This window comes from Nerophis lumbriciformis, linkage group LG24, assembly GCF_033978685.3.
Source record: "Nerophis lumbriciformis linkage group LG24, RoL_Nlum_v2.1, whole genome shotgun sequence".
Taxonomy (NCBI): domain Eukaryota; kingdom Metazoa; phylum Chordata; class Actinopteri; order Syngnathiformes; family Syngnathidae; genus Nerophis; species Nerophis lumbriciformis.
The window spans coordinates 23,666,699-23,738,787 of record NC_084571.2 but is presented as its reverse complement, the minus strand read 5'-3'; the positions used below and the strand labels follow the sequence as shown (position 1 = coordinate 23,738,787).

Genomic DNA, 72,089 nt, shown 5'->3' with positions numbered 1-72,089 from the left:
TTTGGATTTTCATTTGTTGCCACTTCAAATCATCAAAATTAAATGAAATAAACTTTTGAATGCATCAGTCTGTGTGCAATGAATAAATATAATGTACAAGTTACACCTTTTGAATGCAATTACTGAAATAAATCAAGTTTTTCAAAATATTCTAATTTACTGGCTTTTACCTGTATATATATATAATAAATACTTGAATTTCAGTGTTCATTTATTTACACATATACACACACATAACACTCATCTACTCATTGTTGAGTTAAGGGTTGAATTGTCCATCCTTGTTCTATTCTCTGTCACTATTTTTCTAACCATGCTGAACACCCTCTCTGATGATGCATTGCTGTGTGGCACGCACAAAAGTGCTTTCATCAAATGCACTAGATGGCAGTATTGTCCTGTTTAAGAGTGTCACAACATTGCTGTTTACGGCAGACAACTGCTTTACGGTAGACAAAAACGTGACTGCTGTTGTTGTGTGTTGTTACCGCACTGGGAGGACGTTAATGAAACTGTCTAACAATAAACCCACATAAGAAACCAAGAACTCGCCCTCGATCATTCTACAGTTATAACGTGATTGGGCAGGTACACTGTTTATATTGTGGGTTAGCGTACTCAGGTCCGCATGGACCTGAGTCCGCCTGAATTTCGGGAGATTTTTGGGAGAAAATTTGTCCCGGGAGGTTTTCGGGAGAGCCGCTGAATTTCGGGAGTCTCCCGGAAAATCCGGGAGGGTTGGCAAGTATGCGGTACAAATATATACTACCAGCAAAATACAGTCATCCCACAAGAGTATATACATCGAATTATTTACATTATGTACAATATTTACAATACTGGGGGTGGGATGAGGAGGGTTTAGTTGATATCAGCACTTCAGTCATCAACAATTGCATCATCAGAGAAGTGGACATTGAAACAGTGTAGGTCTGACTTGGTAGGATATGTACAGCGAGCAGAGAACATAGTGAGTTCAGAAAGCATAAGAACAAGTATATACATTTGATTATTTACATTTGGTTATTTACAATCCGGGGTGGTGGGATGTGGAAGGGGGAGGGTGTTAGTCAAGGGTTGAGGTTGACTGGAGGTATTGTTTTAGTGCAGTTTTGAAGGAGGATAGAGATGCCCTTTCTTTTACACCTGTTGGGATTGCATTCCACATTGATGTGGCATAGAAGGAGAATGAGTTAAGACCTTTGTTAGATCGGAATCTGGGTTTAACGTGGTTAGTGGAGCTCCCTCTGATGTTATGGTTATGGTGGTCATTTACGTTAAGGAAGTAGTTTGACATGTACTTCGGTATCAGGGAGGTGTAGCGGATTTTATAGACTAGGCTCAGTGCAAGTTGTTTTACTTTGTCCTCCACCCTGAGTCAGCCCACTTTGGAGAAGTGGGTTGGAGTGAGGTGTGATCTGGGGTGGAGGTCTAGAAGCATACTTGCCAACCTTGAGACCTCCGATTCCGGGAGGTGGGGGGTGGGTGGGGGTGTGGTTGGGGTGGAGGCGTGGTTGGGGGCGTGGTTAAGAAGGGAGGAGTATATTTACAGCTAGAATTCACCAAGTCAAGTGTTTCATATATATATATATACAGTATATATATATATATATATATATATATATATATATATATATATATATATATATATATATATATATATATAAATAAAATAAATACTTGAATTTCAGTGTTCATTTATTTACACATATACACACACATAACACTACTCATTGTTGAGTTAAGGGTTGAATTGTCCATCCTTGTTCTATTCTCTGTCACTATTTTTCTAACCATGCTGAACACCCTCTCTGATGATGCATTGCTGTGTGGCACGCACACAAGTGCTTTCATCAAATGCACTAGAGTCTGGAATCTTCCATCTCTCCCTAGCATGGCCCAAAACCGGTCAATCTATGCTTCCTTAGGAAGATCTTCACTTCCAAGCACTTGGTAGTCCACTACTTCTTCCCGAGGCTATCCAGGTGCAATCGCAGCTGCAGCTTGGAACTTACAAGCGTATTTCTTCATCTTACTCGTCGTCGGCGTCGCCACGGCTGTATCTTCCTCGTTCTTCTGCTTCGTCTCCTTGTTGTGTGCGCAGTTGTGCACTGCACTCTCTAAAAGCCGTAGATGTTATTGTCACATATGCATGTACAGTAGATGGCAGTATTGTCCTGTTTAAGAGTGTCACAACATTGCTGTTTACGGCAGACAAACTGCTTTACGGTAGACGAAAACGTGACTGCTGTTGTTGTGTGTTGTTACCGCGCTGGGAGGACGTTAATGAAACTGCCTAACAATCTATGGTTGATTGGGTGGAATCACACACCCTTGTGGGTAGTGTTATTAGCTGGGAGAGGCCGTGCAGATTACAAAGCTTGCTGAAGACAGGCGCATCTCTGCGTTGAATATCTGTGCTCAGATCTCCAGTTATAATTTTCTCCACGTTGTCTACACCAGCTAAGCACTCCTCGAGAGCACCATAGAAATCACTCTGATTAGGGGGTCTGTATACAGTCCCTATTAGTACCGGCTTCGCGTTTGTGAATTTGATTTCTGCCCACACAGATTCAAGGTTACTGTGGTTAAGATCGGTGCGAGTTATGTATTTAATATCCTGGTAAATATAAATACAAACACCACCACCATGTTTATTCCTGTCCTTTCTGATAACCGAGAAGTTTTCTATCTCTATCTCTGAGTCAGAAACACTTTGATCTAATTTAGTTTCAGAGAAACACAAAATGTTTACCTTATTGTTGTGGAACATTTCTCTGATTTGGTCGAGTTTAGTTCACATTAAGGTGGATGATGTGTAGCCCACTGTAACCAAATATAACATCAGAGTCCGCTGGGGAGAGGTACTGTCCAGAAGATGGAGTTGAATTGCAGTCCAATTCACTGTTTGTGTGGAGAGACTTGGAGGAGGGGGAGAGAGGCACATTGTTCATCGGCCAGGTGATGAGGGAGGGGCGTAGTTGACGAAGTTTTGCAGGTTTTGGTGAGGTTGAGAACAAAGACCAGATTTGTACAAAGTATCCCCTGAATCCTGTGTAGGCCTCGGGGGGTCCAGGTGACGCGGTGAAGACCCCCCAAGGCCTCGGGAGAGGCCAGGAGGACATCCGCACTGCCGACTCTGATGGCGGCTGGGGTGTCGTCGAAAGCCACAACGCCGTCCGCCGCGCTATTGTCCTCACCGGTGTCTGAGTCGCGCCGCCGACCGCTGGAATGCAGGTGAGCTCAAGTTGTGATTAACAGATGAGGGCTGGCGTAGGTGGGGAGCTAATGTTTTTAGCATAGCTCCGACAAGGTCCCGTAGCTAAGCTAGCTTCCTTGGCGTCGTTAGCAACAACATTGCTAGGCTTCGCCAGGCGAGACAACATTAACCGAGTGGCTACTGGTCCGGGGTTTAGTTCAGTATCTCCTGAGAGTAGAAGTAATAGTACAATTGTTGATCTTCGGTCTATCCTTCCAGTCAGGGGCTTGTTTCTTCTGTTCCGATCCGCTGTGAGACGCGTGTGGATCACATTACCCCCGAAACCCAGGTGCTTAGCAGATAAATTACCGAGGAGGTAGAAATAACTGTGTTCTTCCTTTTCGCGTTCACGACTAATAATCCGAGCAGTTGTTTGAATTCCCGAGCGGGAGCGAAAGACAATGCGACTGCTCATCTCGGCGTCCGGATTCGTTGCTACTGGAACTACTGGATGTAGTTCCAAATAGGGATTTGTCTACTTTGGCAAAGGCCAATTCTACTTGTTTTCAAACACTCACCAAAAATGGTCCAAAAAAAAGCTTCCTGGCACTTAATCACCTTTACCCTTTCGCCTTCTTTGTCACATGCACACACACAGTGAGATCAGGTTGAGTGCAGATTTAAAGACAAGCCGGCAGACTTACCAAATAAATTATGTTTTTTGTTTTTTTTATATATGAACGCAGGATACAAGTCCACACTTTTTTTGGCCTACAGGCCATTCCGCGGTATTGTTTTTAAAAAACAACTTCCGGTTCCGGTGTTTGGCATAACATTTCTTGTTTTAGTCAGATTTCTGTGTTTTTGTTGACTGGTGATGTTAATTTTTGTTGTAGAAAATATAAAAAAAATAAAAATAAATGTATATCTAGGTATTGACATGAAAATGACACGAAAATAGAAGAATGCTTCGAGGGTTTTTTTGTATTTCAAAATAAAACTAGAATAAACCAATCGTGTTTTGTTGTTCATAAAACGAAAATTAAATGACGAAAATATACACTGACCTATACACTACACCACCACAATAATATAAATGACTAAATGACAGACGCTTTTTATATTCTGACACCGGACGTTATTTAAAGACAAGCCTGCAGACTTGTCATAAATTGATTTACGTGGACCCCGACTTAGACTAGTTGAAAAACTTATTTGGGTGTTACCATTTAGTGGTAAATTGTACAGAATATGTACTGTACTGTGCAATCTACTAATACAAGTTTAAATCAATCAATCAATACCAAATAAATTATGTTTTTTTATATATGAACGTAGCATACAAGATCACACTTTTTTGGCTTACAGGCCAGTCCGCGGTATTGTTTAAAAAACAAAAACTTCCGGTTCCGGGCATAACAATTCTTGTTTTAGTCAGATTTTTTAGTTTTTGTTGACTGTTGATTTTCATTTTTGTTGTATAAAATATATTTTAAAAAAACCCCCAAGCAACCCATTTTATATTTAAGTATTGACATGAAAATGACACGAAAATAGAAGAATGATTGGGGGGGTTGTATTTCAAAATAAGACTCGAATAAACCAATCGTATTTTGTTGTTCATAAAACGAAAATTAAATGACGAAAAGATACACTGATATTAAAAATACACCACCACAATAATACAAATGACTAAGAGACAGATGTTTTTTTTAATTTCTGACACCGGAAGTTATTGAAAGACAAGCCTGCAGACTTACCAAATAAATTATGTTTTTTCTAAAATAAATGAACGCACTTTTTTTGGCCTACAGGCCAGTCCGCGGTATTATTTTTAAAAACCAATTTCCAGTTCCGGTGTTTGGCATAACATTTCTTGTTTTAGTCAGATTTCTGTGTTTTTGTTGACTGGTGATGTTATATATGTCCCCATTATTTGTAGGTTTGTCTACGACCCATAAAGTAGGCAGGCACGGAGCTATTTCTCAGCGTGTCTTTATTTCAGCCGGCACATCAATACAATGACACAACATCCGGATTCCCATCATGCATTGCTTCACAACTACGGCAAGTTGCGCTGTCCAAAAACATAACATCTCCTCCTCCCTTAGAAAGAATCCCCCCCCGCCCCCCAACAAAATCCTTATAGCAAAACACAATAACTCAACTGTATCATGGGGCACTTCACTTTTTTTATTTTTTTTTTTTACATTGTTTGCTAACAGTTACCCGACATAACTCTGAGATGAGGTTAAACGGCCTCACCCCGTGATCACACCCATGGGGATTATTCTGCCCCAGTTGGTTTGGGTTGGTCGCTCAACATAGAGTCTATAAATTCAGGCATTCTGGAGGACGGCGTTCTCTTACCGGATAACGGGGCTCAACAGAATGTTCAGTCTTACGGTCTCCGCTGGGTGACTCTGGAACAGCCGTGCGTGTTGGAACATCCATCACAGGATCTCGTAGTGAAGAGTCGGAAACAGAAGTCTTACCAATATATTCCATTGTTCTTTGGGGTGGTGGCAGCAGGAGATGGGGTGCGCTGAACTCTGACTCGTTCGGAGTATCCACCGACGGTTGGTTGGGGGTCGATGCTGTCGCCTGAAGAAGTTGATCGACGTGTCTTTTCCATACCAGTCCAGCAGCAGTACTGATGGTGTAAGAGACAGGACCAGATCGCTTGACTATGGTTGCAGGGACCCATCGGGGGCCAGTACTGTAGTTCCTTGCTAACACTGGCTCATTCGGAGACAAGACTCTTCTTTAGCTTTCTGCATTATTTGTTGAATCTGTTTCTCCTGTTGATGCTGAACAATATCCTTTACCGTTGTCGGCTTCAGAAAGTCAAAGTTTGTTCGGAGGTCTCTTTTGAACATCAGAGAAGCGGGAGAAACTTTAGTAGTGGCATGGAGAGTATTCCTATAGCTCAACAGGAATCTATGCAATCTCTGATGAAATAATCCCTGCTCTTGAGATGTCTTCAAAGCTTTCTTCATGGTCTGCACAAACCTTTCAGCCAGACCGTTGGTCGCAGGGCGAAACGGTGCGGATCGAATGTGTTATACGCCATTTGCTTCAAGGAAGGTAGTCATTTCTTGTGACACCAGTTGTGGCCCATTATTTTAGACCAACTGAAGAGGAGAACCGAACCGGCTGAAAATCTCCCCCAGCTTCTCAATCGTCTTTGCAGTGGTAGTGGTTTTCATTATGGCCACTTCCGGCCACTTACTGTGGGCGTCCACACACACAAGGAGCATACAACCCTCTACAGGTCCTGCAAAATCAATGTGCATCCGTTGCCATGGTTCTTCGGGAAACTCCCAAGATGTAGAGGAGCTAGTTGTGGTGCCTTCCTAACTTCTTGGCATGAAGAACATGTTTTGGCGGTAGTCTCTATCTCTCTGTCAACTCCTGGCCACCAGAAGTAACTCCTTGCTATCTCCCTCATTCGAACTATTCCACTGTGACCTGCATGGAGCTGTTGCAGAACGGATTTACGTAATGATGGTGGGATAATCACCCTCCTCCCCCACAGTAAGCAACCAGATTGCACAGACAGTTCTGCTCTCCTGGAGAGATAAGGTTGAATACTGGGGGCATCGCTACCTGATCTACCCCCCATCACCATGTCCATCACCGCAGACAGGACAGGGTCAGTACGAGAGGTCCTCCTCACATGAGCAGCAGAAACTGGTGCACCATCCACCTGACTGAAGTAAAAGATTTCTGCTGCCCGCGGCTCAGGCCTGGTGATAGGAAGAGGCAACCTGGACAGGGCATCGGTGTTGCCGTGCAGGTCAGTCTTGCGATACTTGATGTCATACGAGTGTGCCGACAAGAGCAATGCCCACCGCTGCATGCAACTCGCAGCAAGTGAAGGTAACCCATTGTGTGACCCCAGGATGGTCGTCAGGGGTCGGTGATCTGTCAGCAGTGTAAATTGTCTCCCATACAGGTACTGATGGAACTTGTGAACCCCATAGACGATGCTCAACGCCTCCCGCTCTATCTGAGCATAGTTAGTCTCTGCTTTGTTCAAGGTCCGTGATGCAAATGCTATAGGCCTCTCTACCCCGTTCGGCATTAAATGTGAAATGACCGCCCCCACTCCATACGGGGATGCATCACAGGCCAACTGAATGGGGAGTGATGGATCGAAATGGGTCAGTACCCCTGACGTCACTAATGTCTCCTTTGTTTTCTAAAAAACCTCTTGACAGGTATCACTCCAATTCCACTTCTTTCCTTGACAACGTAGGTCATGCAGAGGCTTGAGCCTGGATGACAATTTCGGTACAAAATGGCCATAATAATTCAGTAAGCCCAAGAATGAACAACACATACACTATGGCAATTAGCCACTGGTGCGTTTATGGCCGCACAAAAAGTTGGACAACTCCAACACTACACGTAAAGTGTAAATTTCAGGTCGTTTTACTATGACTCCTCAATCAGTGTGCTTATTCTACTGTCATTTATTAAGAATGTTATTTTTGGATATTAATCATGAAATGATGTTACAGGACTACATAATCCATCCATCCATTTTCTACCACTCATTCCCTTCGGGGTCGCGGGGGGCGCTGGAGCCTTGCTAATAAAAAATATTTATTTTACGGACAGAAAGTTAATAAACACTTCATCTCATGCAACATGTGAATGTTTTAAGGGGAACTAAATGTGATCTCTGAAAGGGGTACACAATCTTTCCAAAGCAGGACCCCCACCCAGGCATAAAATACTATAGTGCATAGCTGATTTTAAAAAAAACAATATCTAAGTGGGCCAAATCACATCTATTAGAAAATAATCTCTTGAAATTGACTAGTCACTTGATTATAATAATAAGACTTTTAAATTGTTATGTCAGGTTTGAGACAAATGTGCTGCTGGTATGGCCACAGTGTGCACGTCTGTATTCCACTGAATGTTCAGGGTGTTTGTGTGTTTGCTCACACACATGAAAAATTAGAGGGAACATTGCTCTTAACTAAGGCGTCCAACTCATCCCCCACTTTCGATCGAATTGCATATGGTACAGACCTGGCCTTCATAAACTTTGGTGTTGTTTCCGGTTGAATGTTTAGCTTGACAATAATGTCCTTCATACTGCCCAACTCCTTCCGGAAAACCTCATCATGTTTCCTCAAAATTGCAGCTAGATTAGTAGCCGTTGGTGATACCATTTTACAGTGTGCCAGCTAAGCTTCCTTTTCTCTAGCCACACACGTCCCAGAATAGCCGGGTAATCACCTTTAACAATATAGATGGGGAGCTTCCTCACCTGATTGTTACTCTGGACCACGACATCAGTCATTCCTGCCATGCGTACAGGTTACCCTAGATAGGTTTTGAACCTAATGTCAGACGGTCGCAGCGGAAGGTGTCCCAAAACTTTTTGGTAAACCCCATCTGAGATGATGGATGGTTTTGAACCAGTGTCTATTTGCATACTCACTGGGTGCCCCTCTGAATCTTCATCCATCTTCATTATAGTCAGTGTGTGTACTCATCTCCTGTTCTCCTTCTGAAGAATCGCTGGACACAGTCTCCCTTTGTCTCACACTGTGCACCTGTGTTTTCCTCCTGTTCTTCACAGAGTCATATCTGTTGGCAGACTTTGATGTTTTCTCCTTGTTCTTTTTGCTTAAGCAGGCCCGCTCGATATGGCCTCTTCTTCCACAACTGTGACAGTCCATATCCTTACACCAGCATGAAGTGGATAGGTGTCCTGATTTTCCACAACGGAAACATGTCCCTTGTCCACTTGGTCTGGTTTGAACAGTATGCACTCCGCCTGTAGCGTTCATTTGGTGAGCCTCCTTTGAGGCCATTTCCATGGTGACACTGATTTCGATGACTTTCTGCAACGTCGGGTTACTTTCGGTTAGCAGTTTCTTCTGAGCGGCTTCATTTCTCAGTCCGAGGACCAATCTGTCTCTTAATGCATCATTTAAACCTTGCCCAAATTCACAATGTTCAGCTAATTTCCTCAGCGCTGCAACAAACATGGTAACAGATTCCCCTTCCTCTCGATTGCGTCTGTGGAATCTAAACCTTTCTGCGAGCATTAATGGTTTGGGTGAAAAATGTTGGGTCAGAACTTCCACTGTTTCTGCATAGGTTTTGGTCCCAGGTTTGGTGGGCTGCAGCAGGTCACGCAACAAATTAAATGTCTTTGGACCCATCACTGACAAAAATGTGGGTACTACTTTATCATTAGCAATGTCATTTGCAGTGTTGGGACTAACGCGTTACAAGGTAACGCGTTACTGTAACGCCGTTAGTTTCGGCGGTAACTAGTAATCTAACGCGTTATTTTTTATATTCAGTAACTCAGTTACTGTTACTACATGATGCGTTACTGCGTTATTTTACGTTACTTTTGATGTAGTATCGGCTAGAAACAGAAGTGCTGCGGTGTCGTTCTTCAATCAATCAATCAATCAATGTTTATTTATATAGCCCTAAATCACAAGTGTCTCAAAGGGCTGCACAAGCCACGACATCCTCGGTACAAAGCCCACATAAGGGCAAGGAAAAACTCACTCCAGTGGGACGTCGATGTGAATGACTATGAGAAACCTTGGAGAGGACCGCATATGTGGGTAACCCCCCCCCCCCTCTAGGGGAGACCGAATGCAATGGATGTTGAGTGGGTCTGACATAATATTGTGAGAGTCCAGTCCATAGTGGATCCAACATAATAGTAAGAGTCCAGTCCATAGTGGGGCCAGCAGGAAACCATCCCGAGCGGAGACGGGTCAGCAGCGCAGAGATGTTCCCAAGGTCATGGCGAGCGGAGTAACGGAGGAGCTTGAACGCCCCGCGCCATTGAATCGGTGTGTTTATAGGTGCAGACTCGGTTGTGCAAAACGAGGGTTTTAAACACATGCTGAATGTGCTTGAGCCACGTCACGACATCCCGTCGCGCACCCACTTCAGCGATGAGGTTGTGCCAGATCTTTATGAGCAGGAGAAGAAAAACGTTGTGGATGAACTATCCCGAGCATCATCTGTTGCGCTCATGACAGACGGGTGGACGTCCAGGGAAACCATAAGCGCTCACTTCATCACAGCAGACTGGGAGATGAGAAGACACGCCCCCTCTACGAGAGTCAGCTTGCGCAGGTACTGACACAAGCAGTGGAGGAATGGAAGATAAAGATATCCCAGTCACACGTGATAATGCCAAAAATCAAATAATTACAGTGAATGAGGCAGGACTGGGACCACAGATAGGTGCTTTGCACATGTAGTGAATTTGGCATCACAGAAGGGAATCTCAGTCAATAGGATGGAGCGCCTCCTTGGGAGGATCAGTTAGGAGGTTTCCTACTTCCACCCAAGCACAACAGCTGCTCATGTGCTTAAGACAAAGCAAGAAATGCTAAAGCTGCCTACTCATAAGCTCATACATGATGTCCCAACGAGGTGGAACTCCACTTATGATATGTTGGAGCAGCAGGCAGCTATATACTCTGCATTGACCCACAACACCCTGAAGACAAATGTCACCCTGTCTGATGATGATGTGAGAGTGGCAGATGAGGTCCTCCAGGTGCTTAAACCCCTCAAAAGTGTTACATCTCTACCGAGCACTGAAACTTCACCATCTGTGTCAATGATCCTGCCACTGAAAACAAGGATTCTACAATCCATGGCTCCAAGTGTGGAAGACAGCAGTATCACTCCAGATGTCAGGCTTTATTTCACTACCTATGTTTCAAGGAAGAGGATGTGCCTTCTTATGTTGCACTTTAACTTGTTTTTTTATTAATGGTCATTGGTCCAAGTTTAAAGAAAGGAGGAATGCCTTTTTATGTTGCACTGTTTTTCATTAATTATGTTAAAAGGAAAATAAAAATGCATGTCAAGTTGATCAACAGATTGTATTATTCTCCAGTGCAATAACAGTACTGAAATGAAGGCTAAAAGGGCATTAATGGGAGCTTTAAAAAAAAAGAAGAAAGAAAGAAGTAACTAAATAGTTACTTTTCACAGTAACGCATTACTTTTTGGTGTAAGTAACTGAGTTAGTAACTGAGTTACTTTTGAAATAAAGTAACTAGTAACTGTAACTAGTTACTGGTTTTCAGTAACTAACACACTGGTCATTTGCCAATACAAAATAATCAAAACGTTCTGCATATGCACTCCACTGTTCCACGTGCTCATCAAAAGGGCCAATATTACCAACAACTCCTGCCATTTTCCTTTCAGGCTCCTGGTTATTAGCAATATCCTCTGACAATTCCTCCTCCTCAGACGGGTCCTCCCTCCGGTGCTGTCACACGTCACCTCTTCTCCCTTTTTTTTGTAATTCCTCTTCACGCTAATCACAACAGACGCAGGCTGTGACGCCAACTAGCCGCTTTAGCTTCTCCTCAATAAAACACTGCCACTCATAAAACTTGTCTACATGCACACAATCCAGACGTACCGCGCCCGTGGGATCTCAAACCACCTCGTCGCCACATGTTATATATGTCCCCATTATCTGTAGGTTTGTCTACGACCCATAAAGTAGGCAGGCACAGAGCTATTCTCAGCGTATCTTTATTTCAGCCGGCACATCAATACAACGACACAACATCCGGATTCCCATCATGCAATGCTTCACAACTACGGCAAGTTGCGCTGTCCAAAAACATAGCAGGTGATGTTCATTTTTGTTGTACAAGATATAAAAAAAACAAGCAACCCATTTTATATCTAGGTATTGACATGAAAATGACACAAAAATAGAAGAATGCTTAAGGTTTTTTTTTGTATTTCAAATTAAAACTTGAATAAAACAATCGTGTTTTGTTGTCCATGCAACCGAGGGCCCACAGCAGTCGCCTACACTGCACAAAACCACAAAATCAACAAACACGGAGGCTCAGCTCCACATGAGGACCACTTCACTCCGCTCGCCTCCAAAACTCCACTCCACTACAACGTGCCACACCACCTCCGCTCCCAGCGCCTTCAAAATAAGAGCTCAAGGCATATACTGTATGACAGCTTTTAACAGGAACTTAACATCACAAAGAGGCAAGTCCATAAAAACAGATTACATACCTCCCCTCCTACAAAAAAGAAACAACCTCGTTTCAACACAATAACAGGATAAGTGCAAAAACAACACAGGCAGCTCAATCCGTATTAACCAATCCCCTAAATATACAGAGCCTCACACATACAACAACAAAAAAATGCATGTTCCCCTCCCACTACTGCACAATCCCAATCAAGCAAGCCACACTATTCCCATGTACACCAGAAAGTTCTGAGACACCATAGCATCCAGACATACTATACACATATGAAACATGTGCCATCACAGTAAGAAACATGTTAAGTGACCTTGACAACCTCCAACCGAAAGTTCAACTGTAGCATTCCCCTGTCCGTGCAGTTTAATTTTCCTTCTATTTCTAAACAGCTAACCAAAAGTGACAACGTCCTTGAAACAAACTGGTTGTCTCACATTCCTCCCAGAACGAGAAACAGTCTTTAGTGGCTCCCTGGAGCCTGTAATCTGAACAGTCCCTGTGTCACCAGAGATCGTCAGCCCCAGCACCCCACACTGGCGACCCCTCGTCCAGCAGCGAGGGAGCCTGGCTAGGAGAAGCAGGCAGGCTATCTGAAAAAACAGCAGCCATCGGTAGTGTGTATGGTTTCAGTCTATAATAATGGACGACCTGCCCCCGTCCATCAAACTCCAAAGGGTTGCCAATATGATAGGTGAGTCCAGGTTCCCCCTGAGAGTCCAACACAGACAGGACCCTGTAGGGCCCCTTCGAGTGGGAAGCAAGTTTCATCCTGTCCTCTGTCGGATTACGTAGCCATACCAGATCCCCTACTGCGTCTGACCGGTGACGGACGGCTCCATCATAGTACAGCTTTTGCTTCTCGTGAGTGTTGGCGCCACCGTGCCTGGTATCAGCGAAAGCAGTCTCCAGCTTCTCTGCTAAAGAGACCACAAAGTCAGCATGAGAAATAGGCAAGTCCGAGCGCACCAGTTGAGATGGTACCAACACATCCACTGGAACACGAGCCTCCCGTCCATGAAGTAGATAGTACGGACTGTAGTTGGTGCAGGCATGCACATACAGTATGTGTTATAGGCGAAAGCCACCCGTTTCAGATAATCGTCCCACTCACCACCGCAGGCGAGCAACGATTTGGCCAGTGGGTCGACGAGAGTGCGGTTAAAACGTTCAACCATTCCGTCTGATTTGGGATTATAAGGGGCAGTGCGTGTCTTCTTAATTCCCAGGAGCTGACACAGTCTCTGAACAATCCTAGCTTCAAACTGCCGCCCCTGATCACTATGAATCACTTCAGGAACACCATGCACCATCACATAGTCATCGAACAAACACTGTGCTACTGACTGTGCTGTTTGGTTAGAGGGAGCATACAGATTCACAAACTTGATAAAGTAGCCTTCCACTACTAACACATATTTGTTTATGTCAGGTTCAAACACCGAACTATCTATTAAATAAGACAAGAAGCAAGGAATCAAACAGAGACAGGAGTCAATTTAGCTCATGAGGAGAGCGCGTGCACTTGCACCCTCGTACAATGTCGCCCCACGCTCTGAGGAAAGGGTTCCACGCCTCTGCATTTATTTGGGCATTTTCTGATTACATACCTGCAGCTGCTTCTAAGGGGAGGGGTCATAAACAGCTGCTGCGCTGGGTCATAAACAGTTCAAACAAAAAGGTGCTTGGAGCGGTGTCCGGTTTGCCCCCTCTCTGCTTTGTAGATTTTGGGTCATGATAAGGTCTTCCTGTGGCTGTCCAATAGATCAAAGAAACCGACACCTCCACGTCGCATCCCATCGCACACAGTGGAGGTTTACAAGCGGTAGGCCTTTTGCTTGATAAGATCAAAGACAGCTTTTGTCTTCTCGCAGGGCAACCTGAACTCATGGGAAAACAAGTTGTGTGATAACTTATATACAATTATTCTGACAGTTTCCCTTAGAAGTCACTGGCAGTTCAAGAATGTCTGTTGCCACTCTCTGGAGTGGCCGAGTTGCATGAACGCTCCCCATCGGTGCCCGATGCTTAGGCACCGGGGCCTTGTGGGTTTGACATGGGATGCACTGTTCACACCACCGCTGAATATCTTTGAACATGAACGGCCAGTAGCAAGTTTCCCTTGCTCATTCCCACACTTGTTCCACTGAGAAATGTGCCAATGCAGCGCCCCCTTGCAGATGCTGCAGCACATCAGAGATAAGCGAGGAGGGCATGACAACCTGACACAGAGCATCTCCGGTGAGGGGAGAGTTCTGCAGAGTAGTCACAACAGAGAAGCGGGGATATTCAGTCCATAATTTTCGAAGCCACCGGGAGCTACCTCTCATCTGCCCCTTAGATGGCCGAGAGCCACTTCTCTCCATCCAGTCCAATACCTGATTAATATCTGGGTCGGCCCGTTGTAGCCCTCTCATTTCCGTTCCATCATGTGAAAGTGCATGTTTGAACGACAAGTCCTGCGCCTCACTGTTCTTCTCCACACGCTGCTCCCCTGTGTGGAGGTCACAGGTCTGGGGGTTCCCCGTGGGTGTTTGTAGCAGTTGAGTGACTGGTTGGGGAACACTAGGCTCTATATCTGAGCCTATGACATTCACTTGTGTGGTTGTCTCACCTGTGTTTACCACACTAGGCTCAAGGTCTTGAGGATGCTGTAAGAGTGCGTCAGAATTAGTATGCCGTTAGCCGTAATTGTGCTGTATACTCCAGTTATAAGGGTCCAGTTCCAGTATCCATCTTACTCTGTGTCCCATGGGATCCTTATCAATGGACATGCCACGCAGGCCCAGCAGAGGCTTGTGATCAGTTATGATGGTAAAGGCAGCTGATCCTACGTAATGTCTGAATTGCCGTGTAGCCCACACTACGGCCCACAGCTCTCTGTCGAATGTAGACCAGCACCTTTCTGGGGAACTGAGTGATTGGCTAGCGTATGACACCACTCGCTCCAGTCCGTCCTTGTCCTGAGCTAACACCGCCGCCACTGCTTCCAAGAGGCATCTGTGTACACCTTGAAGGGGATATTAAAGTCAGGCATGGTGACAACTGGAGCAGATAAAAGCACCCCCTTCAGGTACTCAAAGGCTGTGTCACACTCACTTGTCCATTTGAAAGGTGTCTTTGCAGGTGAGGCGGTGCAGAGGGGCTGCACGCTGGGCAAAGTTTTGAACAAAGCGTCTGTAGTAAAAGCAAAGGCCCACAAATGATCTCACTTCGGTTGGGTTCTGTGGTGTGGTCCAGGTTCTGACTTTGTCCGTGTTCCGAGGGTCGGGCTGTAAGCCGTGGTGAGAAACATGTCCCAGGAACACTACATGATCTTGAGCCAGGTGACATTTCTTATGATTCAGCCTGAGGCCAGCTGCATGGATCCTGGGGAAAACTTCATGCAGACTGGTGAGATGGGCCCTCAAAGGTGAGGCTGTATATTAAAATGTCGTCAAGGTATACCATACACACCTGCCATGGGAGCCCTCTGAGCACCAGCTCCATCATGCGCTGAAATGTTGCGGGTGAGTTAGTAAGTCCCATCAGCATAGACCGCCACTGGTAGAGGCCCCGGCCCGTGGTGAAGGCAGTTTTCTCCCTGTCTTTCTCGGCGACCTCGACCTGCCAATATCCATTAGTTAAATCCAATGTGCTGAACCACAGGGATCCCGCCAGTGCATCCAGGGTCTCATCCACCCTTGGGAGCGGATGAGAATCTTTCACGGTTATACTGTTCAGACGACGATAGTCAATGCAGAATCTCCACTCACCATTCTCCTTCTTTACAAGGACCACAGGCAAGGCCCATGGGCTGTAGCTTTCCTCAATCACCTTGTCCGCCAACAGGGCGGTCACCTGCCTGTCTATTTCCTCCTGCCTGTCTATTTCGTCTCTCTTTTCTGGGGTAGTCCGGTATGCGCGTGTTGCACCCTTAAAATGACCAAACGTTGTCTCTTCGGTGCGATATTTATTCAAGAAGCCCACGGTTCATATTACAGGCATTTTCTGATATCTCTCTTTTTCCCGCTCACTGTTTCACTTCCTGTTTTCTTCTCGAGCCTGCGCATTACACACATAACCTAGGAAATGACGCAGCTCCCCTTCCCAATACTCATAACTAATCATACACGGAGATAAATATGACAATGAAAAACATTGCATAATCAGAATCAGAATCAGAATCAGAATCAGAATCAGCTTTATTGTCATTACGCAAGGTAACGAGATTGAGGCCATTCCATACAGTGCGATGTGTGCATGCTAGAAAAACAATGTGCAAATATATAAAAATATAAAAAAATGTAGAAGTGCAATGAATATGGTGTGAAATGAATATATACATGAAAAAAAAAAAAACAAAAACAGGGTGGTTGGTGGAATGGGTTATTGCACCGAAGAGAAGGCAGTTATGAGGGACAATGGGGCAGTCCGTTCAGGATGGTTATGGCCCTGGGGAAGAAGCTGTTCTTTAGCCTGTTTGTTTTGGTTTTAATGCACCTGTAGCGCTTCCCAGAGGGCAGCAGGTGGAACAGGTCAGAGCCAGGGTGGGTGCTGTCTTTGATGATGGCACTGGCTCTGTTGAGGCAGCGGGAGGTGTAGATGTCCGTCAGAGAGGGGAGAGGGCGGCCGATGATCTTCTGAGCCGTCTTGACCACTCTTTGCAGCCTCTCCCTGTCTGCTGCAGTGCAGCTGCCGTACCATACCGTAATACAGTAGGTCAGCAGGCTCTCGATGGACGAGCGGTAGAAGGTCAGCAGCAGGTCAGGCTTCAGGTTGTACTTCCCGAGGACTCTAAGGAAGTGGAGCCGCTGCTGAGCCTTCTTGATGATTGATGTGGTGTTGACTGTCCAGGAGAAGTCATTAGAGATGTGGACTCCAAGGTACCTGAAGGTGTGGACCCTGTCTACAGGCTCGCCGTTGATGTAGATAATGCATTTAACAAGAATAGAATAAGTATTATTCTATTTATGCATCATAATACAACTTTAGATTTTACTTTCAACTCTAGTTTCAAGGTGCTACACGCGCTTCCGCAGAGGAGGATGATCAACAGTGTTGATGTAATGTTGGATACGTGTGCATCTGCCAGTCCCCCCTTCTGATGGGTTGAATATCCCCTGATGCTCGGCCAGCAGTGCAGCCAGTTGTACTTTCTGTTGCTGACTAGCGGAAGACTCCTCCAGTGACACAACAGGCACCTCACTGGATGAAATGGCAGAGACAGTCTACGCCTCATCCACAGAGAAAAACTTCCCCAGGTGCACGCCTTCTCTCAGTATAACGTCCTGATCTGTAGGGTTCAACACACGGGCTGTGGTAAGTCCGTCTTTTACAGATAATAATAATAATAATAACTGGGATTTATATAGCGCTTTTCTAAGTGTCACCGTGTGAGCTTTTGACACACTCCCTTTTGCCTTTAAGGTTGGGTGATAAGTAGCCCACAAAGTCAGGAAGCTGATCAACGGGCCCAGGTGGGGACACACTCACAGGCACCAGCATCTTGCTGAGGGGGGGCAGTGTCACGACAGTGGCGATGGAAACATTGCAACACTCCGGGATCAGGTATTTGCCACTCAGGAGTGGAAGTCCCATAAATGCAGTTGGCCACGGGCATAATCCAGGAGGGCGTGATTCGTGACCAGAAAGTCCAAGCCCGGTAGCGCTGTTTGTGTGGACCCCCTAATGACGTGGAAGGTCTTCTCCAGACGCTGAGTCACTGTTATGGTGCCCAGTGTGTCGAGAATCTGTCCATTCACCGCCCGTGCAGCACTACAGTCTGCCGTTAAGGGCCGCTTGTGCAGGGCTGGAACAGACATGCGGAAGTTGTCACTGAAATCGACTCGGTTGCTCCTGAATCGATCAATATGTTAATTTCAGTCCCTTCAATGCTTCCCCTCACATATGAGGTTCGCTGTTCTGTCTTGTCCGGTGTCATTGCATTACTCATGGAGGGGATAAACATCCCTCCCTCCATAGGGCCCATAGGTTCTGTAGCTGATGTTTGGGCTGCAACACCAGCTACATCTCTTTTCCTGACTAGTTTGTTGAGTCTTCCCTGCTGGGGGAGAGAGAATGCACACCTCGCCGTCTCTGTGTTTCCTCATTAGAGGGGCTCCTAGTAGGTCTTGGACCCCGCCAACTTGATAAGTTGGTTCGGTTGTTGTAGGGGCCCCATTAGTCCTGTTTCTCCCTGGGGCCTCCTTCTGTGCGCCACTCGTGCAAGCCACGGTCGGGCGAACGCCCTCTCTGTTCACCCCATGGGCGAGACGGACAGCCTTGCTCCCCACAAGTACACTGACACTGACCTCCACGTACTGGATGAGGTGCTCTCCGTTCATCTTTCCAGTGGCTTGATCGCAGTCGGGTATTTTCCTCTGTCATTCCTTTCATTTCTATCCTCATTTCCTTCATATCTGCAGTAAGTCTATCAATAGCCTTATACAAACTACCCCCATCATCAGATATGGAATGCACCATGGCCGCTGTACAGCTTTCAGAGGGAGGCTGGCGTACCTGTGTGCTGACATAGTCCATCTTTAGGGCCTCTCTGGCCATCTCACACCATCCAGCGATGGTCAGGGCCTCCTCCAAATCCGTCGCTCCCTGCTCATGACATTTAGTTCTCAGAGCCGGGTCGAGTCCAGCCCGAAATCTGCGGAATTTATCCTCTTTCTGAGCTATATCACCGTATGCTGGGAATGCCTCTTGAACTAGCTTGCTTATGTCTGCTGCATATACTTTCAGACTCTCACCGGGAGCATGGAGGCGGGCAGAGATGCCCGCTCTGAAACAGTCCAGAAAACGCCCCCGTCCGAAAGCCTCCCGCAATCTCCCTTCCACCCGATCGCAGTCTGCCCGAACGGCAGCCTGCAAGCTACCCCACAGAAGAAAAGCAGCCCCCGTCAGGCGCGCGGGCAAAATCCTCACCAGTTCATAATCAAAGCTACCGCCAGTGCCTCCAACCAGCGCCTCCAACCAGCGCCTCCAACCAGCGCCTCCAACCAGCGCCCACACCGTCCGGCCCAGCAGGGGAAACCCTGCCCCTCCCCACTGGAAAATGGCTGCGGGAGCTCAACCTCCACATTGCTAGCGAACGACCCCTCTCTACGTTGCTCTCTGCAGCTATAGTCCAGCGGGTCCTCGCCTCCACTCCACACATTCCACACAAATCAGAAGGCAGCAGCAAGACGGAAGAAGTCCTTGTGCCCTCCGACAAGACAAAGCTTCCCCGCCGCTAGCCGCGGCCAACTGAGACGAAGCCAGTCGGCTCTCCGAACTCCATGGCAATCCAGACGTCCCTCCCCCGTGGGACCTTGATCCCACCGCTGCCACCAATGCAACCGAGGTCCCACAGCAGTCGCCTACACTGCACAAAACCACAAAAACAACAAACACGCAGGCTCCAGCTCCACACAAGGACCACTTCACTCCGCTCGCCTCCAAAACTCCACTCCACCACAAGGTGCCACACCCCCTCCGCTCCCAGCGCCTTCAAAATAAGAGCTCAAGGCATATACTGTATGACAGCTTATAACAGGAACTTAACATCACAAAGAGGCAAGTCCATAAAAATAGGTTACATTCATACAACGAAAATGAATTGACGAAAAGATACACGAATATAAAAAATACACCACCACAATAATACAAATGACTAAAAGACAGATGTTTTTTTTTAAATATCTGACACCGGGAGTTATTTAAAGACAAGCCTGCAGACTTACCAAATAAATGATGCTTTTTATATATGAACGCAGGATACAACACCACACTTTTTGGCCTAAAGGCCAGTCCGCGGTATTGTTTTAAAAAAACAACTTCCGGTTCCGGTGTTTGGCATAACATTTCTTGTTTTAGTCAGATTTGTGTGTTTTTGTTGACTGGTGATTTTCATTTTTGTTGTAAAAAAACAAGCAACTCATTTTATATCTATGTATTGAAATGAAAATGACACGAAAATAGAAGAATGCTTCGGGTTTTTTTTTTTTGTATTTCAAAATAAAACAAGAATAAACCAATCGTGTTTTGTTGTATATAAAACGAACATTAAATGACGAAAAATATACACTGATCTATAAAATACACCACCATAATAATATAAATAACAAATAAATGTGTTTCCAGACAATGACAATCAAACTGAGCACTATTTTACCCGTGTAAAGCGTCACAGCCGTCTTTTAATCTAAAAATTCGAGCTCGCGGGTTGTCATTGAACGCCTCAAGCTACCCCTCAATACCTCACGTGACTTCCTCAGCAGAGAGTACAGCAGTGTTTAGAAACGTGATTCCCTTTAATTGACTCGAGTTCGTACGAGTCACTCAGCAGACTGGATCACTCGAGTCTTGTTCCGCATATATTTCTGCCCAGACATGTTTCATGGTTTCCTCATTTTGATGTAACTAACGGAATAAGTGGTGAGTACGTGAACGAGTTGAAAAAGAAGACGACCCGTGGGTACCAATTCAGTACAAAAACGAACGGCTTGTTCATGAGCTGCACATCTCCATGAGCGAGCAGCAGAAGCGGACTGCAGGATCACCCACCTTGAAAAGCACTTTCACTCGCTCGTTTCTTTGCCAATTTTTTGCAACATCATGGAGCAGAAAAACAACAATCAAACCATCAATTTCGGCGCTGGGCCCGCCAAACTGCCCCTGACGGTAAGTTAGCTGCACGGTCAAGTATCGCGATAATATTAAGCAGTAACAGTGAAGTGAGGAGGTGTACGTTTTTCATCTCAAATGTTGAACTTTTCGTGATATTTGTTTTTATTTGCATTGTGCTAAATGGAAGAAGTGCTTTCTGTACAGAAACATTTCTTTTGGTCTCGTGACTGACTGACGATAAATCACTTTAGCCTCGCTCGGCAACACGCTGAAAACATGGAGCTGAGTTGCATCAGCCTAGTCGTCCATTCATCTGGAAACATTCGGCTTTTTATCAACAACAGTTGTTGCAACATGTTTTTAATCGTTTGCAATACCGTGGATGCCTAAAAAGAGTAAAACATTTTAAGTGAGACGCCATCTGTCAACATCATGTGTCAATCATTGCAGCACATTTTCATGTTAGTGGCTGCTGTATGGAATTAATAAATTGATGAATAATATTTTACTTCTTAGAAGTAAAATATTGGAAAACCAAATTATATTTAAAAAAAAAAAAAAAAAAAAAAAAAAATATATATATATATATATATTAGATTTTCTATATTTGTTTATTTTATTAATTGTTGTATTTTTTAAATGTACACATATTTTGTATATAAATATATACATAAATATTTTTTATAAATGTTTCCAAATAATTTATACATATTTTGTATATAAATATATACATATATATTTGTATTTGTATTATTTATTTTTTTAATGTATACATATTTTATACATACATATTTACATATATATATATTTGAAATATTTTTTTTCTTTGATAGGTCACAAAATATATAAATAATAATCAATTTTACAAATATAAAATACTTAATTCGTGATACAGTTATTTACCCTGGGCTACTCTACAAGGTTTATAATTTGGGCTGCAACAAATAAACGATTCATTCGATCAGAAAAAAAAAAAGATTTGATTTATACTGTTGCTTCGATTAATCGTTTGATGAGTGTAACTAATAAAAAAATGATCAAATGTGGAGCGCACGGACATAGCTACAAAGAGCGCACATGAGAGCGGTGGTGTGCGGGTGTTGTGATCAGTTTTATTTTTTTACATTTTAATTAATGCACACATGTTGAAATACCAGGTTGGGGAGGAGACCCTACCCCAAGTGGAGTAGTTCAAGTACCTCAGAGTCTTGTTCACGAGTGAGGGAAGAGTGGATCGTGAGATCGACAGGCGGATCGGTGCGACGTCTTCAGTAATGCGGACTCTGTATCGATCCGTTGTGGTGAAGAAGGAGCTGAGCCGGAAGGCAAAGCTCCCAATTTACCGGTCGACACCTATAGTCATGAGCTTTGGGTTATGACCGAAAGGACAAGATCACGGGTACAAGCGGCCGAAATGAGTTTCCTCCGCCGGGTGGCGGGTCTCTCCCTTAGAGATAGGGTGAGAAGCTCTGTCATCCGGGAGGAACTCAGAGTAAAACCGCTGCTCCTCCACATTGAGAGGAGCCAGATGAGGTGGTTCGGGCATCTGGTCAAGATGCCACCCGAGCGCCTCCCTAGAGAGGTGTTTCGGGCACGTCCGACTGGTAGGAGGCCACGGGGAAGACCCCGGACACGTTGGGAAGACTATGTCTCCCAGCTGGCCTGAGAACGCCTCGGGATCCCCCGGGAGGAGATGGACGAAGGGCCTGCGGAGAGGCAAGTCTGGGCTTTCCTGCTTAGGCTGCTGCCCCCACGAGCCGACCTCGGATGAGTGGAAGAAGATGGATGGATGGATGTTGAAATACCATTTCAATGTTGATGAAGTGCATTACTTAGGAAAAAAAGAATGCAAGAACATGTAATTATTTTAATTATTTTCCCTACAGTACACATTGAGGCTACAAAGTGTATTTTATTCGATTACTCGATTCATCAAACAAACTAATGATTATATTACTTATTACTAAAATAATGGATAGCTGTAGCAGGAGGGGATTTTTGTGGCCCCCATAGACATGTTTGACTATTTGTTATTTCAGTGTGTGAAATGAATTGTTCTTTACATCCAAAAGAATCACAACATATTTCTTTGAATTGATTGAAAAGTGCACGCTGGGGCGATAAAATGATATAGTCGAGAAATTACGCTAGGTGCTCGTCCCCAACAACACCGGTAATACACACAACTTTAGCTGTGCTTTCCCTTTAGAGCACAGCTGTAACTAAACCTGCAGAAAATACAAACCCCGTTTCCGTATGAGTTGGGAAATTGTGTTGGATGTAAATATAAACGGAATACAATGATTTGCAAATCATTTTCAACCCATATTCAGTTGAATATGCTACAAAGACAACATATAAACTTTTTTTTTTTGGCAGACAATCATTAACTTTAGAATTTGATGCCAGCAACACGTGACAAAGAAGTTGGGAAAGGTGGCAATAAATACTGATAAAGTTGAGGAATGCTCATCAAACACTTTTTTGAAACATTCCACAGGTGTGCAGGCTAATTGGGAACAGGTGGGTGCCATGATTGGGTATTAAAACAGCTTCCCAAAAAATGCTCAGTCTTTCACAGGAAAGGATGGGGCGAGGTACACCCCTTTGTCCACAACTGCGTGAGCAAATAGTCAAACAGTTTAAGAACGTTTCTCAAAGTGCAATTGCAAGAAATTTAGGGATTTCAGCATCTACGGTCCATGATATCATCAAAAGGTTCAGAGAATCTGGAGAAATCACTCCACGTAAGCGGCATGGCCGGAAACCAACATTGAATGACCGTGACCTTCGATCCCTCAGACGGCACTGTATCAAAAACCGACATCAATCTCTAAATGATATCACCACAGGGGCTCAGGAACACTTCAGAAAACCACTGTCACTAAATACAGTTTGTCACTACATCTGTAAGTGCAAGTTAAAGCTCTACTATGCAAAGCGAAAGCCATTTATCAACAACATCCAGAAACCCGCCGGCGGCTTCTCTGGGCCCGAGATCATCTTAAGATGGACTGATGCAAAGTGGAAAAGTGTTCTGTAGTCTGACGAGTCCACATTTCAAATTGTTTTTGGAAATATTCGACATCGTGTCATCCGGACCAAAGGGGAAGCGAACCATCCAGACTGTTATCGACGCAAAGTTCAAAAGCCAGCATCTGTGATGGTATGGGGGTGCATTAGTGCCCAAGGCATGGGTAACTTACACATCTGTGAAGGCACCATTAATGCTGAAAGGTACATACAGGTTTTGGAACAACATATGCTGCCATCTAAGCGCCGTCTTTTTCATGGACGCCCCTGCTTATTTCAGCAAGACAATGCCAAGCCACATTCAGCACGTGTTACAACAGCGTGGCCTCGTAAAAAAAGAGTGCGGGTACTTTCCTGGCCTGCCTGCAGTCCAGACCTGTCTCCCATCGAAAATGTGTGGCGCGTTATGAAGCGTAAAATACGACAGCGGAGACCCCGGACTGTTGAACGACTGAAGCTCAACATAAAACAGGAATGGGAAACAATTCCACTTTCAAAGCTTCAACAATTAGTTTCCTCAGTCCCCAATCGTTTATTGAGTGTTGTTAAAAGAAAAGGTGATGTAACACAGTGGTGAACATGCCCTTTCCCAACTACTTTGGCACGTGTTGCAGCCATGAAATTCTAAGTTAATTATTATTTGCAAAAAAAAAAAAAAAGTTTATGAGTTTGAACATCAAATATCTTGTCTTTGTAGTGCATTCAATTGAATATGGGTTGAAAAGGATTTGCAAATCATTGTATTCCGTTTATATTTACATCTAACAATTTCCCAACTCATTTGTAAACAGGGTTTGTAGTTCTTATCGGGTTTCTCTATGTTTACATTTTCACACTTTGCACTATATTGTTACACTTTATGAACTATTTCTTACATATTCTTTATTTTTGCACATTCATTTTAAGAGGTTATTGTTAAGTGTTCAATGTGATTTTACAATTTAGTTTACATTGAGTGTTTCCATGGTTGTGTCCTTTCCTTTCTGCCTTGATTGCGGAGGGGATTATATTCAGAGGAAAGTTACATTTGAAATAAGTATGTTTACATTTAATATATTATTCTTCAGGTCCTTATTTTCGATAGGTCATAAAAAATATCAAGAATTATCGACTTTAATCGATATAAAACACTTATATTTTCAGCCATATCGCCCAGCCAGAGCTTAAATACAGGTGCACTCAAAGCTCATCAATGACTCAATTAAAAAGCTATAACGCTATATATAATATATTTTAGAATACTAAAACGATGAGGTGGCAACTTGTCCAGGGTGTACCCCGAATGCAGCTGAGATAGGCTCCAGCACCCCCCGCGACCCCGAAAGGGACAAGCGGTAGAAAATGGATGGATGGATGCTAAAACGTTAACAGCACGCTAGCCAGATTGTGTCAGGTAAGGAAAAAATAAGACTCATATGTTTATTATTGTAAAATGAGCAGCAAAAGCTATCATGCTAATGTTAGCATGCTAACATTTAGCATGCGTCAAGTACCAAAATAAAATATGACTCTGGGGTGTATACCTGTAACGTTGGCTAAAAAAACATTTTGACTTTGGAAAGGTTTGATTTGGAAGTATAACACATTTAAAAAAATAGAGAATAAGTGTTACGGAAATGTAAGAAATCTGGAAAACTGATTTAAAAAAAAATAAAAAATGTTTTAACATAAAAATAAATAGGCCTCGATGTCCTGCATGGCGGGACTGTTGAATTCAGTTAAAAAATGTTTGCGAAGTATTTGAAAGAAAAAATGGTGGAAACAGTAATATTGAAAAGTGGGAATTCTGGGGAAAAAGTTAGAAAAGTGTTGGTTTGAATGTCCAGGATGAGTGGGACGTGTTCATGGTGGAATGTTGGAATCGGTTGGGAAAAAAAGTTGTCCATTCATTTCAAATGGGATTCATGAAAATGTGTACATTTGTGGTAAATGAAAGAATGGAATGAGCAGAGCATTCACAAAGTGGAATAGTTCCCAGCATTCACACAGTTACACAACAAAATGGACATTTTGCATGCTGAATGTTACTACAATTGGACAAATAATTACTACTAAGCCATGTTGAAAGTAGAATAGTGATGTTTGCTAGGGCTGAAACGACGCGTCGACATAGTCGACGTCATCGGTTACGTAAATACGTCGACGCCGTTTTTGTGCTTCGACGCGTCGCATATTTACGTCACACTACCGTCATGGCGGAGCGCAAAGCAGACGATGCGAGCGGTGCGAGCGAGGGGAAAAAAGCACGCCAAAAGTCGTCAAAAGTGTGGGAGTATTTCAATAAACGGCCTAAGAAGAAACGCTACTTTTACTCCGCTACTTTTATCTACATTCAGCTCGCTACTCGCTACTAATTTTTATCGATCTGTTAATGCACACTTTGTTTGTTTTGGTCTGTCAGACAGACCTTCAAAGTGCCTGCCTTACTGGTGACGTTTCACTCCGTTCCACCAATCAGATGCAGTCACTGGTGACGTTGGACCAATCAAACAGAGCCAGGCGGTCACATGACCTGACTTAAACAAGTTGAAAAACGTATTGGGGTGTTGCCATTTAGTGGTCAATTGTACGGAATATGTACTGTATTGTGCAATCTACTAATAAAAGTTTCAATCAATCAATCAAAAGTGTGAAGGAAAAAAGACTATTTTTTATTTCAACCGTGTCTTCACAATAAAAGTGCCGCTCCATCGCGCCGCGCTTTCAAAATAAGAGTCTCCGAAAGCCAGCGCAAACAAGCTAGCAAGCTACGGAGTTTGCCGCCAATGTATTTCTTGTAAAGTGTATAAAAACGAATATGGAAGATGGACAAATAAGATACCAAAAACCAACCACTTTCATATGGTATTAGACAGAAATGAGGAACTTTTTTTCTCCTCCATTTGAAAACGTGGACGATATAAGCACTGCTGTCTGTTTACAATCAATGCAAGTCATCAGAATCAGGTAATACACCAACTTATATTCTTGTCTTCATGAAAGAAAGGAATCTATATGTGTTAAACATGCATGTATATTCATTAAAACACCTTTAACATGTAAACAAAAACGGCAAAATAAATAAATATAAATTATATACTGTATATATCAATGTATGTATATATATATATATATATATATGTGTGTGTGTGTGTATATATATATATATATATATGTGTGTGTGTGTGTGTGTGTGTGTATGTATATATATATATATATATATATATATATATATGTATATATGTATATATATATATGTGTATGTTACTCATCAGTTACTCAGTACTTGAGTAGTTTTTTCACAATATACTTTTTACTTTTACTTAAGTAAATATTTGGGTGACTACTCCTTACTTTTACTTGAGTAATAAATCTCTAAAGTAACAGTACTCTTACTTGAGTACAATTTCTGGCTACTCTACCCACCTCTGCTAATAATGTTGTTGTATGCACAACGGCTATAAACGAACATTTGAAAAGAAAACACCCGACAGCGTTCTTGACATCACCATCAACTAGTCAATCGTCCGCATGAGTATACGTTGTCATCATTACACAAAAACATGAATGTGTCATTTGTATCTGCGTTGTAAATTCATAAACTAAAGCACCGTTTCGCTCTGAGAGGAGCGTTTGGCGTGCCTGTTCAGTGTTTACAAAGACGCACTCCTCTTTAACGCTAACGTTAATTAGTTGTGCAAATACCTTTTACAACATTAACAGTTACATATACTATGTACAAACGAACAATTAACTTTCACTTTAATCATACTATCATTGTTGTGTTATGAAGCAAAAGAAGCAATACTTTTACTTTTGTTGAAATGTTTACACTGTTACAGAATATTTCGTTTTGCACTTTTTTGTATTGGATGTTTATCTTTATTTTTGCACATTTTAGCAAATAAGCAATACTTTTACTTTTGTTGAAATGTTTACACTGTTATAGAATATTTCCGTTTTGCACTTTTTTGTATTGGATGTTTATCTTTATTTTTGCACATTTTAAAGCAAAATAAGCAATACTTTTACTTTTGAAATGCTTATACTATTGCAGAATATTAAGATTGCACTGGGTGTTTACTTTTATATTTGCACATTAAAAAGCAAATAAGCTACTTTTAATTTTGTTAAATGTTAAAAGTTTTAAATGTTTACATTGTTACAGAATATTTTGTCATGTTGTTGTCAATGTTGACTGAGTGGCCATACTTTTTTTTTGTAAATAAAAGCCATGCCTTTTGAAAAAACTGGCCTACATTTATTTTTTCATCTTCATTTTAAATAAAAAAAATAATCGGTAAAAGGAAAAATAATCTATAGATTAATCGGAAAAAATAATCTATAGATTAACCGATTAATCGAAAAAATAAATAATCTATAGATTAATCGATAGAAAAATAATCGTTAGCTGCAGCCTTAATGTTTGCAGTCCAGTATCAGTGAGGTCATGTGATCTTTAGTCAATATTTCAACAATCATCATGTCTGTTTGTTTTGGTTTTCATCTTATTTGGACATGCTGCAGGTGCTGCTTCAAGCCCAGAAAGAGTTCCTCAGCTACAGCGGCGTGGGGATCAGTGTCCTCGGTAAGAAAAGCAGCATAGACAACAGAGCACTGTTCTTGTAGGAAGGGGAATCATAGGATTCTGATACAATTTTTACTGGTCTATAGTAACTGGTGTACTTTTCACTGTCCTGAATTAAGACGGCTAGAGAGTAGTTGTGTCCACATAAGACTTTTTCACTTCCAATATGATACTGATATTGGAGCATTGAGTATTGACCGATACTGGTATCAATCCAGGAACGAAACAAACTTTTACTGGTTTGTAGTGTGAAATGAGACAAACAGAGAACAATAATAGGAATGGAAAAACACAAACCTATTTATTATTAACCGTCCGGAATGGACTTATGCTGCCTTATGTCGTAGTGGAGTGGTAATAGTTTTCATAATAATTCATGAAGTTGAGCTCACGATGCAGTAAGTGAATGATGCGGACACGTTTGTTACTGGATACTTTATAATACGCGTCTGCCTGGGAGACTTTGTATGTGTAAGTAATATGTAACTATTCGATACTTGCTTCAATTGACAAGGGGTGCACAAAAAAATCGATTCACAACTGAATCGGAATTCTTATTCATCCCAGTTCTAAATTGATTCATAATTTAAAAATAGTTTTCATACACAAACATATATATGTATGTATGTGTGTGTATGTATATATTTATATGTATGTATGAATGTATGTATGTATATTTGGGGTGTAACGGTACGTGTATTTGTATTGAACCGTTTCGGTACGGGGGTTTCAGTTCGGTTCGGAGGTGTACCGAACGAGTACACATGCTAGCAGCGACCGGGCTAGGACAACATGTAAAAGTCAGAGCTGGAAGATCCTCTTGCCTCGTTAAGATCTCCCGTTTGGGAACACTTTGGCTGCGCGATACAACAATGGAGGACGGAGGTTTGCCGACATTGTTCAGCTACTGCTTCTGACAACACATCAAACATGTGTTGCACCTTTCCTGCTTCCGGCTCCCAGACCGTAGTCGCGGAGCGCAGGGGAGACACTCCTCATATGAATTGGGAATTTGTGTTAGATGTAAATATAAATGGAATACAATGATTTGCAAATCCTTTTCAACCCATATTCAGTTGAATGCACTACAAAGACAAGATATTTGATGTTCAAACTCATAAACTTTATTTTTTTTTTGCAAATAATAATTAACTTAGAATTTCATGGCTGCAACATGTGCCAAAGTAGTTGGGAAAGGGCATGTTCACCACTGTGTTACATGGCCTTTCCTTTTAACTTCTCAGGTGGAATTCTTTCCCATTCTTGCTTGATGTACAGCTTAAGTTGTTCAACAGTCCGGGGTCTCCAATGTCGTATTTTAGGCTTCATAATTTGCGCCACACATTTTCAATGGGAGACAGGTCTGGACTACAGGCAGGCCAGTCTAGTACCCGCACTCTTTTACTATGAAGCCACGTTGATTTAACACGTGGCTTGGCATTGTCTTGCTGAAATAAGCAGGGGCGTCCATGGTAACGTTGCTTGGATGGCAACATATGTTGCTCCAAAAACATGTATGTACCTTTCAGCATTATTGGCGCCTTCACAGATGTGTAAGTTACCCATGTCTTGGGCACTAATACACCCCCATACCATCACAGATGCTGGCTTTTCAGCTTTGCGCCTATAACAATCCGGATGGTTCTTTTCCTCTTTGGTCCGGAGGACACGACGTCCACAGTTTCCAAAAACAATTTGTAATGTGGACTCGTCAGACCACAGAACACTTTTCCACATTGCATCAGTCCATCTTAGATGATCTCGGGCCCAGAGAAGCCGCCGGCGTTTCTGGATGTTGTTGATAAATGGCTTTCACTTTGCATAGTAGAGCTTTAACTTGCACTTACAGATGTAGCGACGAACTGTATTTAGTGACAGTGGTTTTCTGAAGTGTTCCTGAGCCCATGTGGTGATATCCTTTAGAGATTGATGTCGGTTTTTGATACAGTGCCGTCTGAGGGATCGAAGGTCACGGTCATTCAATGTTGGTTTCCGGCCATGCCGCTTACGTGGATTTCTCCAGATTCTCTGAACCTTTTGATGATATTATGGACTGTAGATGTTGAAATCCCTAAATTTCTTGCAATTGCACTTTAAAAAATGTTGTTCTTAAACTGTTTGACTATTTGCTCACGCAGTTGTGGACAAAGGGGTGTACCTCGCCCCATCCTTTCTTGTGAAAGACTGAGCATTTTTTGGGAAGCTGTTTTTATACCCAATCATGGCACCCACCTGTTCCCAATTAGCCTGCACACCTGGGGGATGTTCCAAATAAGTGTTTGATGAGCATTCCTCAACTTTATCATTATTTATTGCCACCTTTCCCAACTTCTTTGTCACGTGTTGCTGGCATCAAATTCTAAAGTTAATGATTATTTGCAAAAAAAAAAAAGTTTATCAGTTTGAACATCAAATATGTTGTCTTGGTAGCATATTCAACTGAATATGGGTTGAAAATTATTTGCAAATCATTGTATTCCGTTTATATTTACATCTAACACAATTTCCCAACTCATATGGAAACGGGGTTTGTATATATATATATATATATATATATAATCAACCAGAAGGTGCTTTTCAAACCTGTTATGAAAAAGTTTCATTATAATTATTATACCGAATAAAACATTGCGAAAATAAAGTTGAATCGAGAATTGATTCTGAGTTGAATCGTCACCCCAAGAATCGCAATTGGATCGAATAATTGGGTTCCCAAAGATTAACATCCATACTAGGGACAAATGTGCTGCTTCAGACTGCAATGTTGTTCATTGAAGGACACTTATTTCGTTTGAATAGCGTGTTTGCTATGGTGTGCTTAGCTGTTGTGTAGCTGCCAGCTACTAGTAGCTTATATACTGTATAGCGTAGCATGTTTACCTTTTGTAAATGACTTTACTAAAATAGAAGAGAAGACCAACCCTGTGTGTTTATTGGAGGACATTTGGTGAGTAAACACGCTGCAGGATTGCTTGTATGGGAACTAATATTGGAAAGTTGTTTTTGTTGCTATTTTCGGACCTGCACACGTCTACTTTGATAAATGTACACATTTATGTTTTATTCCCACTAGAAATGAGCCACCGATCGCCAGAATTCACCAAAATCGTCAACAAATCAGAGAGTCTCCTACGGGAGTTGTTGTAAGTGATTTTTGTTGTTTATCTCTAACGATGTTTTTGATACTATTGTGATGTTAATAATGATGAATATAAATTACAACAAGTGTGTGACCAACACATGAATACACCTTATGTCTGCATTGTGTCTCTCCAAAAAGAGTTTTCATTAGATTGCAACTTCTGACTTTTCTAAGAGTTGGTAATTGTTGTCCCCACAGAAACATACCTGGCAACTACCAGGTGATGTTCCTGCAGGGCGGTGCTTCTGGACAGTTCAGCGCCATCCCTCTCAACCTGATTGGCCTGAAGGAGGACAGGTGTGCCGACTACATCGTGACCGGTACCTGGTCGGCGAAAGCTGCCAAAGAAGCGGAGAAATACGGCAAAATCAACATAGTTCACCCAAAACTGGATAGTTACACCAGTGAGTGGGAAATGTAATGTGTTTTATGGTGACAAAACTGTGGAAAACACTCTGTGTGTTTGCGTAGAAAACACTGCATGTGTAGAAAAAACTGTGTGCGTGTAGAAAACACTCTGTGCCTACATAGAAAACACTCTGTGGGTGTGTAGTAAACACTGTGTGTAGAAAACACTCTGTGCGCACGTAGAAAACACTCTGTGCGCGTAAAAAATACTGTGTGTGTAGAAAACACTCTGTGTGCGCGTAAAAAACACTGCGTGTGTAGAAAACACTGTGCGTGTGTAAACACTGTGCACGTGTAGAAAGTACTCTGTGCACGTGTAGAAAGTACTCTGTGCGCGTGTAGAAAGTACTCTGTACGTGTGTAGAAAATACTGTGCGTGTGTAGAAAATACTGTGCGCGTATAGAAAATACTCTGTGCGCGTATAGAAAATACTCTGTGCGCGTGTAGAAAATACTCTGTGCGCGTGTAGAAAATACTGTGCGCGTGTAGAAAATACTGTGCGGGTGCATAGAAAATACTCTGTGCGTGTAGAAAATACTCTGTGGGTGCGTAGTAAACACTCTGTGTGTAAAAAAACCCTCTGTGCGCACGTAGAAAATACTTTGGGCGTAGAAAACACTCTGTGCGTGCGTAGAAAACACTCTGCGGGTGCGCACAAAACACTGCGGGCGCATAGTAAACACTGCTTAGAAAACACTCTGTGGGCGCATAGAAAACTGTGTGGAAGTAGAAAATACTCTGCGCGCGAGAAAAACTCTTTGTGCGCGTAGTAAACACTATGCGTGCGTAGAACACACTGTGCACGCGTAGAACACACTCTGTGCATGCAAAGACTCAGCTTGGGCTCACGCGTGGATTCCAGTGGGGCAGCAGTTTGCGGTGGCAGTGTTTGTATTCTTTCCTACACATGTGGCATTCCTCCCTTTTAGCAGTTAGGGGCGGGCATTGAATACACGGCCCGTCCACACCCCTCCTTTCTGATTGGTCACTTTAAACGCTTACTGTCTCTTGTGGGAAATGTTACCGTCAAACTATGTGTCCTGTCTGAAGGAGATTATAATCTTTAGACCAAATAACTGAACATGTGTTTATTTGGTCAAAAGTGAAGAACATCGCACAAGTAGATAAAGGAAAAAATAGAGCATGGGCGGAAACCGAGTCAGCGCAAACGGCCCAAACATAGTCCTCGGCGCCAACCGATTCGGAGCAAACAAAGTCTGCGCAAACAGAGTCAGTGTAAAACGAGGAGGCGCAAACAATGACACAAACAAAGTCGGCACCAACAACGCAAACAGAGACAGTGCAGACTTAGTCGGCACAAACGAGTCAATGCCAATGACGCAAACCGAGTCGGTGCAAACGTCCCAAAATTAGTCAGCACAAACCGAGTCGGCAAAAACAGAGACTGCACAAACAAAGTCTGCGATAACCAAGTCGTCGCCAACCGATACGGGCAAACAAAGTCCGTGCAAACGGAGTTGCAGTAAAATGAGTCGGCGCCAATGGCGCAAAAGAGTAGGCACAAACGACGCAAACAGAGTCAGTGCAAACAGCGCAAACCAATTCAGTGCAAACGTCCCAAAATTAGTCAGCAAAACAGTCGGCAGAAACAGAGGCGGCGCAAACAAACTCGGCGCCAGCAATGCAAACCGAGTCGGCACAAACCAGTCAACGCCATCGACGCAAACATCCCAAACTTAGTCTTCCCAAACTTAGCTGGCACAAACAAAGTTGGCGCAAATGGTGCGATCCGAGTCGGCGCAAACGGCCCAAACATACTTGACACAAACGGAGTCAGCGCAAACGGAGCCAGTGCAAATGGCCCAGACAAACTTTGTGCAAACCGACTTGGTGCCAACGACACCAACAGAATCAGCGTAAACTGAGACTGCACGTGAGAGAGAGAGAGTACAATTTATTTATTTTACCAGTCGTGTGTCCAACAGATGAGTGTAAAAGTCACACAGTATAAGTGGTACTCACAACTAGAAAACAAGTGGTCACATTACTTATTGGCCATGTTTTTCAACTACTCTACTGGGATAGGTCAAATTTTACTGACATGTGCTTGTCAGTCCTCTAAAAGTGTTCCAGTTTAACGGCCAAAAGTTACAGTGGGTGTTTTGTAGAGCGCATGGAGCTGTGTGAGGTGTGGGTTTATTATTTTGTCGCTTCCATCATGGCCGCTCCTCTCTTGTTTGAGCAAGCAAGCGGCCAATGAAACTCACTGGAATGTGGGCCCTGCTTCCACATGGTTGGTGATGGATGTTGTGCGCACATGGCCCAGTGTCACTGAACGCCTCACTAACTTAATACAATGCAGGTGAAAATGAACAATTAAAAGGGTAGACTTTCAGCCATTATTCAAATCTTTGCGGCGTGCTGTGTCCCTTGTAGAAATCCCCGACCCCAGTAGCTGGAGTCTGAACCCGGCGGCGTCCTACGTGTACTACTGCTGCAACGAGACCGTGCACGGCGTGGAGTACAACTTCACGCCCGAAACAAACGGGGTGCTCCTTGTCAGCGACATGTCCTCAAATTTCCTGTCGCGGCCTGTGGACGTGTCAAAGGTGAGGAGAAGTACGATCCTGAGTGACACCACAATAAGTGACTTAAGACCCAAGATTGTGTTGCAGCATTAGCATGAGTGCTAAGTGCATGTTTTATACTTTATTTTATTAGACCTTTTTGGGGACTTTTTCCCCATCATCCACAATCTCTTTGAGACGGGAATACACATATTTCCCTTTTCTGTGTCTTCTTGATAGCAAAAAACTGCTAGCCCAAGACAGCTAACAATGCAGGTGATGGGGATTCCACTAAAAACCATTAACAACTTTTTATTTACGTGCTATAGCCAAGCCACGATTGCTACTTTCGTCAACAACATCCACTAATCATGGCAGACTCATCGAGAACCTTATCTTTTTGAGCCTGAATATAATACAGAGGATGAACTACAAGCTTTGGAAGCCGTGTGCTAAGAATATCCACTGAAATACTACACGAGGAGTGCTTAAAGTGCATCCCATTTGTGGCCCGTAGCTCATTTAACGACACAATCGTTAGCATGCTAGTATTAGCATGTTAGCTTTTTTGTTAATTTTACAGGAATTCCCCTTTCGCATCAAATATTTTGTTACTTGACAAATATAGCAGCTTTTTTAGGCAAATTTTGTAGGTATACATCTCAGTCATATTTTGGTTCTTGATCCATGCTAGCATTTTAGCATGCTAACATTAGCATTCCAGCTTTTTTAGCTAATTTAGCTTTTTTTTTTTTTTTTTACTAATTCTTACTGTATGCTTGCTATTGTTTGCATAGTACTGTTAGCATGCTAGCTTTTTTAGCTCATTTTACTTGACGCCATCTGGCCAGCCGCTTTAGCTCTTTAGCATTCACACGGAATGCCTACCGAAATTCCATTTTCTAGTTCTTTGAAAACAATCTATGTATTGTACTCGTTTTGAAGGTGAAAACTGCCAAAATGGCCCCCGCTTCCTTTTATTAGTCAGTCTGTGGCCCTCATTAGAAAAGGTTTGGGCACCCCTGCACCAAACCAATCATGTAGCGCTATTGCTCAGTGCTGAATTTTTAATGAACAAAATAAGAATGTAACAAAACAATGACTTACAATGTCTGCGCTCACTGGGATGTAGATTGATGGTATGTTTGTATCTTCCAGCACAATACTTGTTTATCCTCTTTAGCCTAAATTCAGCATAATCCTCACTCGACAGATAAAAAATGTTGAGAGAAAAAATGGATATTGCGATGATTTCCTTAGCGATGTTGGTATCCACTGAATCAGTCGGTTTAATTTTTTAGCTTGCAGCATGTGGAATTTCAAAATGTTCAAACTTTTCCAAACTCAAAAGTGATTTAGCAGCAACTACAGTAGCTAGCAGTGCTTTTTCGCTCTCGTTAGCAGCCTGAGGCACTGTGTCACTAAGCCAGAAAAGTAGTTCCTCTTTTGTAGCTCCTACTAGTAGAATCCCCAATTACTCGCATTGTTAGTCGCCATACGCTAGCAGTTTTTTACTATCTAGAACGCACAGACAAGGGTGAGATTTGTGCGTTTTTGTCTCACATGAGAATTGTGAATGATGGAAATTGGAAATTCCACAGAGGTTCAGTTTTTCTCTAAGGCTTTAATTACAAAACAGTATCAAAGTATCGATACTTTTAATACTTTAGTTCAGGGCTGTCCAAACTTTTTCCACCAAGGGCCTCATACTAAAAAGTCAAAGTATGCGGGGGCCATATTGATATTGATATATTAATAAAAAAATGCTAAAAACAGATATTCTGTCAGCTTTGTATTAAAGTTGACTAAGGAAATTATTGATATTAATCTTTAGTTAGAACATTTCAGCTTTTTCTCATTACATACCGATTTGTAGCACTTTTTTCCCTCACATTTTTACTGTAGTTTTTTTCCATGTATGAATAGAATAAAAATAATAATAATAATATTGTTGTTTAACTGCATAACCTAGTGTGTCAAAAAGACTACCTGTATGAAAATATGAATGTTCAGATACATATTGAACAGTGTTTATTATGGTTGTTGTAAATTTTCTAATGAATTAATTCATAAGTCAGAATTATTTTTATTTCCTAATTACCTAACTAAACTTTGTTTATATTTTAAGTATTTTTTATTTTTATTTTGAGAGTTTCTAATATTTTAGATCAGGGGTGTCTAAACTTTTTCCACCAAGGGCTGAAAAGTCAAGTATGTGGGGGCCATTTTGATGTTCTTTTTATGTGCTAAAAACAGATACTATATATTTAAAGACACACTGTGGTGTTATAGATGACTAAGTATATTATTATTATTAGTTTTAAAATGTCAGCTTTTTCCCATTACACTCCCATTTTTTGCGCTTTTTTATCTTACATTTTTCCTTTTTTTTTAGATAGATATGTTATTATTTGAAAAGCCACAACTTTGTGAATTTTAGCAGACACATTAGGTAAATTTGCACAAAGTATCGGATCAGTATCGTCGATACCAGCCTGAATTTTACTTTGTATCGGATAGGAAAGAAAATCAGTGCTTGTGCCTAATAAAGTCTGCCTAGCAACAAGAGGCCATGCATAAAGGTGAAGTGACAAAGCAAAACTATTAAAAAGTATATCAAATTTACTTTCACTTGTGAAGTTTCAGAGTTGCAGAATTCCAAGAATTTGGAAACTTTCCAAATTGGAAATAACAGGAAACTGGCAAAAAATTTACCATTGACTGTGGGGCAATTAAGCCTCGCCCACTACTTAAATCCTGTGACACATTGGTATTAATAAATCAACATTTATGTTTTGTAATGAAAGCAAACAATTATTTAATTGTCATGAAAAGGGTTCAGAAGCCTAAACTTAACAGGAAATTTCAACAAAAATGTCCCGCCTTAAAAAATACATACAAAAAGTGTCTGTCTGTATTATTTCTACAATGGAAACTCATTTTGTCATTTTTTTTGTTTCGGTCTAGTACGGGCTGATTTATGCCGGCGCTCAGAAGAATATTGGTTGTGCCGGCGTCACCGTGGTCATCGTGCGGGAGGACTTGTTAGGCCACGCCCAGAAAGAGTGTCCCATTATTTTTGACTACAAGGTGCAGGCAGAGATGAAGTCGTTGTACAACACACCGCCTTGCTTCAGGTACACACACTGGACTTATGTCACACTTTATATACTCACAACTCACGGCTATTTTAACAGTCGACTAGTTATCGATATTTTAACGATAAATCTACCTATCAGATTATGATGTGCGTCATTCCTGGGTGTATTTTTGACATTTTGGTTATCTTGGCTCTTCCCGGGGACTTGTGGAACTCATTCCCGGGAGGGATTATTGACTACTTTTGTAGTTTTTCAAATTTTAGGCTGTTTTTGACTTTTTCTTCCCGGCTTCCCTGTCGCTCAGGTCCTGGAAGCTCTAAGTACCTGGGTGGAATCAGTTCCAGGATTTTATTTATAAGGGAAATGCTAAAACATGTGTCCGGGACAGCGCCCCCTAGGCGGACACGCTTGTTGGGATGAGCCCCTGTCGCTCAGGTCCTGGAAACTATCAATAATTGTATGAAAAAAGAACCAGGATTCCTTTTTCCATTAGGGACTTGCTCAAGGTTTTGTCCCGGAGAGCGCCCCCTAGGCGGACACGCGTGTCGGGATGAGCCCCTGTTGCTCAGGTCCTGAACGCCGTCAAAAATTAGGACAGGGATGGGGGGGTGAAATTCAGCTTGAGATATTTTTAGCCATGCACTAACAAACAATAAAGATGACCACTTCATTCATAAATGTTTATTTATGAACTGTGCTACAAAAATATAAACACCTATTAAACTTTTGTCCATTTAAAAGCAAGCTGTAAATTGTACCACTGATTTTCTTTGGACTGCAAAAATAATATTAATATAATTTTATTGATATATTTTATACACAAATAAGATAATCATTCAAGCAATAGTAATGTTGATTTTAAAAAGATGCACACAGGTATATAGACAAAGTTTAGTTAGCAGACTTTGGGTGAAATGATAGTTAGCTATTTTTCGCAAAGTTAGTTTGCTAGCTTGGTAACAAGCGAACTGTCTAACTATCTTAACAAATGTAGCTAATTTTCTTTGTAATTTTGACCTAACATGTACAATACTTTAGGGCAGCTTGACTTGTTGTTTTTAAAGGTGCTGTATAATAAACCTTGTGTGATGCTTTGGCCACATGGTCGTTGTCGTGACCCCTGTGCAGGTAAAAGGTATTTAATGAACAAAACCCTAGTGCAGCTGGGAGTGCACAAAAAGCATAGGACTGCTATGCAAAAGGAACATGAGCGTCCAACAAACATTCAATGAACAAGCGGCGACTGAATGGGAAAGGCTGGCATATAAAGCCCTCTGATTAGTGACCAGGAGCAGGTGGGTCCCCTGAGCACTAATCAAAGGCAGGTGAGGAAAATGGCGCTCTGGAGCAGTGAAGCAATTGTATTATAATTTTTTGTATGTATTATCATTAATTGTTGCACCCCTATATTCATACTTTTACCACTTTTAAAGAGTAACTCAATAATATATTTTGTATTGAGTCTGTAAACCTACGTAATTTTAATATAAACATATGTTCAAATAAAAAAAAATTTTTTTTTTTATATACATATATATATATAAAAAGAAGTTCAGAGACCTCATTCTGGACTACTATGCCAACTTCCATCTGAGAGTCTCCTCCGGAAAAACAACCTCCAACTGGCACAGGCTTGAAAAGGGGATCATCACTGGCTGTACAATCTCAGTCATCCTCTTTGCACTCGCCATGAACATGCTGGTGAAGTCTGCGGAAGTTCAGTGCAGAGGGCCCCTCTCCAGGTCTGGAGTCCGACAGCCACCCATCCGAGCCTTCATGGACGACCTGACAGTGACCACTACATCTGTCCCAGGCCGCAGGTGGATCTTGAATGGCCTTCAGGAGGTGATTTCCTGGGCTCGCATGAGCTTCAAGCCGGCAAAGTCGAGGTCCCTTGTGCTAAAGAAAGGGAAGGTTACTGGCAAGTTCTGCTTCTCACTTGGCACCACCAAAATACCATCACTCACCGAGGAACCTGTGAAGAGCTTGGGAAAGGTGTTCAATTGCAGCCTGAGAGACGCAGCCTCCACAAAATCGACCAACCAAGACCTGTAGACCTGGCTGACCGTGGTGGACAAGTCTGGCCTTCCTGGCAAGTTCAAGGCCTGGATTTACCAGCACAAGATTCTCCCTCGGATCCTCTGGCCCCTCATGGTGTACGAAGTCCCCATTTCAACGGTGGAAGGCTTTGAGATGAGGGTCAGTAGGTCCCTGCGCAGGTGGCTGGGACTGCCGCGAAGCCTGAGCAGCATTGCTCTATACGGGCACAATAACAAGCTGAAGCTCCCCATCAGCAGCCTGAGCGAGGAGTTCATGGTGACACGGTCCAGGGAGCTCCTACAATATCGGGAGTCCAGTGACCCAAAAGTTGCCCAAGCTGGGATTGAAGTCAGGACGGGGCGGAAGTGGAGAGCTGCCGAGGCTGTGGATGTCGCAGAGGCAAGGCTACGGCAAAGGGTGTTGGTGGGAACAGTGGCGCAGGGGAGATCTGGCTTAGGTAGCAGAAGAACACCTTGCTATGATAAGGCGCAGGGGAAAGAGAAGAGGTCACTGATCCTCGAGGAGGTGCGAGCAGGAGTTGAGGAAAGGCGAGCTTGCCAGATGGCGGGAATGCTGCAACAGGTCGCCTGGACGAGATGGGAACAAGCAGCAGAGCGCAAGGTCACATGGACCGAGCTCTGGAAAGCCGAACCCCATCGGATAAAGTTCTTGATCCAGGCGGTCTACAACGTGCTGCCAAGTCCATCCAACCTCTTCACCTGGGGGAAGGTGGAGATACCAGTGTGCCCCCTCTGCCAGAGGAGAGGAACCTTGGAGCACCTCCTAAGCTGTTGTCCAAAAGCCCTGGGTGAAGGGCGGTACCGCTGGCGACATGACCAGGTCCTGAAAGCCATAGCTAATACCATCTGCAGGGGAGTCAGTCACAGCAAGAGCCTACGCCCAGTGAAGAGCACCGCTTTTATCAGAGCTGGGCAGAAGTCAACACCAGCTGCCCGGAACACCTCTTCTGGTCTGTTTGCAACAGCACGTGACTGGGAGCTGTCAGTTGATCTGGGTAAGCAGTTGAAGTTCCCTGACGTGGTTGCCAAAACACTAAGGCCAGATATTGTGCTTACCTCAGTGGCCTCCAAGCAGGTAATCCTCCTGGAGCTCACAGTGCCTTGGGAGGACCGTATGGAGGAGACCAATGAGAGGAAGAGCGCTCAGCTTGTGGAGGAGTGTCGGAGTAATGGGTGGCGAGCGATGTGCCGGCCCGTTGAAGTGGGATGTCGAGGGTTTGTGGGCAAATCCCTCTGCAGGGCCTACAGAATGCTTGGCATCACAGGGGCCAGCCAGCGAAGGGCCATGAAGTTAGCCACAGATGCAGCAGAAGTGGCATCAAGGTGGCTATGGATCAGGAGGGGAGAGGCGTGGCATAGGGCAGTAGCGCTACCTGGACACAGGCTGGGGCCTGATCAACCCTAGCTGGGTCGCCTAGGGGAGGGGGTCTGATTGTTGAAAGACCCGAAACCCCCTGTGATCCTAGATTACATCACTGAGGATGTGTCCAGTTGCACCATTGGTGTATTTAAAAAGTTATATATATATATATATATATATATATATATATATATATATATATATATATATATATATATATATATATATATATATATACATACCAGTGACGTGCGGTCACTGGAGGCAGGTGAGGCCCCGCCTCACCTGCCATCATGGAAAGAAAAAAAATGTATTAAATTGTTATATGTATTCAGTGATTATACTATAAAGTTATTTTCCATTTAACTTCACCAGTTTTAGATTATTTTTATTCAAAATCGCTGAATTTTCACATTTGCCGTTCAAATACTGAGAAGAGACGGTGATCAGCAGCCAGTTGAGGCACGTCACTCAGTTGTACCTCAACATGGATTGCGGACTCGGCTAACTGCTGGCCTGCTGTGCAGTGAGACCGTATTGCTATATGAACTATATTATACATTTCCATAGTTTAGTTAGCTGAGGTATATAATGTACAGTGTATTCTGTCAACAACTGTATGTGTGTAAAGTATTTCTTGTGCTGAGCAATCATAAAACTGCTGCGAAGACGCATTGGCTGAGGCTCGCGTAATCCCGCCTCCTGGTGTCGGTTAATGCACCCCCCGACGGGAGCGCCACACGAACCAAAGCCCACACCCAAACCCTCCACGTGCAAGACCGAATCCACCCAAAAAAAGTCACTTAACAAGAAGCCAAAAAGTGCAAAAACAACAATGCTCGCGCCGGAGGAGTGTGAACGACTGCAGGGACACAACATTAGGGACACAACATTAGGGACACAACATTAGGTACACCTGCAGACTGCAGCACGGATTTCATATTTCATTCATTCACAACTCCTCCAACACGAACACCACTGTTCCCGCACTTATAAGTAAAGGTAAGACCATAATAACGTTTTTTTTAATCAAATGTGATTTTTTTTGTGTGCTACAGTTTGTATGTGTAAAGTTAAAGTTAAGTTAAAGTACCAATGATTGTCACACACACACAAGGTGTGGTGAAATTTGTCCTCTGCATTTGACCCATCCCTTGATCACCCCCTGGGAGGTGAGGGGAGCAGTGGGCAGCAGCGGTTCCGCGCCCGGGAATAATTTTTGGTGATTTAACCCCCAATTCCAACCCTTGATGCTGAGTGCCAAGCAGGGAAGAATGCTGGTATGAGCTTTTAAACATAACCCGTTAACTGCTGCCAATCAAATGGTGAATAAGATACTCTTTAGGGTTCATATGTTTGTAAATCTGACTGTGATGAAGTCAGTGCCTCACCAGTCATGAACCTCACCGCACGTCACTGATACATACAGTATATATATATATAATATTTTCTTTTCTTTTAAATAAATTGATACAAAATTTTAAAATCTAGAATAAACAGTGATAATCATGCCCTTCTGACAGAAAACAAGTTTTTTAACTCTGCTGGTTGCCCAGCTGTGAACTTCATTTTGCCACTAATGTTTCAGACTTTCTCTTCTGTTTTTTGATTGTTCAGTATCTACATCATGTGTCTGGTTCTGGAGTGGATCAAAAACAACGGTGGCAGTGCTGCCATGGAAGCCCTCAACAAGCAGAAGTCGACCATCATTTATGACATCATCAACCCCTCCAACGGCTTCTATGTGTAAGTCGTGAAACGTTCAAAGTTGCAAATCACCAAAGTCGCTCCACTACACTTTGTTTGTTTGATTTGGACTTGACACATGAATCAAACAAGAATCACACTTAGCTGTCTTAATTCATCTGCTTTAACAATCGTAACTGGACTTCTTTGTTAATAAAATTTTTACATTTTATTAGTTTACAGCAAAGGTGTTCCGATCAACATTTTTGACCTCTGATCCCGATCCGATTTTTTGGTTTCAGATCTGATACTTTGATAATGGACTATGGAAGTAAAAATGTGTTTGTAGCATGCTGAGCCATTAATTTTCCCCTAGACCTCCAGTGATATTGTTACATGGAATAAACATACTTTATTTGCGCACTGTTGATAGACGACACATTTTTATAAAGCTTAACTTATTAAATGTAAAATTTGCTAGTATTGTTGTAAAATCAGATGTGTATGTGGTATTTATCGCTACATACATACATAAGGTGGCTCGTGCACAATAACTGAACAAAAGCAAAAACTCCTTCCTATTGGCCCTCAAAGCCTTTCTGTATCCAGAGACTTACTCCCTCACTATGTAAACATTTACACAAAACACCAAAAAATGATTTTGTAATATAAGAAAAAGGAAAAATATCGATCTAATCAGTATACTAGGTATTGATAATATCGACATTTGGACCGATCGCCCCTATTTTACATCGGAGCTTTAGCGCAGGGGTGTCAAACTTGTTTTCATTGAGGGCCACACCAGTTATGTCTGCCCTCAGAAACCCTCTTGTAGCAGTGACTAATAGGAATATTAATCTCCTCATGATATTATTCCGCAATTGCCTATGCATTTGGTCAATTTTTATACAAGGAAATTCAAAGTGATTTATAGATGCATAAAATTACAAGAAGGCAAATCAAATCATGAATAAAAATAATCATAATTCAATTGAAATAAAAAAAAGTGTAGATAATACACTTTTGATTATTATATTTGTTGTACACAAACTGTAAAAAAAAAATCTGCCAGCTTAGTCGCTAGATTTCTACCATAAAATGTGTCATGTTTTTACAGGATATTACTGTAAATAGAAAAACGGTACAGCAATTTTTTTAACGGTAAAATTCCCATTTTCATCTTTGCAGTGTACAATTTGATGGAAGCAAATATTGAAGTATATATATTTATTTATTAAAAAAAAGGTTTTGCATGTATAATAATATACTGTGTTGCACTATTCAATGACACTACAGTTTAAAATAGGGGTCCCCAAACTACGGCCCGCGGGAAGTCCCAAGTTAAAAAATACATATACCGGTGTGTGTATATATATATATATATATATATATTTTTTTTACTTATTATTTTTTCTAATACATTTTCTACCGCTTGTTACTCTTTGGGGACTCCTAGCCGCTCAGGCAAATCATATTGTCTAAAAATGCATTTTCCCCATCGATAACGTGACATCATTGTGCCGCAGTGTTGGGCAAGCGTGCGCTCTTTCAGTCAATTAGTGCGCGAGGAATACACAGCCCGGCCCCCGGCCAAATATTTTTAACTCAATGCGGCACCCGAGTCAACAAGTTTGGGGACCCCTGGTTTAAAAGATATGCAACTGTGTGCAGTACAAAACGGAGAGAACAAATACATTTAAGAAAAGATAAAGTCCCTAATTGACACATTCTTTCTGGGCTTTCGCAGGCCACATAAAATGACATAGTGGGCAAGGTGTGGCCCCGGGTCTTGAGTTTGACACTTGTGCTTTAGCGATTAGCTGCCTGTGTTGTCCCGCTCAGTATCTGGTGTATCATGCTTAGCCATTCCATTTCCTCTACTCCTCCAGTGATAATGTTACGTGGAAGAAACATACTCGATTTTCCGGCAAAGTGGTGAGGATTAGTATCTCAGAAGCGGCTTCGCACTCCGAATAGACGACACACTCGTTGCAGCTTGCTTTCAAATTGGAGCCGGTGTTCTGGAATTCATGCAACTCCTGCATGTGTGTAACAAGGAATATGAAAATGGAATTGTGTCGCCCTGAACATGCATCCATTTTGAAGGAATCTTTAGCACGTAAATACTGGGACACAGCTGTGGTAATGTTTAAAAAGGTAAATATCGGCTCCTGAACCGAAATAAATGTTACTTAATACTAGGGTTGTACCATTACTAGTATAGTACCGCGATACTAATGAATCATATTCGGTACTAAACCGCCTCTATCTCAAATTTGTGGTATCATTCAAAACTAATGTAAAGTATCAAACAACAGAAGAATAAGTGATTGTTACATTTTAACAGAAGACAGAACATGTTGAAACAGAAAAGAAGCAGATATTAACAGTAAATGAACAAGTAGATTAATAATCAATTTTTACAACCAGTCCTTTATAATTTTGACAAAATAATAGGTAGATAAATGACACAATATGTTACTGCACATGTCAGCAGCAGACTAATTAGGAGCCTTTGTTTGTTTACTTACTACTAAAAGACAAGTTGTCTAGTATGGGGGACGGCGTGGCGAAGTTGGGAGAGTGGCCGTGCCAGCAATCTGAGGGTTACTGGTTCAATCCCCACCTTCTACCATCCTAGTCACATCCGTTGTGTCCTTGAGCAAGACACTTCACCCTTGCTCCTGATGGGCCTGGTTAGCGCCGTGCATGGCAGCTCCCGCCATCAGTGTGTGAATGTGTGATGTGTGTGTGTGAATGGGTGAATGTGGAAATAGTGTCAAAGCGCCTTTGAGTTCCTTAAAAAAAGGTAGAAAAGCGCTATACAAGTAAAACCCATTTACCATGTTCACTATTTTATTTAAGGACAAAATTGCAATAAGAAACATATGTTTAATGTACCCTAACATATTTTGTTAAAATAAAGCAAATAATGCCATTTTTTGTGGTCCCCTTTATTTACAAAAGTATAAAAGTACCAAAAAGTATCAAAATATATTTTGGTACCGGTACCAATATTTTGTTACTGGGACAACACTACTTAAAACATTGTCAGTACTGTTATCTAAGGGTTATGTGTCACAACTTCACTCCGGAACAACTTTGTATTTCTGTAAATTGACATGGGATTTTTTTTCTTTTTTTTTTTCTTTCATTCAATATAACCATCCAAATGTATAAAAGACATGATGATGATGATGATGATGTTGTCGTGTCCACTTACTGCTAGGTGTCCAGTCGAGGAGACCTGCCGAAGCCGCATGAATATACCATTCCGCGTTGGGAAGAAGGAGGGAGATGAGGGTTTGGAAAAGGAGTTTCTGAATGGGGCGTCCAAACGTGGAATGATCTCACTGAAGGGACACAGGTTAGATTTTTAACACAAAAAAACACCTACACATGCTAGCATACATGCAACACAAGTATTCTCAATTTTAAGTCCCGCATGTGCGGTCATGTTTTTTAACCAATCTTGCTCAAGTTTTATACACATGTGCTTGTGTATCACATTTGGTTGGGTTTTGTCAAAACGTACAGCGAGATTTTTTTACAACCTTTACGCGAATGCCTTGAGGGCACTAAGTTTTCAGAGTGTCGTAAGTGTTATACCCCATCCTCTTACAGCTTTTAGTACTTAATAATATTTGTTTTGATAATAAAATTTCATTTTTATTGCAACGTTTAAAAATGACCAACTGCTTTCCAGTTGTTATATCTTGTTTTATCATCACATTTCTGAGCATGAAAATAAGTTGCTATTGCGGTTGCAAGTCCAAGACGTTTGATGGCAGTTGTGTATAGTTTGTGTGATGGATAATCAGTTGAGTCTTTGCTGAATTTAGTCTTTTGTTGTGCCCTAAAAAGTGTTCATACTGTAAGTATTGTTCTTATTACGTACCCAGGATTTGATTGTAATGAGCATCTTAGATGTAGTTTCCTCTAACAAATTTGGAGGCATTGAATTTGCCATGTAAAATAGCTAACGCTAATTAGTAGCATGTCAATATCAAAGCCAAAGTATATTAGCATCAAGCTAGAGCAAAAGTGAAGCCTCACTTAACTTACGTTGGAGTGTTTTATGGAGTGCTGGACTATTAATGGAATTTTGGTTTCGATTTCGATGATGGCTTCTCATGATTATGAGAATATAATAAATAAATAAAAATGATTAATGCATGCACCTGGGGATAGGCTGATTGGCAACACTAAATTGGCCCTAATGTGTGAATGTGAGTGTGAATGTTGTCTGTCTATCTGTGTTGGCCCTGCGATGAGGTGGCGACTTGTCCAGGGTGTACGCCGCCTTCCGCCCGATTGTAGCTGAGATAGGCTCCAGCACTCCCGCGACCCCGAAAGGGATAAGCGGTAGAAAATGGATGGATGGATGGATTAATGGGCTGCGCAACTTGCATGCAAATTCCTGAGCTTATGATGATGAAACAGATGAGGGAAAAAAAGAGCATGTCTACTAGAAGTTTGGGATGTCACCGTGGTTTCTACTTTTGCTACATTAGAGCGTTTTTTGAGTCAGTTGCTTTGTTGACATTGAAGATTGCAACATTATCTAGAAGTAGTTTGGCTGAGTCCGCTCTCGATGCTGCTGGACGTCAAGCGCAACCCAGGTACCATAACATGGCATCGTTGATTTGACGTGACTGTGCCCAGTAAGACCGGCGGGATTCGATCGAGGCCCAAAAAAAGTACCGGATTCGGTACCAATCTCCAGTAGAAGGTGCATTTTTAGGAAAATGTTCACCCATTTGTTTGCAGTAGTTGATGAGTACAAGAGTTAGCTTACACAAACAAATGTGTACTGTATGTATGGGATGACCAAATAATATCACATGACTGTATGCAAAACATCAAGATAGAATTGTTAAAATGCACTAACTACAGAAAAAAACGATTGAAAATAAAACTTCTTAGCCCTCACCAAGAATCAGATATTTTAAATCTCTGTTTGTGTGTGCATGGACATAAAATGTGTTTTTCAGTTTGATTGCCAGCCGAGGCCGTTGTGACAGCGCTTTGTCTCCCCCTGCAGGTCAGTGGGGGGAATACGCGCCTCTCTGTACAATGCAGTAACACTGGAGGACACTGAAGCTCTGGCCAAATACATGAAGGAATTCCTCAAGGAGCACCAGTGAGATTGTGATCACTGCTACACAGTTCTTCTAGTCTTTAATCGAATTGTTGTCCTGGACCAATGCTGGATGACAAGTAACATGAATTGTTGTGTTGCTCGTCAGCTCGAACACGCACAATTGACTGATTCAATGACCGGCAGTGTTTTAGTGTGAATACAAGTTTTTGTCGTGTTTAAATTCAATAATACAAAGTGTGTTACTTACGGTGTATTTTTTTCAGATAAAGTAATAAATGAGAAAAATGGTAAATACAAAGGAGCATTTATAGAACATGGCCTTTAGGTGGAGCTGTTTACTAACTAAAGACAACCTCCTGACTGGTAGTCGCTGGTATTATTCTCAATTATTACTCTGATGACAAATTATATTTATTTCAACACTCTGAACAATTGTACAAGTGTAAAAATAAATAAAACACAACCTTAACTTTAATATGACAAGTGACGACTGCTGAGTCTGCTGACTTAATTTTACTTCCGGTGTTTCTTCTTCGTGTCTTCTGTTGGCACTCTGGTAAGGCCCTTTATTTCTTTCAGAATATATGTCGCCTAAACAACTCATGTCCACAGTAAACTTTATTTGTCGTTCGTTGCACCCCCCGGGACAAGTGGTAGAAAGTGGATGGATGGATGAAACAAAACTCACGTACATATTAATTCACTATATGGAGGTGGATGTAGAGGGAGCTAACCAACTAATTGAAGCAATTAGCAGCAATTGGGCTAACATCTGTTTATGTCGCTGCTACTGCTAGTTGACTTTTGTGTACCCAGCAACATAAATAATAAAACCCGAAGTCTAAGAGCAAGCAAATTTGGTGTCATACACAACTTTTAGAGAGGCTGTTTGCAACTTACTCAAAGTAAAAAAAATAAATTATTAACTATGCAGCTGAGATTGGCTCCAGCGACCCCAAAAAGGATGGAACACAACCGGCTAGCATGTTGCCATTAGCACATGTATTTTTCCTAAATGTAGCAGTCATCAATCTGTGTTAATAAAGTGCAGCTTGTAGGTTCAATGTGTTAGTTGCTCAGGCAGCACTGTGTTTATCGAAGTTTCAATGTTAATGTCTTCTGTATTCATGTTAGCATTTAGACCAGGGTGTCAATACTTATTCTACTGAAAAAAATCAAATCATGCGGTGGCCATTTTGATATTTTTAATGATCAAAATGAATACAATATATACATATATATATATATATATATATATATATATATATATATATATATATATATATATATATATATATATATATATATATATATATATATATAATAACCTTTAGGACTCTGCTTAAGTTTGGTACAGGTGACTTGGAAGGGTGTCAGTCATAAAAATAAGTCATATAATTATTTTTTTTGTAATTGTTGCGCCCAAAAAGTGTTTATACTGTTCATATTGTACTAATTATGCACCAGCTGTTTGGTTGTAACATTCATTTTTGTTGTAATTTTGATTAACAAAATTGGAGACGTAATCGCCATGTAACATTGCTATTGCGAATCAGTAGCATGTCAATAGCAAAGCCAATGAATATTGCAGTAGCATCAAGCTAGCACAAAGGTTGAGCGTTACATAACTTACGTTGGAGCGTTTTTGAGTCAATTGCTGTGTTGGCAGTGCAAATTGCAACATTACCTCATAGTAGTTTGGCTGAGTCTGCTCTCACCTGCAACCCAGGTACAAAAACATGGCACCGTTGGATTTCACGTGAATCAGTGCCTGGGAGGGCCGGCGGGATTCGGTTGGTGCCAAAAAAGTACCATGCTCAGTAGCCATCCCTAGCGTCTTTATTCATGCTTGAACAATACAGGAGCCTCCAGCTCGGTGTAAGCAATGCTCAAATTAAGCACCAGGCTAGCAAGGAAATATGACGACGCATACATTGCCCTGGGGTTAACTTTGACACATATGATATGATCAGGTTTCAGTTTCAGTTTATTTCGAACCTGCATAGGATACAATGTAATGCATCACATATTTCCAGTTGTTTCATTAAAGCACGTCCAATAAAGGAGTAGGAAGAAGCACAGCTTATTTAAACCTACCCCTTTTCATGTCATAGCAGTTTTTTCCCCAATTCCTTGTTCTCTGTAACAGAACAGTAAATAAATAAATAAATATACCATAAGTAGGTAAACAAATATTAAATATATAAATAATCATCTGTGATGAGGTGGCGACTTGTCCAGGGTGTACCCCGCCTTCCCCTGAGTGCAGCCGTAATAGGCTCCAGCACCCCCGCGACCCCGAGAGGGACAAGCGGTAGGAAATGGATAAATCATTCTCAATTTTTTCTTATGATGTTTTGTTATTCATTATAACTGTTCTTCTTTGTACTTTGTGAACACATGTCGTTTAAATCTATTCTATAATTTAATTTGACATAAGGATATGCTTAAGGTCTTACGTGTTGTACGTGCATACAAATATTTCAAATGAGATTTTCCGCGAAGGTTATATTTCTCCTTTAGTTGAGAAGAATTGTTGTACATTCTTGGGTAGCAGGTTATAGTTTGCTTTGTACATCATTTGAGCTGTTTGCAAATTCACTATGTCGTTCTATGTCGTGGAATTTCTGTCTTTTAGATTCAATAAATAAAAGGTTTGTATATCCATCGATCCATCCATTTTTTACGGCTTGTCCCTATATATATATATATATATATATATATATATATATATATATATATATATATATATATATATATGAAAGACTTAAAGGTATACTAGAGGATGTTGTGGATCATGTTGTCTATTGGTCCTCCTAATTGTCAATCATTCTGGTGATGTTACGTAAGGACATATATATATATATATATATATATATATATATATATATATATATATATATATATCTCAAATAAAACAAACGGCTTATCGATAAGCCATTTTTTATTTTTTTATTTATTATGTTTTAATATTTATTTATATGTATCATTATTCTCCTACTCACCTTTCCAGTAGAGGCCTCTCCCCTCTCACTTTCTGTGCTTCTCTGCCCTTACTCCTACAGGTAAAGATACCTTTTTTTTTTAAACTCAATATGATGGTATAACTGTCATACTAAATATGAAAGTTATATAAACATAACTCCAAAACCCAGTGACGTGCAGTCACTAGAGGCAGGTGAGGCCCCGCCTCACCTGCCATCATGGAAAGAAAAAAAATGTTAAAAGAATTTTTTTTAATTAAATTGTTATATGTATCCAGTGATTATACTATAAAGTTATTTTCCATTTAACTTCACCAGTTTTAGATGATTTTTATTTAAAATCGCTGCATTTTCACATTTGCCGTTCAAATACTGAGAAGAGACGGTGCGGTGAACAGCAGCCAGTTGAGGCACGTCACTGCGTTGTGCCTCACCATGGATTGCGGACTCGGCTAACTGCTGGCCTGCTGTGCAGTGAGACAGTATTGCTATATGAACTATATTATACATTTCCATAGTTTAGTTAGCTGAGGTATATAATGTACAGTGTATTTTGTCAACAACTGTATGTGTGTAACGTATTTCTTGTGCTGAGCGATCATAAAACGGCTGCAAAAGACGCACTGGCTGAGGCTCGCAGTAATCCCGCCTCCTGCACCCCCGCCGTAGAATGCACCCCCTGACGGGAGTGTTATATCAACTAAAGCCCACACTTAAACTTTCCACGTGCAAGATTGAATCTATTTAAAAAAGTTATTTCATAAGAAGCCAAAAAGTGCAAAAACAATAATGTTCGTGTTGGAGGAGTTGTGAATGACTGCAGGGCCACAACATTAGGTACACCTGCAGACTGCAGGTGTACCTAATTCAAAACTCCTCCAACACGAACATTATTGTTTTTGCACTTTTTGGCTTCTTATTAAATAACTTTTGTAACCTATTTTTATGGGCTTTCCTCTTTGTGATGTTAAGTTCCTGTTATGCGCTGTTATACAGTATATGCCTTGAGCTCTTATTTTGAAGGCGCTAAGAGCGGAAGTGATGACACGTTGGAGTGGAGTGGAGGTTTTTGAAAGAATGTAAATAAAGTGGTCCTCGTGTAAACTGGAGCCTCCGTGTTTGTTATTTTGTAGTTTCATACAGTATAGGTGACATTTATAAACCCTCGGTTACACTTTTTTAAATAGATTCAATCTTGCACGTGGAAAGTTTAAGTGAAGGCTTTAGTTGATATAACACTCCCGTCAGGGGGTGCATTAATCCAGCACAACAGCGGCGCATGGACTTCATTTATAAGTAAAGGTGAGACCATAATAACGTTTTTTTTATTAAATGTGCTTTTTTGTGTGCTACAGTTTGTATGTGTAAAGTTAAAGTTAAGTTAAAGTACCAATGATTGTCACACACACACTAGGTGTGGTGAAATTTGTCCTCTGCATTTGACCCATCCCCTTGATCACCCCCTGGGAGGTGAGGGGAGCAGTGGGCAGCAGCGGCGCCGCACCCGGGAATAATTTTTGGTGATTTAACCCCCAATTCCAACCCTTAATGCTGAGTGCCAAGCAGGGAAGAATGCTGGTATGAGCTTTTAAACATAACCCGTTAACTGCTGCCAATCAAATGGTGAATAAGATACTCTTTAGGGTTCATATGTTTGTAAATCTGACTGTGATGAAGTCGGTGCCTCACCAGCCATCAACCTCACCGCACGTCACTGCTACTGATGATAGTCATACGTGAATGAGCTCAGCTCCTGTTCTGCTCCATGTGTAAAGTGAGAAACACAGCTGATGCTCCAGAAGGAAGTAACCCCTAAGATAGCAAATGGTAAAAAAAAGTGCACATTTAACTTTATAAATAACCAGGACCTTCATGATGCATTTCAGGCTAACGAGCTAACTAAGTAGCAGCATTGTTTTAGAGGGGGAATGTAACTTTTTGTCAAACACAGACCTGGTGTAAAGTGGAGCTAATACATTTTACTAGAAGCAGTGATGAATACTTACTTTCTTGAAAAAGTTTCTTATGTCCATTTTGCATCCGTTCACGTTCTTGTTCTGCAATCTGCAGTGCTGTGTGCTAATGTGCTTCATACACCTGCAGGACCGCAACTCCGCAAGCAAGGTCGCAGAGAAAATGCGGACTGGATTTTGAGTGATGTGGGCATTTTCTATATGAACAAGTGGAATGGATTGGATACCGACGCACTAAAGGGGCTCTCTACCTTACGCTATGAAGTGAGGGGAAACTGAGTGAATAATGACAGGTTATATGATTTTTTTATTTAAACTCATATTCGGGCCACTTTTGTATTTTTTTGTAAAAAATAAAAATATATAAATATAACACCAAATTATTTAGGGGGGCTTAAGAATATTTTAGGGGGGCTTGAGCCAATGCCAATGTCAATGTCTACTCCGTCTATTTGTATTTGTGTTTGACTTTCCCTGCTACTGTTACTGAATAGCATTATTTTAGTTTTACTGAGATTCAAAGATAGTCTGTTTTTGTCGAACCATCTTTTTAATTAATTAATCTATTCTGTACAGGCTGGATAATTCCTGTACGCATAGCAATTTTCTTAGAATAACACACAACTCACATAATGTGTTTTCTGTTGTGAATGTGTCCGGGGTAGATATGCATTCTACTGAGGTGGCAAATCATGATGCGTTCAGTCGATCGCAGCATCAAGCAAACAATCTGAAAATTCCCGTCGTATCAATTCCTAGATATGGTCGAAACTATTTAAAGTACACTACGTATAATAAACGCAACATTATTAATATTGCTACTACGGATAATTTAAACAAAAACTCGTCAAAACAGCCCAATACTTATAATATGGGCTTTTTAAACATAAGATCATTGTCTCCCAAAACGTTATTAGTTATTGAGGTCATTAGAGACAACAATCTTAACGTCATTGGTCTTAGCGAAACCTGGCTTAAACCAGACGATTTTTTTGCGCTAAATGAGGCATCTCCTCCTAACTATACGAATGCGCATATTGCCCGTCCCCTTAAAAGGGGTGGGGGTGTCGCACTAATATACAATGAAAACTTTAACCTTACCCCTAACCTAAATAATAAATACAAATCGTTTGAGGTGCTTACTATGAGGTCTGTCGCACCGCTGCCTCTCGATATGGCTGTTATCTACCGCCCCCCAGGGCCCTACTCGGACTTTATCAATGAATTCTCAGAGTTCGTTGCTGATCTAGTGACGCACGCAGACAATATAATCATAATGGGGGACTTTAATATCCATATGAATACCCCATCGGACCCTCAGTGCGTGGCGCTCCAGACTATAATTGATAGCTGTGGTCTTACACAAATAATAAATGAACCTACGCATCGCAACGGTAATACGATAGATCTAGTGCTGTTCAGGGGTGTCACCACCTCCAAAGTTATGGTACTACCGTATACTAAAGTAATGTCCGATCATTACCTTATAAAATTCGAAGTTCTGACTCATTGTCAACAAACTAATAATAATAATAACTGCTATAGCAGCCGCAACATTAATGCTGCCACAACGATGACTCTTGCTGACCTACTGCCTTCGGTAATGGCACCATTCCCAAATTATGTCGGCTCTATTGATAACCTAACTAACAACTTTGACAATGCCCTGCGCAAAACCATTGATAGTATAGCACCGCTAAAACAAAAAAGGTCCCCTAAAAGGCGCACCCCATGGTTTACAGAAAAAACCAGAGCTCATAAATTATCATGTAGAAAGTTGGAACGCAAATGGCGCGCGACCAAGCTTGAGGTTTTCCATCAAGCATGGAGTGATAGTTTAATATCGTATAAACGCATGCTTACCTTAGCTAAAGCTAAATATTACTCAAATCTCATCCACCTCAACAAAAACGACCCTTAGCATCGCTAACCCAACAAGGGACTCCTCCCAATAGCTCCACCCACTCGGCAGATGACTTTATGAATTTCTTTAATAAGAAAATTGAACTCATTAGAAAGGAGATTAAAGACAACGCATCCCAGCTACAACTGGGTTCTATTAACACAGATACAACTGTATCTACGACGGATACTGCAATACAAAATAGTCTCTCTCTTTTTGATGAAATAACATTAGAGGAACTATTACGGCGTGTAAGTGGGATAAAACAAACAACATGTTTACTTGACCCACTTCCTGGGAAACTTATCAAGGAGCTTTTTGTATTATTAGGTCCATCAGTGCTAAATATTATAAACTTATCACTTTCCTCTGGCACTGTTCCCCTAGCATTCAAGAAAGCGGTTATTCATCCTCTGCTCAAAAGACCTAACCTTGATCCTGACCTCATGGTAAACTACCGACCAGTGTCCCACCTTCCCTTTATTTCGAAAATCCTCGAAAAAATTGTCGCACAGCAGCTAAATGAACACTTAGTGTCTAACAATCTCTGTGAACCTTTTCAATCCGGTTTCAGGGCAAATCACTCTACGGAGACAGCCCTCGCAAAAATGACTAATGATCTACTGCTAACGATGGATTCTGATGCGTCATCTATGTTGCTGCTTCTTGATCTTAGCGCTGCTTTCGATACCGTCGATCATAATATTTTATTAGAGTGTATCAAAACACGTATTGGTATGTCAGACTTAGCTTTGTCGTGGTTTAACTCTTATCTTACTGACAGGATGCAGTGCGTCTCCCATAATAATGTGACCTCGGACTATGTTAAGGTAACGTGCGGAGTTCCTCAGGGTTCGGTTCTTGGCCCTGCACTCTTTAGTATTTACATGCTGCCGCTAGGCGACATCATACGCAAATACGGTGTTAGCTTTCATTGTTATGCTGATGACACCCAACTCTACATGCCCCTAAAGCTGACCAACACGCCGGATTGTAGTCAGCTGGAGGCGTGTCTTAATGAAATTAAACAATGGATGTCCGCTAACTTCTTGCAACTCAACGCCAAGAAAACGGAAATGCTGATTATCGGTCCTGCTAAACACCGACATTTATTTAAAAATACCACCTTAACATTTGACAACCAAACAATTACACAAGGCGAATCAGTAAAGAATCTGGGTATTATTTTCGACCCAACTCTCTCCTTTGAGTCACACATTAAGATTGTTACTAAAACGGCCTTCTTTCATCTCCGTAATATCGCTAAAATTCGTGCTATTTTATCCACTAGCGACGCTGAGATCATTATTCATGCGTTCGTTACGTCTCGTCTCGACTACTGTAACGTATTATTTTCGGGTCTCCCTATGTCTAGCATTAAAAGATTACAGTTGGTACAAAATGCGGCTGCTAGACTTTTGACAAGAACAAGAAAGTTTGATCATATTACGCCTATACTGGCTCACCTGCACTGGCTTCCTGTGCACTTAAGATGTGACTTTAAGGTTTTACTACTTACGTATAAAATACTACACGGTCTAGCTCCGTCCTATCTTGTCGATTGCATTGTACCATATGTCCCGGCAAGAAATCTGCGTTCAAAGAACTCCGGCTTATTAGTGATTCCCAGAGCCCAAAAAAAGTCTGCGGGCTATAGAGCGTTTTCTATTCGGGCTCCAGTACTATGGAATGCCCTCCCGGTAACAATTAGAGATGCTACCTCAGTAGAAGCATTTAAGTCCCATCTTAAAACTCACTTGTATACTCTAGCCTTTAAATAGCCCCCCTGTTAGACCAGTTGATCTGCCGTTTTTTTTCTTTTCTCCTCTGCTCCCCTTTTCCTTGTGGAGGGGGGGGGCACAGGTCCGGTGGCCATGGATGAAGTGCTGGCTGTCCAGAGTCGGGACCCGGGGTGGACCGCTCGCCTGTGCATCGGCTGGGAACATCTCTGCGCTGCTGACCCGTCTCCGCTCGGGATGGTGTCCTGCTGGCCCCACTATGGACTGGACTCTTACTATTATGTTGGATCCACTATGGACTGGACTCTCACAATATTATGTCAGACCCACTCGACATCCATTGCTTTCGGTCTCCCCTAGACGAGGGGGGGGGGGGGTTACCCACATATGCGGTCCTCTCCAAGGTTTCTCATAGTCATTCACATCGACGTCCCACTGGGGTGAGTTTTTCCTTGCCCTTATGTGGGCTTTGTACCGAGGATGTCGTTGTGGCTTGTGCAGCCCTTTGAGACACTTGTGATTTAGGGCTATATAAATAAACATTGATTGATTGATTTGTAATAGCTTCTGTGTGTTCTCTCCTGAACAAAACACAGTTGTATAATCTGCAAATAATACTAACTTTAAGTCCTTTGTAACTTAACTAATGTCGTTTATATAAAGATTGAACAATTTTGGTCCTCGTATTGATCCCTAAGATATTTTGAGCTTCATAGATATTTGTTCTCCTAGCGTCACGTATTGCTTCCTGTTGGTTAAGTAGCTTCTAATCCAGTTCAATACCAACCCTCTGATGCCACACCTTTCTAATGTGTTTATTAAGATATTATGATTGATTGTGTCAAATGCTTTTGTTAAATCCATAAACACTGCAGCAGCACATTTTTTGCTATCTATTGGCTTGGTTATCCCTTCCGTTTTTTCGATTAATGCCATTGATGTTGGTTCTGTATCAGTATTGGTTGTCTCTGAGTGTTTTTCATGACCATTTACATTGTAAATTGTCACTAAAGGCATCAAAATTATGAATGAAAACATGTAGAGTTATGCACTTAACAAGAAAAGGTGAAATAACTGAACACAAGTTTTATATTCTAATTTCTTCATAATAGCCACCCTTTGCTCTGATTACTGCTTTGCACACTCTTGGCATTCTCTTGATGAGTTTCAAGAGCTAGTCACCTGAAATGGTTTTCACTACACAGTTGTGCTTGAAGCTCATCGAGAGAATGCCAAAAGTGTGCAAAGCAGTACTTAAAGCAAAGGGTGGTTATTTTAAAGAAACTAGAATACAAAACATGTTTTCAGTTATTTCACCTTTTTTTGTTAAGTACATAACTCCACGTGTTCATTCATAGTTTTGATGCCTTCAGTGACAATCTACAATGTAAATAGTCATGAAAATAAAGAAAACACATTGAATGGGAAGGTGTGTCCAAACCTTTGGCCAGTACTGTGTGTCCAATCTGTTGTTAAACAATTTTTCAATAGTTTTAGAAAACTGTGGAAGTAGAGAAACAGGTCTGTAGTTTGTAAACTGGTGTTTGTCTCCAGTTTTATAAAGGTTTTCAATAGTATTTCATTTTGGGAGGGGATGGTAAAAAGATTTATGTCCTTTGAGGTAGCATGCAATACTTGAAAATAGCTGAGAACCCCTGGCCAATCGGAGGTAGGTAACAATCTAGTCAGCTTTCCTTGATGGACATTTGGATTGAAGAAAAAAGCACCTATTCTCTGGATAATATTCTTCCTAAAAAAATGTTGTTTTGTGACCCTGAGGCAAAAAATATAAAAAAAGAGTGCGAGATGAAGAGAGTCAGACGGGCTTTGAAATGGGAGTGGGGTTAGATCAGAGATGGAAGGTTGTGACAGGATTGTGTGGCGATTGCCGTCCTGTCAAGCCCACTAATGTGGGGCTAAAGCCGGCGTCAGGCCGCGGTAAGACTGTGATAATGAAAAACACCAGGGAAGACAATATCAAACGGCTCCTCTACATCCTGCGGTGGAGATTAGCAGGCAGCAGAAGTAGCGGGCCACAGCCGGGGGAAGACGAGGCAGGCTTTAGTGCTGCTGATTGAGTCTCTTGTCGAGAGCTCCACTATGAAAAGTTACTGTGACTGACGTCCTTTTTATGCTCCATTTCACAAGACACGCACACTTACACGTCTGCTCTGTATAGATACTGTACATCTTGTCAATTCACTTTTATTTTCATCACAGTGTGCTTTTAAGAACATTTGATATGCTTTTTTTACCCTACGTGGTTATTTTAAAACCCTAAAGCCAAGCTAGTAAACGATGTAACACTGTCAAGAATTTCAGAATCGGGAATATTTCCATGTGGACCCAAGTGCGTCTTACATTGTCGGGGCGATATGTCACTTTATGTCATTATGACAAACCTCGTTTCCATATGAGTTGGGAAATTGTGTTAGATGTAAACATACACGGAATACAATGATTTGCAAATAATTTTCAACCCATATTCAGTTGAATATGCTACAAAGACAACATATTTGATGTTCAAACTGATAAACATTTTTTTTGGTGCAAATAATCATTAACTTTAGAATTTGATGCCAGCAACACGTGACAAAGAAGTTGGGAAAGGTGGCAGTAAATACTGATAAAGTTGAGAAATGCTCATCAAACACTTATTTGGAACATCCCACAGGTGAACAGGCAAATTGGGAACAGGTGGGTGCCATGATTGGGTATAAAAGTAGATTCCATGAAATGCTCAGTCATTCACAAACAAGGATGGGGCGAGGGTCACCACTTTGTCAACAAATGCGTGAGTAAATTGTTGAACAGTTTAAGAAAAACCTTTCTCAACCAGCTATTGCAAGGAATTTAGGGATTTCACCATCTACGGTCCGTAATATCATCAAAGGGTTCAAAGAATCTGGAGAAATCACTGCACGTAAGCAGCTAAGTCCGTGACATTCGATCCCTCAGGCTGTACTGCATCAACAAGCGACATCAGTGTGTAAAGGATATCACCACATGGGCTCAGGAACACTTCAGAAACCCACTGTCAGTAACTACAGTTGTCACTACATCTGTAAGTGCAAGTTAAAACTCTCCTATGCAAGGCGAAAACCGTTTATCAACAACACCCACAAACGCCGTCGGCTTCGCTGGGCCTGAGCTCATCTAAGATGGACTGATACAAAGTGAAAAAGTGTTCTGTGGTCTGACGAGTCCACATTTCAAATTGTTTTTGGAAACTGTGGACGTTGTGTCCTCCGGACCAAGAAGGAAAAGAACCATCCGGATTGTTATAGGCGCAAAGTTGAAAAGCCAGCATCTGTGATGGTATGGGGGTGTATTAGTGCCCAAAACATGGGTAACTTACACATCTGTGAAGGCGCCATTAATGCTGAAAGGTACATACAGGTTTTGGAGCAACATATGTTGCCATCCAAGCAATGTTACCATGGACACCCTGCTTATTTCAGCAAGACAATGCCAAGCAACGTGTTACATCAACGTGGCTTCATAGTAAAAGAGTGCGGGTACTAGACTGACCTGCCTGTAGTCCAGACCTGTTTCCCATTGAAAATGTGTGGCGCATTATGAAGCCTAAAATACCACAACGGAGACCCCCGGACTGTTGAAAAACTTAAGCTGTACATCAAGCAAGAATTGGAAAAAATTCCACCTGAGAATCTTAAAAAATGTGTCTCCTCAGTTCCCAAACGTTTACTGATTGTTGTTAAAAGGAAAGGCCATGTAACACAGTGGTGAACATGCCTTTCCCAACTACTTTGGCTCGTGTTGCAGCCATGAAATTCTAAGTTAATTATTATGTGCAAAAAAACATCAAATATCTTGTCTTTGTAGTGCATTCATTTGAATATGTGTTGAAAGGGATTTGCAAATCATTGTATTCCGTTTATATTTACATCTAACACAATTTCCCAACTCATATGGAAATGTGGTTTGTATATGCTGCTGAGTGTTCTGATAAACCACCGTTGACTTATGCATCTCCATGCATACAACATGGAAACTGGGGTTGCGACAACATATGAGTACCGTATTTTCCGGACCATGATCGGGTCTATTTAGGTCTATTTTCATACAAAAGGAGCACGGGATTATAAGGCATATATTTTTTTTTTTTCTAAATTGAAAACATTTCCTTGTGGTCTACATAACATGTAATGGTGGTTCTTTGGTCAAAATATTGCATAGATGATGTTTTACAGTTCATCTTTAAGCCGCTTTCTGACAGTCGCTTCAGAATGCGCCGTTTTGTGGGCGGTCTTATTTAAGTGGATCACCTTCGACAGCGTCTTCTACCCGTCATCTTTGTTGTAGCGGTGTAGCATGCAAGGACAGGAGTGAAAGAAGTGTCAAAAGATGGAGCTAACTGTTTTAATGACATTCAGACTTTACTTAAATCAATAACGGAGCAGTATCTTCTCATCCGGGGCTTACGAGTGCAACAACAACGCCGGAAATGTGTCCCGTGAAAAAACGTCCGACCGGAACTCTAATAACTAAAGTTCCTTGGATGAATAATGTAAACTCACTACACTGGTATGTTTTAGCGCTTTCATGGCGAGTTTACTGACAGATGTAAGTAAGAACTTTACACTACTTTATATTAGAAATGGCAACGGCGGAGGATGAATGTCCCATAACAAGAAGATTGAGAAAAAGAAGAAGCTTATCGACTACGGTTTCGGCACGGACTACAAAGGCAGACGCGCACAAATTTTCAGGACTTATGCAGATCCCAAATACAGATTAGCAGGTACCAGAAGGTAAGAAAAATTGCTTTTGCATAATATTGCGAAACAAAATGACAGATAATGTCTTACCTTATACACACACCATAATAATACTTGTATGTTGAAGCACAGTACAATCCATCAATCGGTGCAGCTTCGTCGCTTACCAAAGTTGTACTAAAACATTTTGATGGATTTTTGAGCGCCGTGTTCTATATTTTCAATGGAACATATAACATTTTGGTGTTGTTTACTTGAGTCTTATTGCAGTCTACACATATCTCTTATGTCTGACTGCCATCTACAGGTCACACTTACCATTTCACCATGTATCAAATAAAATAGCTTTGAGGTCAGTAAGCACAACCAAAATGATTCTGTACATTAGGTGCACCGGGTTTTAAGGCGCACTGTCGAGTTTTGAGAAAATGAAAGGATTTTAAGTGCGCTTTATAGTCCGAAAAATACGGTATATAATTATTTTTATTTGGATGTGAATCGATTTTTTGAGCCCCCCTAGTAATACACCTAAACGGTTCCAGATCTACTAAAATATAAAAAAAATGCTCCTCAATCGTGAAACTGTAAAAACAGGTCCTATTGGCTCTTGAATCAGAATCAGAATAGTTTTTATTGCCATTGTTTGAGAATGTGCAGGTGTACCTAATGTTGCGGCTGGTGAGTAAAAGCAGTTTTTGTACGAGCACTGCCAGTCCATTCATCTCATCTGAAAGCTCATCTCAGCTCTAATCCAGTCATTACTATTTCTGATCAGATAAACAGACGACTTGCGAGAAGGCTATTTTCTCCAAGGCGCTGACTCGTCTTTGTGTGTGTCTCTCTCCGTAATAAACCCATCGCTCCACGCGGCTAATCTTGTTAGCGCCCAATGCGCCATGTTCCGCTATAGCTCCTTTTTAATTGCTCTTGTGTTATTAATGAGCGGGGAGTGGGGGAAATGGCACCTAATTAGCTTGTCTCGTTCTGCCGGCGTCTCAAGCGAAGCGGTGGCATAAACACATGGGGCATAATTAGAGTACTTCACTTGTCCAAGTATTTATCTAAATCAGAGAGCAACAATTAGCCTTGTCATTAATTAGCAGCAGAGTGCTATTGATTTGAAGTGTTGTGATGTCATTTTACCACTACTGACACATTCATTTACTTCGATGTGTTACAAGTGTGCGTAACTACGCTCATTACACACTTATACACACATTTAGAGCTTATTTCACCTAGTCTTGCTTTCTGATTGACCGCAATTAAACTAAAATGAGGGATATCATCTCGAATCAAATCCTTTCATTTGTGTTCGCCGAGAAGGCATGTGTTTTTTGTCTCTATCTTTTGGAAGAGTTCAAAGTAATTCAAATCTGAATGTCAACTGCAATGAGCATGAGAACGTTTGAGGTTAGCTAATAGAACACTAGGTTTTAGGGTTGGACAGTATACCGGTACTAGTATAGTATCGCGGTACTAATGAATCAAAAACGGTACGATACTCTGTTTGAAAAGTACTGGTTCCCAACGGGCATGACGGCACACCATCACGTCATGACATTGCTGGTTTTACCAGCACAGGAGCATGTTCGGCAGTGCACAATCACAGAGTACTTACAAGCAGACACAGTGTGTAGACAGAAAAGGGAGAACGGACGCATTTTGGCCTAAAAACTAACGATAAAGGTGAAGTTATAACACTGAAACACCCACAGGAAGAGGTGCTTTAAGACATGACTAGCGAGCGGCTAAAGTCCATCCGCAGTCTGCAGTGTTTTAGCTACTTCTAAATCACTAATCCTTGCCTACAAGGCGACGAATAAAGTACGTTTCTTACAAGTATAATCCCTGCAGGACGAGGAATAGCTAAACATGCTTCACTACACACCCTAGGAGAATACAATAGCTCACCGGCGTCACAATGTAAACAAATGCCATGGGTGGATCTACACCTGATGTCCACTGTAATGATACCAATTACAAGAGCATATCTAGTCGATACAACTTTTTTCCTTTTTTTAAAATTCACATTATGTTTATAAATTCAGGAAATGGTAAAATGGGTTATACTTCTAAAGCGCTTTTCTACCTTCAAAGTACTCAAAGCGCTTTGACACTATTTCCACATTTACCCATTCACACACACATTCACACACTGATGACCATGCAAGGCACTAACCACGACCCAACAGGAGCATGGGTTAAGTGTCTTGCTCAAGGACACAACGGACGCGACTAGGTTGGTAGAAGCTGGGGAAAGAACCAGGAACCCTCTCCCAACCGCGCCACGCATTCCATATGTCCCTGGACACATGAGGACTTTGTATGATCCTGTAACTACTTGGTATCGGATCGATAACTAAATTTGTGGTATCATCCAAAACTAATGTAAAGTGTCCAAACAACAGAAGAATAAGTGATTATTACATTTGAACAGAAGTGTAGATAGAACATGTTCAAACAGAAAATAAGCAGATATTAACAGTAAATGAACAAGTAGATTAATAATCAATTTTTACAGCTTGTCCCTCATAAAGTTGACAAAATAATAGAATGAGAAATGACACTATGTTACTGCATATGTCAGCTGACTAATTATGAGCCTTTGTTTGTTTACTTACTACTAAAAGACAAGTTGTCTAGTATGTTTACTATTTTATTTAAGGCCAAAATTGCAATAATAAACATATGTTTAATGTACCCTAAGATTTTTTTGTTAAAATAAAGTTAATAATGCCATATTTTTGTGGTACCCTTTATTTAGAAAAGTATTGAAAAGTATCAAAATACATGTTGGTATCGGGATAACCCTACTAGGTTCATGGTTTATGTTCATATTTTTGCCTAAATATCACATTTCTTTATGGGTTAATGTTGAATGTAAAGTACCTCTAATTGACGCGATAGATAAATACTTGTTTATTGCGTCTGCTAGAGAAGAGTGAGAAGACCAGCATGTGTGATAGATCAATAGATAGGTAAGATATTGTGTTCATCACCTCATTGATTGTTTGTAGTGCCATAGATTCCAACCTGGAATCCTATTGAATACCTATCTCAGTAGACTGAATATTTCAATTTACAACCTTAACTGGTTTTATGGAGCTTGTAAATCAAAACACTTGTATCTCAAATCAACGCCGTGAAGAAAAATCATTGCTGTCATCATCAGGTTCATAATTTGTCTACTAAAAACTCACCAAGCGGTTGTTAATTTTCATGTTTGCCGCTTAGAAATAATTTTGATATTTATGCTTCTGCCTCAGTGTGGTGCAGATTAGCAATGATACGCTCAAGCCGCCTCACCACACGGTTGGTCATGTATATAATGTTTTCTTCTTCAAACTACTCTCCTTCATACTGACTTTCTACGTTCCAATGGTTGGAAATCCAAGTTATGTCGATCTCTAGCTATAAGCTAATGCTAGTGAATAAGATCAGAGGTTTTGGTCAGATCTTGTGGACAGCTCATATCTAAAACTCGTAAACTGGGACATTCCTAAATCGAACGACCACTGTATATTGTTGACAAAGTCTTTGAAGACTTGGCAGCATTAAAAAATCAGAGAGCTACAGCTTCACAAATCACCACCGATGAGGAAATGAAGCTCTTCTTCGTCATGTCAATCCGCATGACCTGACTTGACATTCCCAGAATCAAAAGCTCTAATAATAACCCAGAACATGACAAGGAACAGGTTTCCTAAAGTTGAGGATCGCACTGAAGAAAGTAAGTGACCTGTATGGAAACAATGAAGGAATACTTTCTTTGGAGAGTCAGGTCTATACGTCAAGTCTGCGTATTCTGCTGAAACCAGGAAAAGTCTGCACCAATGAGGAAATTTACAACGTCTTTTACTGACCGCTGTCCTATCAAGCAATTTGTTCCAGGTAAGGCACATCTTACAGACTTAAAAGTGTTTGTCATTGCTTCTCTAGGTGGTCTGATGCTGGACTTTGAAGTAGAGAAATCAAGAAAAGCATACATTTGCTAATCAAAAGTTGGGAGTTGAGGCAGCAGCAGTCCTGTGCATGGTTGAAACGGTTGTCGCAGAAAGTCACCTGTACTTTGGCCGCTACTTCACGTCAGTTAAGCTCATGGATGAATTGCTGGCGAGAGGTCTTCCAGCAACTAAAACCGTAACAGAAAATGGTATCCCTAAGTCAGGTTGTTTTCCAAATGATAAACAGTTGAAAAGAGAATCATGCTTTGTGGAGTGGAGCTAAGAATAGATAGTACTGCTTGGACATGCTGGTAAATCTAAAATAAAAATATTTTTTTATCTAAATTGTCACGTGGGAGGCAGGTTTTCACAAAAAAATGTAATCCATATTTTTCCCTTGGATCTCACGAATATGTGGCTCCAGAAGAAATTCATTTTCATATTTTCTTGTACAAAAACAACATAACAGGATTGAGAACAGAATTGAAGGTAAATGGCATCTAAAATACCACATTATATCAACTAATCAAACTTTAATAACACCTTCGATATCATTTGCAAAATACTTTGAAGTCAACAGTACTTTGAGCAGATATTAGGGATTCATCGAGGTTCTGCACTCGGTTCCCTTGGTTTGTAACAATGCGTGTTTCACTTCAGAAATAATGTTTGTTGTTTTATTTTAATGATCAACTTATCATAGCCTCTGCTCTAATAGAGGCCACGGCCTATGATGATACTGTAACCAATTCCATCATGTATCACGGTTGACGTCTTTACCATAACTCACCTGTTAGGCTGACGTTTACGGTGGAGTTTTTTCTCATTTTCTGTCCGTCTCTATCCCCTCCTGGTCTGGTCTGGCTGCCCTAAATTGCAAAATATCATACAACCAGGGCTTCCCCTTAATGTAATTAATCATGGCGATCCGCCATGGCAAAATAAATGCTGCCACACCTTTAAAAATGACGTTTTTATTACATGAAAACAAATTATAATGTAGCGTTTAGAAGAAGTCAAGAAAGTCTGACGCTATTAATAACTTTTATTGCCAATCTTATGCTAACAACCGGCCCAATTCCAACACGTATTCCCTCCCGTGCACAAACGTCCGTCTCCTGCACTCTCAGACAAACTTCCTCATTCTCTTCCAATTACCTTTCAGGTACGGTGCGTTCACGATCATAGGAACATTAACACCAGCATGAATGGATATAAATAGCCTATTATGTTCGCACAACTGACTAGTGATGCACCGAAAATGTGGTCGCTGAAAAAAGACCCACCACCGGAAAGAACTGCCAAAACTGGATGTTGTGATGACGTAAGCAATATGCACGCGATTGTCTGGAGTAGGGTTTTCCTGATACCAATATTTTGGTACGCGTACCAAAATGTATTTTCATAATTTTTGATACTATTCTAAATAAAGGGGACCACAAAAAATGGCATTATTGGCTTTATTTCAACAAAAAAATCTTACTGTACATTAAACATGTGTTTACTATTGCAATCGAAGAAAAATGTTGTCCTTAAATAAAATAGTGAACATGTTAGACAACTTGTCTTTTATTAGTAGGAAAGCAAACGAAGGTTCCTAATTTGTCTGCTGATGTATGCAGTGCAGTCGTCATGGGGAGCATTTGCATCTTTTTTCCCTCCCACGGTAGCGGTCGTTTGATTCCACACTTTCTCCTTTTTTTATTGTGGATCACGGATTTGTATTTTAAACCACCTCAGATACTTTACCCTCTTGAAAATGAGAGTTGTGAACGCGAAATGGACAATCACTCTGACTTTTATCTCATCGACAATACATCGGCGAAGCACTTTAGCTATGAAGCTAACATAATAGCATCGTGCTTAACTGCAGATCGAAACAGAAGAAATAAGCCCCTGACTGGAAGGATAGACCGAAGATCAACATAACTACTATTACTTCTACTATCAGGAGACACCGAACCAAACCCTGGACCTGTAACCACACGGTTAATGCTGTCCCGCCTGGCGAAGCCTAGCAATGCAGCTGCGAACAACGCCATTGTAGCAAACTTAGCTACGGGACCTCGTCGGAGCTATGCTAAAAACATTAGCTCTCCACCTACGCCAGCCTCTTTTTGCTCATCTCAACCCGAGCTCACCTGTGCTCCAGCGGTCGGCGACTCGATGGAGGACTTCAACCCGTTCATCGATGCGATCTGCGGACCGGCGGCGGAGGATGACGCCCCAGACACCGGTGAAGACAGCGGTCCGGCGGCGGATAGCGCGACGACGGTCAACAAGGTGACTGTCGACAACAACACCCCGGTCTGCAGCAGAGACGGCGGAGCGGTGCTCCTCACAGCCTCTCCCCGGTCCCTGACGGTCAGGGACGCGGCGCCTGGACCCATGGCCTATACAGGATTCAGGGGCCTCTTCATCAAATCCTGGTCTTTGTTCTCAGGTACACCTAAGCCCGCCAAATCCACAACCCCCCCTACCTGCCCCCCCTCTCCAACTCCGCCGCTCACCAAAACCCGCGAAAAAAAACCCCCACCCCCAAACCCCCTACCTGGCCACCCCTCTCCAACTCCGCCCCTCCCCCTCCCCCTTCACCTGGCTGACGAACAATAGGCCTCTCTCCCCCTCCTCCCCCTCCTCCTCCCACAAGCCTCTACATCAAAACAGAGAACTGGACTGCCCTTCATCTTCAACTTCAACTTCAATAACAACCAACATGGCCATCCCTCCTTTTTCTGGACATTACCACTATTCAGCGGACTCTGATGCTCTTTTGGGTTCCAGTGGGCTATACATCATCCACCTTAATGTGAACAGCCTCCCTAGAACCAAACTCGACCAAATCAGAGAAATGTTCCTCAACAAGAAGGTAAAAATACCGTGTTTCTCTGAAACCAAATTAGATCAAAGTGTTCTGACTCAGAGATAGAGATAGAAAACTTTTCAGTTATCAGAAAGGACAAGAATAAACATGGTGGGGGTGTTTGTATGTATATTCACCAGGATATTACATACATAACTCGCACTGATCTCAACCACAATGCCCTTGAATCTGTGTGGGCTGAAATCAAATTTAAAAACGCGAAGCCAGTACTGATAGGGACTGTATATAGACCCCCTAATCAGAGTGACTTCTATGAGGCTCTCGAGGAATGCTTGGCTGAGGTAGACAACGTGGAGAAAATTCTAACTGGAGATCTGAACACAGATATTCAACGCAGAGATGCACCTGTCTTCAGATCCTACAGCAAGTTTTGTAATCTACATGGTCTTTCCCAGTTAATAACACTACCTACAAGGGTGTGTGATTCCACCCAATCAACCATAGATCTCATTCTCACTTCAGACCGGCCTAAAATAAAAAATAGTGGAGACATGATCTGTGGTCTTAGCGACCACTATCTAATCTTCTGCACCCGCAAAATATCTAAACCCAAAGCCAACGGCCACATAAAGGCCCAATCTAGATCCCCTAAAAAATACTCCAGTGACAATTTCAACCTAAAATTAGGTGAGTGGGACTGGTCCCCTTTGCTCGCGAGCAACCTGGTCGATGAGGCTTGGGATCGCTTCAAAACAGCGTTCCTAATGATACTAAACGACATGGCTCCCGTGAAAACAGTCAGGATCAAAGCCCGCTCTGAACCATGGATGAATCTGGACCTATTAGCTGCCATAAAAGACAGAGACAGAAAATACTCAGAATACCAAAAGTGCAAAACCGAAGTAGATAAACAACCCAATAATAACAACCTCAAATCACTCCTTTCAACACTCAAAAAGCAATGCAATAAATTAAGAAAAAAGACAACCAACCTGACTAAATCCTTAAAAAAAAAATTACATTACCGACAAAATAGAGGAAAACACAAATAAGCCACGTGAGCTCTGGAAAATCCTCAACAACCAGCTTCCTGGTTGCAGCCAGAAACTTAAAACCAGACTCACCAACATCAACATCAAGGAGGGTGACTCCCTCATTACAGACAAAATGGAGGTAGTAAGCAGACTTAACACCTTTTTCACCGGCATAGCCACAACTCTAGTCAACAAGCTGTCCCACCACTCTGGTCGCTTTGGTGTAGAACACATTAAAGCCTTCTACAGAAAGCTAGGAGTATCCAACAACGATTTCAAATTAGAAATGGTCTCAGCGGATGAGGTGCTTAAAAAATTGAGCGCGCTCCACCCAATCAAGGCCACCGGCCTTGACAATATCCCCTCCAGATTCCTCAGGGACTCTGCCTCCACCATTGCCCCTATCGTCACGCACATAATAAACCTCTCAATTTCTCAAGGCCAAGTACCAAAAGATTTTAAGATAGCAAGAGTAACTCCCCTTTTTAAAATAGGAAGCAAATTGGAACCTGGCAACTACCGACCTGTTTCTATTTTCAGTTCCATTTCGAAAGTAATGGAAAAAATAGTTCATGAACAGGTCAATGGTTACCTTGCCACTAATAAATTCATGTACAAATTCCAATCCGGCTTCAGAACTAACCACTCCACTGACACATGCCTTCTCTATCTGACCGACCACATCAAACATGAGGTGGACGCGGGCAAATACTGCGGCATGGTCATGCTGGACCTTCAGAAGGTCTTTGACACCATTAACCACGTTAAACTGTTGGATAAGCTCAGAGCAATCGGATTTGATAAAACCTCATCGAGCTGGATGCAATCTTACTTGGAGGGGAGGAAACAGGTGGTAGAGGTGAACAGCACCGTGTCCCCCCCTCTCAGTAAGCTGTGGAGTCCCCCAGGGCAGTATATTAGGGCCTTTACTGTTCCTAATATACATAAACGACATGTCATCAGCATGCGACTGTGAATTGTTTTTGTTTGCGGATGACTCGGCCCTGCTGGTATCCGGGAAGGACAAGTCACAGGTGGAGAAAATCCACAGTGCTGAACTCTGTAGAATTTGCACCTGGCTCGCTGACAACAAGCTATCCATACACTTGGGTAAAACGGAATCTATCCTATTTGGGTCCCACATCAACCTTAAGAAAGTCAATGACTTCACAATAAAAGTGGGTGACATTGTTATCACAAGGAAGGATGAGGTCACCTACCTAGGTTCCATTCTAGAGGCTAATCTTTCCTGTGATAAAATGGCAACCAAGGTAATCAAAAAGGTCAACCAACGAACGAGATTTCTCTACAGAATCTCCTCTTTGGTCAACAAAAGCACCATGAAGATTCCAGCGGGAACTCTCGTTCAACCCTTTTTCGATTACACATGCACCTCCTGGTACCCTAGCACCTCCAAAACCCTCAAATCTAGACTCCAAACATTCCAGAACAAGCTAGTCAGATTATTTTTAGACCTCCACCCCAGATCATACCTCACTCCTACCCACTTCTCCAAAGTGGGCTGGCTCAGGGTGGAGGACAGAGTAAAACAACTTGCACTGAGCCTAGTCTATAAAATCCGCTACACCTCCCTGATACCGAAGTACATGTCAAACTACTTCCTTAACGTAAATGACCGCCATAACCACAACACCAGGGGGAGCTCCACTAACCACGTTAAACCCAGATTCTGAACTAACAAAGGTCTTAACTCATTCTCTTTCTATGCCACATCAATATGGAATGCACTCCCAACAGGTGTAAAAGAAAGGGCATCTCTATCCTCCTTCAAAACCACACTAAAAGAACACCTCCAGGCAACTACAAACCCTAAACTAACACCCTCCCTTCCATATAATACCTCTTCGGATTGTAAATAATCAAGTGTAAACAATCAAACAATCAAATGTAGACACTTTTTCTTATACTTTCTGATCTCTCTCTCTCTATGTCCACTACTTGCTGTACTTATCCTACCAAATCAGTCCTACACTGTTTCATAATCCATTTCTCTGATGATTCAATTGTTGATGCTGATTGTTGATGACTGAAGTGTTGATACCAACCAAATCCTCCCACACCCCGGATTGTAAATAATGTAAATAATGCAATGTATATACTCTGATGATTATCTTGTGTGATGACTGTATTATGATGTTAGTATATATTTGATAGTATATATCTGTATCGGATGGTGTTCTGCTGACCTCGACTGCGGATGTTGTGGATCGGTGGAGGGAATACTTCGAAGACCTCCTCAATCCCACCGACACGTCTTCCTTTGAGGAAGCAGTGCCTGGGGAGTCTGTGGTGGGCTCTCCTATTTCTGGGGAAGAGGTTGCCGAGGTAGTTAAAAAGCTCCTCGGTGGCAAGGCCCCGGGGGTGGATGAGATCCGCCCGGAGTTCCTTAAGGCTCTGGATGCTGTGGGGCTGTCTTGGTTGACAAGACTCTGCAGCATCGCGTGGACATCGGGGGCGGTACCTCTGGATTGGCAGACCGGGGTGGTGGTTCCTCTCTTTAAGAAGGGGAACCGGAGGGTGTGTTCCAACTATCGTGGGATCACACTCCTCAGCCTTCCCGGTGAGGTCTATTCAGGTGTACTAGAGCGGAGGCTACGCCGGATAGTCGAACCTCGGATTCAGGAGGAACAGTGTGGTTTTCGTCCTGGTCGTGGAACTGTGGACCAGCTCTATACTCTTGGCAGGGTCCTTGAGGGTGCATGGGAGTTTGCCCAACCAGTCTACATGTGTTTTGTGGACTTGGAGAAGGCATTCGACCGTGTCCCTCGGGAAGTATTGTGAGGAGTGCTCAGAGAGTATGGGGTATCGGACTGTCTGATTGTGGCAGTCCGCTCCCTGTATGCTCAGTGCCAGAGCTTGGTCCGCATTGCCGGCAGTAAGTCGGACACGTTTCCAGTGAGGGTTGGACTCCGCCAAGGCTGCCCTTTGTCACCGATTCTGTTCATAACTTCTATGGACAGAATTTCTAGGCGCAGTCAAGGCGTTGAGGGGATCTGGTTTGGTGGCTGCAGGATTAGGTCTCTGCTTTTTGCAGATGATGTGGTCCTGATGGCTTCATCTGGCCAGGATCTTCAGCTCTCACTGGATCGGTTCGCAG

The 72,089-nt window shown here is 41.9% G+C and overlaps 1 protein-coding gene across 2 annotated transcripts; it reads left to right on the top strand.

The window, feature by feature from the left end:
- Window positions 1-20,503: 20,503 nt before the first annotated feature.
- psat1 (phosphoserine aminotransferase 1) lies at window positions 20,504-48,303 on the top strand. Of its 2 annotated transcripts, XM_061981833.2 has the most exons (9): window positions 20,504-20,892; window positions 28,378-28,438; window positions 31,512-31,581; window positions 31,779-31,984; window positions 34,387-34,559; window positions 37,485-37,654; window positions 42,656-42,784; window positions 45,954-46,091; window positions 47,769-48,303. In XM_061981833.2, the coding sequence occupies exons 1-9, from the start codon at window positions 20,827-20,829 to the stop codon at window positions 47,869-47,871; spliced, it is 1,116 nt and encodes a 371-aa protein (XP_061837817.1). In that variant the 5' UTR covers window positions 20,504-20,826; the 3' UTR covers window positions 47,872-48,303. The 2 variants fall into 2 exon arrangements, with proteins under 2 accessions (XP_061837817.1, XP_061837818.1); XM_061981834.1 differs by lacking the exon at window positions 28,378-28,438 and having other exon boundaries at window positions 20,505-20,892.
- Window positions 48,304-72,089: the final 23,786 nt, after the last annotated feature.

Coding starts and splice junctions, on each gene's coding strand:
- psat1 (XM_061981833.2), top strand. CDS start 20,827: ATGGAGCAGAAAAACAACAATCAAACCATCAATTTCGGCGCTGGGCCC. Junction 31,985..34,386: donor AAAACTGGATAGTTACACCA/GTGAGTGGGAAA, acceptor TGTCCCTTGTAG/AAATCCCCGACCCCAGTAGC. Junction 37,655..42,655: donor AACACACCGCCTTGCTTCAG/GTACACACACTG, acceptor TTGATTGTTCAG/TATCTACATCATGTGTCTGG.